The 72,089-nt window shown below is 39.7% G+C and overlaps 2 protein-coding genes and 1 non-coding gene across 3 annotated transcripts; 1 reads left to right on the top strand and 2 right to left on the bottom strand.

Annotated features, from left to right (window-relative positions):
* The first annotated feature begins 22,489 nt into the window (after positions 1–22,489).
* On the top strand, positions 22,490–24,127 carry LOC108451663 (uncharacterized). The gene is made up of 3 exons (XM_017749329.1): positions 22,490–22,713; positions 22,791–22,857; positions 23,543–24,127. The coding sequence occupies exons 1-3, from the start codon at positions 22,490–22,492 to the stop codon at positions 24,125–24,127; spliced, it is 876 nt and encodes a 291-aa protein (XP_017604818.1).
* A 31,820-nt stretch (positions 24,128–55,947) lies between these two features.
* Positions 55,948–56,103, bottom strand: LOC128293667 (5.8S ribosomal RNA). Its single transcript, XR_008283845.1, has one exon. It is a non-coding gene; the product is annotated as a 5.8S ribosomal RNA (ribosomal RNA).
* A 4,447-nt stretch (positions 56,104–60,550) lies between these two features.
* Positions 60,551–63,419, bottom strand: LOC108451662 (uncharacterized). The gene is made up of 3 exons (XM_017749327.1): positions 62,767–63,419; positions 61,632–62,655; positions 60,551–61,516 (listed from the first exon to the last, which is right to left on the bottom strand). The coding sequence occupies exons 1-3, from the start codon at positions 63,417–63,419 to the stop codon at positions 60,551–60,553; spliced, it is 2,643 nt and encodes an 880-aa protein (XP_017604816.1).
* Positions 63,420–72,089: the final 8,670 nt, after the last annotated feature.

Raw genomic sequence — 72,089 nt, 5'->3', positions numbered from 1 at the left:
TCACATCCACATCACTGCAGCTGTCAACCTCTGTCATTAAGGTAGATTTTACCTACTTCATAATTTCCTTGATTCAACTAGCCCTTTTGACATACATGGCACAAAAGATAATCACGATTAACCATTCCAAGGGCTAATCGATTCCAAACATTACCACATCTCTTAATGAACAACATACAAAATGATCATGATACCATGCCAAGGTGCATACAAGCCATTTTCGCATGCCTAAAAGTTTACATACCAAATTTTCAACAAAACACATTAGCCTATACATGCCAAAATGTTCTCCTAGACCCACTAAGAAGAAAGTACCAAAAGTTGCTAGCCGGTGTGATGACTTTGACGACGGTCCCGAGCACACCAAAATGGATCAAGAACCTAGATAAGCAACAAACAAGCACACCAAATGAGTACATAACTCAGTAAGTCATAAGCACTACTCTACCGTCCAACATTAATAATCATTTTTTTCTTTCAAATCATAACAACTATGCTACAGCTTAAATTCTTGGTTCAATCTCATGCCAAGTCCTTCAATTAATTCAATGCCAAGTCAGCCCAATCAATGTAGACCCATTTCCTCAAGTTTGGAGCAACGATGCACTAGATAAATTTATGCATACACCGCACAACCTCAAATTCGATATTTAGTTAATAGCTCAATCACTTACCTCATTCATCACAATTTATACCAACAACCACACGTTGCACACATAGTGCTTATTATGTTCGCACACATAGTGCCATAGTAAATCGCACACATAGTGCTATAGTAAATCGCACACATAGTGCCATAGTAAATCGCACACATAGTGCATTTGAGATTCCCTCATGCTTCAACCTCCCAATCGGCACACATAGTGCCACATAATTTTTGCACACATTGTGCCCTATGTCAATTCATCATGGTAAAGCAATTTACTAAATTCAAATTGTACATATGGTCATATTAATAAGTAGGAGAATCACTCCGAAAAATATCTATCCAAGGAGCTCTCACAACAAGTGCTTAAGGACTTACCTTGCGTTGAGTATAACGGTTCCGACCCGGCTACTCGATGTCCTTGGCTTTGCCCTTGCTTGTTTCTCCTTCTTTAACTTCTCGCTTAATAGATAAATAAACTAGTTTAATCATCTTGCTGTACATTTATAATTCAATTACACATGCATATGTATATTTGTATATTCGCAACCCTCTTACTAATTACCCATTTAGTCGATTATATACATGATTAAAGGTAACATCATGAATGGGCATACTTATATATATATATACATACCCGATTGTGCACCAAAATTTGACTCAACATCACCTACATACTCACTTGATGGCGAATATATATATATACACGATAGTGTCATCTATAACATCATCTAAACACCTAAATTCTTCTCATGCACACTTGATCAACTTTTTTTCCCAATCTAGCATAGCTTCACCTCCATTTGTGATATCATATAAATTTGCATGTTGCTACATTTCTTAAGTTCAACATCTCTATGCCCATTATAGCCACTCCCATAATCAAATTCTAAAAATCGGCAACATCCCTTTCAACTATGTTAGCCGAATACTCCTCCCTTCTTAGTCCCAACTTCGCACCTCCAACAAAATGACTTAACATCTTCACTTTCATGCTAACATAACAAGCAACTTAGTTCATCCATACAACTAACATGTTAATAGCATCAAGGTATCAACTAAAATTTTAAGCTTCTTGTCAAATTCCAACTCTCCAACAACCCCAAATCCAACCATGGGATAGATAGAATTCAAACTAACAACCAAAAATACACATGAATTTAAAGGAATAACTTCAACATACCTCAACTTAGATACTAGTATGGCCGACTTCTCCAAAGCTTTTCTCTTTTCTTTCACTTGGTTTTTCGGCTAAGGGGTAGCAAGGATGAACACCCTTTTTTTTTTGTTCATTTTCTTATCATTAATCTTTATTTTTCCTCTATTTTAATTGCTTACCAACATTAAATAATAATAACAACATAATCTTGGAAAAATGAAGCCATGCTTGGCCGGCCACTCAACATAGTTTGGGGCATTTTGACATGCAAACCCAACTTTTCATATTTCAATACTATTTGGTCCTCACTTATTTACCTATCAAATTTTCTAAGTCTCTCAACTAAATCCTTTCGAGCAAGATTCACATTCCTAAGATAAAAATTGAATCATCAAATTTTTATACAAGTACTACCACACATATAAGGTATGCAAATAAAATTTTAACTAAATTTTATGACTCGGTTTTGTGGTCCTGAAACCACATTTCGACTAGGGTCAAATTAGGGCTGTTACAACTCTCCCCCACATAAGGAATTTTCGTCCCCGAAAATCTTCCCGGTAAATAGGTTTGGGTATCGCTCTTTCATAGAGTTCTCGGGTTCCCAAGTAGCTTCTTCCATCCCGTGTTTGAGCCATAACACTTTTACTAACGAAACCCTTTTGTTTCGCAACTCCTTCACTTCACGAGCTAGGATACGAATCGGTTCTTCTTCATAACTCATATCGGCTTGAATTTCAACCTCTGATGGACTAATTACGTGTGACGGGTCAGATCTATAACGTTGAAGCATCGAAACATGGAAGACGCTGTGAATCTTTTCAAGTTCGGGGGCAAAATCAAACGATACGCAATCGGATCGACTCGTTCGGATATCTCATATGGCCCGATGAACCTCGGACTCAATTTGCCTTTACTACCAAATCGAGTATCTTTTCCAAGGTGAAACTTTAAGAAACACTTTGTCTCCCACCTAATACTCAATGTCTTTTCGCTTCGATCCGCGACGACTTCGACGATCGGAGGCTATCTTCGATTTTCACGGATTACCTTTACTTTCTGCTCAAAGATCTTTAATCAAATCCACCCGAAAATTTTACTTTCACGAGCTCGGTCCAAAACAATGGTGTACGGCATTTACACCGCATAAGGCCTCGTAAGGCGCCATCTTAATACTTGATTGAAAACTATTGTTGTGCGAATTCAATCAAAGGTAAATACCGCTCCCATGAACCACTAAACTCGAGGATGCAACATCTCAACATATCCTCAAGTATCTGAATTATCCGCCGGATTGACCATCGGTTTGGGGTGAAAGGCGTCTTGAAATGCAACTTGGTACCCAAAGCTTCTTGCAATTTCTTCCAAAATCGTGAGGTGAATCTCGGATCTCTATCCGACACGATAGAAATAGGTACCCCGTAATCTCACAACTGAGAAACATACAATTCAGCTAATTTATCCATTGAAAATCCGACGCACGGGATAAAGTGAGCCGACTTAGTCAATCTATCAACAACGACCCAAATCGCATCTTTCTTACTTGCCGACACCGGCAACCCGGATACAAAATCCATCGTTACTCGATCCCATTTCCATTCGTATCATGATCGGTTGGAGTAGACTCAGAGGCACCGATGTTCCGCCTTCACTTGTGTCATATTAAACACTTCAAACAAAATCGAAATGTCTCGTTTCATACCGCATCACCAAAACCGACGTCTTAAGTCGTTGTACATTTTCGTACTCCCGTGGATCGACATTCGGCTACAATGAGCTTCGCTCAGATTATCGAAATAAGTTCAATTTCTTGGAATACACAAACGATTTCTAAACCTCAAACAATCGTCATCATCAACTTGAAATTCGATTCCACATTCGCACACATTCAAATTTCCGCCTTGCGACCAACTCATCGTCGACTTTTTGAGCTTCACAACTTTGATGAATCAATGATAGTTTGGCCTTTAATTCGCTACTAACACATTGTCGGGTAGAATAGACAAGTGTACATTCATCGTCAGAAGCAAACAAAGGATTTCCAAATTTTAAGGCGTCCGCAACCACATTAGCCTTTCCCGGGTTATAATCAATGACAAGCTCATAATCTTTTAACAACTCGAGCCAACGTCTTTGTCACAGATTTAAGTCTCTTTGAGTCATCAAATATTTGAGACTTTTGTGATCCGAATACACATGGCACTTTTCACCAAATAAGTAATGTCGCCATATTTTCAAGGCGAATACGATGGCAGCTAATTCGAGATCATGGGTCGGATAATTTTTCTCATGTGGTTTTAATTGTCTCGACGCATAGGCCACAACTCGACCTTCTTGCATTAATACGCAACCCAACCCAAGTAGGGAGGCGCCACTATAGATGACAAACTCTTGGCCCGATTCGGCTGCACTAAAATTGAGCTTCACAAATAAGTTTTCGTTGATCAAAACTTTTCGACATTTTTTCGTCCATTCGAACTTAACATCTTTTTGAAGTAGCTTCATGGGTGTGGCTATCATTGAGAAACCTTTCACAAACCGCTTAGTAACCGCAAGTCCCAAAAAGCTTCAACCTCAAGAATATTTCTGAGGCTTCCAGTTAAGTATGGCTGAAATTTTGCTCGGTCGACTCGAATACCCAATGCCGATACCACATGACCCAAGAAGCTAACCTCTCTTAACTAGAACTCGCACTTGTGAACTTAGCATATAACCGCTTATCCCGTAAAATTTGCAACACTAGTCTCGGTGTTCAAGATGTTCGGTCTCATTTCTTGAATAGACCAAGATGTCATCAACGAACACAACTACGAACCGTCCAAATATCGTTCAAGATCCGATTCATCAAATCCATAAATACCGCAGGGCATTAGTGAGCCCGAACGGCATCACTAAGAACTCGTAGTGACCGTACCTCATTCTCGAAAGCGCTTTGGGCACGTCCGAATCTCGAATCCATATCGATAATATCCCGATCTCAAATCTATCTTCGAAAACACTGAGGCTCCCTTTAGTTGATCAAACAAATCATCAATACGCGGTAACGGATATTTATTCTTTATCGTCACTTTGTTCAGCTGACGATAGTCAATACACAATCTCATAGTTCCGTCCTTCTTTTTCACAAACAATACTAGTGCACCCCAAGGTGAGAAACTTGGTCGAGCGAAACCTCTATCCGTCAATTCTTGCAACTGAGCTTTCAACTCTTTTAACTCGGTTGGTGCCATACGATACGGAGCTATCGAAATTGGCGTAGTCCCAGGTGCAAGCTCAATACCAAACTCTATCTCCCGAACAGGTGGCAAACCCGGTAATTCTTCGGGAAAAACGTCCGGGTATTCGCTAACCACCGGCACAGATTCGGGTTTCTTTTCTAAATCTTTGTCACCAAGTACATACGCAAGGTACGCTTCGCACCCCTTTCTTACATATTTCTGAGCCAACATTGACGATATTACAGCTGGCAACCCCTTTAAGTTCGTAGACTCAACTCGGATTATCTCGTTATTTGCGCACCTCAAATCAATGGTTTTTCTTTTGCAACTCACCACTACGTCATATACGGTCAACCAGTCCATACCAAGAATAACATCGAATTCATCGAATGGTAAAAGCATCAAATCGGCTGGAAAACAGGATTCTCGGATCATCAGAGGGCATCTCTTACACACTTTGTCAACAAGCACATATTGACCCAAGGGATTTGACACTCGAATTACGAACTCAGTAGACTCAATAGGCAGAGTCTTACTGGATGCTAAAGTCTCGCATACATAAGAATGAGTAGAGCCAGGGTCGATTAATGCAATTACATTAGTATCAAAAAGAGTGAAAGTACCAGTGATAACATCAGGAGAGGATGCTTCCTCTCGTGCACGGATGGCATATGCCCTAGCAGGAGTACGGGTCTCAGATCGAACAGCCGTATCACTAGCCCCTCTCTGACTACCACCCCTACCTCCTGAAATTCTCGGTGGTCTACCTCTAGCTGTCATTCCACTAGGTCTTGCACCTTGCATCCTATTCTTCTCTTCAAGCTCCATACAATCTCTAATGAAATGGTCTTTCGAACCGCATCCGTAACAGGCTCTGTTAATAGACTTACCCCAACATTCACCTAGGTGTCGTCTTCCACATTGGGGGCATTCAGGTTTCTCTTGACGATTATTGCCCACACTAGCTACCGAAGTAGCTCGGGAGTCTGTCGATGGTCGTGCTCTGATGGAAACCCCCGCAGTCGTCATCGACTTACTAGTGTCCTCCCTGAACTTCTTTACAGCCGAGAACGGGGCTTTACTCGTCGATCTTTTACGATAGTCTCTAGCTTCAAATTTAGCCTTCTTCTTCTCCTTTCCCAGTTCTTCCGCCTTGCAGGCTCGTTCGACTAGTGTTACGAACTCCTTTATCCCCAAAATACCCACTAGTAGCTTTAAATCTTCATTCAATCCTTCTTCAAATCTTTTGCACATAGCAACCTCATCGGCCACACACTCCGGGCATACCGATCGAGTCTTACGAACTCATGTTCAGATTCAGATCTCGTCATACGACCTTGCTTGAGTTCCAAGAATTCCTTACGCTTTTGATCGATGAACCGTTGACTAATATACTTCTTTCAAATTCGTTTGAAAGAAATCCCAAGTAACTCGCTCGTTTGGGACTATGGAAATCAAGGTCCTCCACCAATAGTAGGTCGAGTCCCGCAACAAGGATATAGCACACTTTAGACATTCATCGGTGTGCATGATACCATCAAACACCGAATGGTGTTATCAAGCGTAACTCGGCCCTTTCGGCATCATCAAGAACTATGGCCTGAACTCTTCAGCCCCGCTTCCTAATCAAGTCTACAGTGGCTTACTCAAATTCACAGGTCAAGAATCGATGGCATTACGGGCTCTTGGGTGGATTATTCAAATTCGGGAATTGTTGGACAGCCGGATTGGTTCGGGCATATTATGCGACCCACTCATTCATCATGGTAAAGAAGGCTTGTTTAGCCCCTCACCTTGATTATTCGCAGATGACCGAGGTTCAACAGCGGCGTCCCTTGTGCGTACAGCCGCTACACTTTCAACGTCATCCGCCAAGGTTCTCTCTACATCGGGATCCATTTACTAATCAAAACAAAAATTTTAACCGTCAGAAGTCATCACACATTTAAACATTAACATTAAGGCATGTATAGCTAGACTCATACGTGCTATGGTAGTCCTAGAACCGACTAAACCATAGCTCTGATACCAATAAAATTGTAACACCCCATACCCGAGTTCGCTGCCGGAGTCGGACACGAGGGGTTAACGGCTTAAACCATTCACTTTTGCAGTACATTTTAAAATTTTTCCAGGCAGTTGGCTAACTGCGTTACTGTCACTTTAAAAATCATATCTTGAGTTCCAAAACTCGAAAACCAGTTTCGTAATTTTTCCCTGAAACTAGACTCATATATACATCTACAAATTTTTTTCTAGAATTTTTGGTTAGGCCAATTAGTACAGTTTATTAGTTAAAGTTTCCACTGTTACAGGGTACGACTACACTGACCTTCATGCATTACGACCTGGATATCTCCCTGTACAGGGATTCAATACTGATGCCGTTTGTTTCTATAGAAACTAGACCCAAAGAGGAATCTATACATATATAGCATGTCTCCTAATTATCTCTGGTTAATTCAAAATGAATTTCCAAAGTCAGAACAGGGAATCCAGAAACCGTTCTGGCCCTGTTTCACGAAAACCTAAATATCTCTTAACATACAACTCACATGACCGTTTCGTTTCTTCCATATGATAGTAGATTCATTAAGGTTATTTAAATAATTTATTCACCATTTAATTCCATTCCTACTATTTTTAGTGATTTTTCACATCCACATCACTGCAGCTGTCAACCTCTGTCATTAAGGTAGATTTTACCTACTTCATAATTTCCTTGATTCAACTAGCCCTTTTAACATACATGGCACAAAAGATAATCACGATTAACCATTCCAAGGGCTAATTGATTCCAAACATTACCACATCTCTTAATGAACAACATACAAAATGATCATGATACCATGCCAAGGTGCATACAAGCCATTTTCGCATGGCTAAAAGTTTACATACCAAATTTTCAACAAAACACATTAGCCTATACATGCCAAAATGTTCTCCTAGACCCACTAAGAAGAAAGTACCAAAAGTTGCTAGCCGGTGTGATGACTTTGACGACGGTCCCGAGCACACCAAAATGGATCAAGAACCTAGATAAGCAACAAACAAGCACACCAAATGAGTACATAACTCAGTAAGTCATAAGCACTACTCTACCGTCCAACATTAATAATCATTTTTTTTTCTTTCAAATCATAACAACTATGCTACAGTTTCTTAAATTCTTGGTTCGATCTCATGCCAAGTCCTTCAATTAATTCAATGCCAAGTCAGCCCAATCAATGTAGACCCATTTCCTCAAGTTTGGAACAACGATGCACTAGATAAATTTATGCATACACCGCACAACCTCAAATTCGATATTTAGTTAATAGCTCAATCACTTACCTCATTCATCACAATTTATACCAACAACCACACGTTGCACACATAGTGCTTATTATGTTCGCACACATAGTGCCATAGTAAATCGCACACATAGTGCTATAGTAAATCGCACACATAGTGCCATAGTAAATCGCACACATAGTGCATTTGAGATTCCCTCATGCTTCAACCTCCCAATCGGCACACATAGTGCCACATAATTTTTGCACACATTGTGCCCTATGTCAATTCATCATGGTAAAGCAATTTACTAAATTCAAATTGTACATATGGTCATATTAATAAGTAGGAGAATCACTCCGAAAAATATCTATCCAAGGAGCTCTCACAACAAGTGCTTAAGGACTTACCTTACGTTGAGTATAACGGTTCCGACCCGGCTACTCGATGTCCTTGGCTTTGCCCTTGCTTGTTTCTCCTTCCTTAACTTCTCGAGCTTAATAGATAAATAAACTAGTTTAATCATCTTGCTGTACATTTATAATTCAATTACACATGCATATGTATATTTGTATATTCGGCAACCCCTCTTACTAATTACCCATTTAGTCGATTATATACATGATTAAAGGTAACATCATGAATGGGCATACTTATATATATATATACATACCCGATTGCGCACCAAAAATTTGACTCAACATCACCTACATACTCACTTGATGGCCGAATATATATATATACATGTATAGTGTCATCTATAACATCATCTAAACACCTAAATTCTTCTCATGCACACTTGATCAACTTTTTTTTCCCAATCTAGCATAGCTTCACCTCCATTTGTGATATCATATAAATTTGCATGTTGCTACATTTCTTAAGTTCAACATCTCTATGCCCATTATAGCCACTCCCATAATCAAATTCTAAAAATCGGCAACATCCCCTTTCAACTATGTTAGCCGAATACTCCTCCCCTTCTTAGTCCCAACTTCGGCACCTCCAACAAAATAACTTAACATCTTCACTTTCATGCTAACATAACAAGCAACTTAGTTCATCCATACAACTAACATGTTAATAGCATCAAGGTATCAACTAAAATTTTTAAGCTTCTTGTCAAATTCCAACTCTCCAACAACCCCAAATCCAACCATGGGATAGATAGAATTCAAACTAACAACCAAAAATACACATGAATTTAAAGGAATAACTTCAACATACCTCAACTTAGATACTAGTATGGCCGACTTCTCCAAAGCTTTTCTCTTTTTCTTTCACTTGGTTTTTCGGCTAAGGGGTAGCAAGGATGAACACCCTTTTTTTTTTTCATTTTCTTATCATTAATCTTTATTTTTCCTCTATTTTAATTGCTTACCAACATTAAATAATAATAACAACATAATCTTGGAAAAATGAAGCCATGCTTGGCCGGCCACTCAACATAGTTTGGGGCATTTTGACATGCAAACCCAACTTTTCATATTTCAATACTATTGTTCCTCACTTATTTACCTATCAAATTTTCTAAGTCTCTCAACTAAATCCTTTCGAGCAAGATTCACATTCCTAAGATAAAAATTGAATCATCAAATTTTTATACAAGTACTACCACACATATAAGGTATGCAAATAAAATTTTAACTAAATTTTATGACTCGGTTTTGTGGTCCCGAAACCACATTCCGACTAGGGTCAAATTAGGGCTGTTACAGTACTTGAAACGATCACTTGTACTATTTGATGGTACATGGGATATCCATCAAAATTTCTGAAAACATTCAACGGGATTAATATGAGAAATGAATAAAAAGGGTTTTTGCCATGATAAACTTATTTATGTTATAAGATACTATTATGATGAATATGATTGTCACGTTTGGACGAGTGGTGGTGCTATGAGATAGCATAAGTACGTACTCAAATCCCACGAACATGCTTTGGACATGGGAAGTGAAATGGACTTGGGGTAAGAATGCAAATAAATGAGTGATACATATGAGAATAATATTTATGGAAATCTTGTGATGATTATCATTTTATTGCTCTAAAATTGTTTGGACAGTAGTAATAGTCTAACTTTGAAAATCCACCAAAAATTGTGAAAGTCAAATTAAAGGCTGATTTAAATATGAAATGAAAGCTTATTGAACCTAGTTTCACATAGAAGAAACAATATAAGCAAAAGAATTTAATATTATGAGATATTAGAATTCTTGTGAGACAGGGTCAAAAAGAGTTTAGAATCCCCTATTCTGACTTTTGAAAATCACTAGAAATTGTACAAAAATAATTATGGGTTAGAATTCAATGACTAAGTCCTTAATGAGTCTATTTTCAAGAGAAATAGACGGGAGCATCATCCGAGTCCCGTACTATGAGATAATTAATTCGTAGTGAAGAGAGGTCGAAACTCTCTGACAGCAAAACAGGGGTAACTTTAAAGAGTAAACTGTACTTATTGGCTTGACCAAAAATTTTGAAAATTTTATGGTAAGAATATATGTGAGTCTAGTTTTAGGAAAAATTAACGGACTTTAATTTGGAGTTTTGTAGCTCTGGATATAAATAATTTAATCACTACGAGTCAAGAAAATAGCTTGAATGGACTTTGAATAAATAGAAAGAATTTGAAAATAACATGTTAATACATTGCTTATTATTTTTCATGCGAGCTTACTAAGCTTAAATCTTACTACCTCCTTTCCATTTCTTTTAGTGTTGTCAGGTCAGGTCAGGGTTGGAGATCATCGGAGGCAACATCACACTATCAAGCCAATACCTTTGGAATATTGTTATATATGTTAGAATTATCAAGTGAGTGGCATGTATAGGGTCCTAGTTCTATGACATGTGTTATTATGATTTGGCCAAATGTATTGGCCCATTTTGAGCTATTGTATATGGCCATGAAATGTGGCTCATATTGATTATGGCTTGTAAGTCTAGCTAGTCATGTTATGATTTATTGTTTATGATGTGAAGATATGATTATGTTTGTTTGTCATGCATGGTTGGCATTATGTCATGTGTGTTGAATGCATGTTTTATGACCATGAATTAAATGTGTAATATGGAGGTAAAATAATAATGCTTTTAACATGGAAGTTTGATGATAGGTTGAAATAAATTGGCATAAAGATAACTATGGTATGACTAGTCTTGGTTTAATGTGGGAATATGTAACCCATGCATGTTGATAGGTAAATGATATATTTGTATCATAATTGAGGATGTTGACTGCCATTGGATCCATGTATATGTGTGTGCATGTAAGGGTAACAAAAAGGCTTGGGAAATTAGCCTAAGAGTTAACTATACGAGATGAGACATGGCAGTGTGTCTCAACCGTATGAGAGACACGGCTTGGTGACACGAGCGTGTGGCCTGGCCGTGTGGTTCAATTTATTTTCTGATATCATAAATAGAGAGTTACAAGGCCTGAGGACACGGGGATGTTGATGGCACACGGGCGTGCCCATGTGTCCACACGGGCATGTGACTCTATTTCATGAGAAAAATTTTTAAGTTTTTCCCAGAGCTTTCCAAAATACTCGTTTAGTCCTGAACCCTTTCTAAAGTATGTTATGGGCTTCGTAAACCCAAATAAGGGACTATGTGCATGTGATTGAATGTTCTAGAATATGAATGAAATTTTATGGCCTATTTTGCATGATTGTTTTTGTTTAAGTCTGGTAATTCCTCGTATCCTGTCCCGACATAGGACACCAATAAGGGGTATTACATTTAGTGGTATCAGAGCTATGGTTTAGTCGATTCTCGGACTAACCTAGCATATGTATGAGAATCTAGCTATACATGCCACTGATCTGATACAGTGTGATGTTTCCCGATGCGTATGATAGCCACTTTGTTTAGAAAAATGTACTCTCCAACAGAGCTACATCCGACCATATTGATTATGATAAGGAGGTATTTGAGTAAAGCGTAGTTATGAGAAGTTTAAACTTGGAAAGGTACGGATAAGATTCATAATACCTTTTTATGGATAAAATGTCATAGTCCTGATTGGATATTAAAATTTGATGGATTGCAATGAATTTTTGAAATGATGGCATAATGAGCTTACCTGTGATTGATTTATAATTCCATGATGTATGTGCCTGAATTGCTCGAGTAAATGCATGTGTTTATATAACTTATCAAAAATATTAATAGGATGAGTATTCATGTATATCTGTTTGGATGATTATGATTGGTAAGCTCGTATAGCTTGAGTAAATGTGTTAAATTGTTTGGACTGATTTATATGATTGTAATGATATGTCTAAATGATGGTGTACGCGGTAAAAGTATAGATTATGATAAACTTGTCCATGTTGGTTGGCCTTTGTATGATATCATGTGCATGACTTGTATGATTAAATGAATAGATAAGTAAAGTTATCCAGAAAACGTGGAAAGCATGCATAAGTATACTTGTTAAAATGAGATAACTGGAAAGTAGGCGTAAAATCAGTATGAAAGTTAGTTTACCTGAAATGAATAACATGATTCTGATGATGTTGCTATGATGATGAAAATTGTGTTACACGTATATGTATAGGAGAGTCGAGTCAAAGGCCCTGTGACCCCCTCCTCCTTACCAAAGTGGTGTTTTATAATGGAAATTCTCGAGATTTGTGTTGAATGAGTTCTCGGGTGAGAAACCAAAGAGTTCAGTGATAGAATGGTTATAAGCATGATTAGAAATTGAGAATGGGTTGATAAGTACAGACGTGAGCTAGAAAGATATCGAATTGACCGAAAGATTGTTTAATTTTCAAAACATCGCAATTAGTGAAAAAGGTTAATTTTGGTAAAATAATCTATCTTGGCATGACGTTGACAAATGTATTGATTGAAATTCCCTTATGAGCTGATCTCCTTAAGTAAAAAGAAAAATATGGAAATTCTGATGTAGAAAATAGTTAAAGGAATAATGTTTGAAATGCGAGATATTTGAGAATGGTAATTATTGTGAGCAGATGATGGCTGTCTCTTTTAAGGCACCCTATAAGTCCATTTATTTATGGAAATTGTTCTAGTGGTTGTATATTCTCTGATGAATTTTTGTAATATGGAAATGGTCCCTGATCTTAATGATAGACAAAGGCATTGTCAGTTTGATTGGTACATAATCTACATGATCCTATTTATTTCTGGTATTCTGTTACCTTTCGTCTGTTGGAAATTGATGAAAAAGGTGCATATGATGCTATTATTCCGTTTCTTCTAATAGTTGATTTATCTGATATGTACATGGAAAGGTATATTATTCTTGTTGCATATATCTTTGGTGGTCAGAATGATATTTTCTTTTGGATTTTTTTATGTTGGATTTTTATATTCTGGATGTCTCTTTAAGGATTTCCTTATCTTGAACTCTTGGTTATCTTTATCTCGTAACTTGTCGAACATGGCTTATAGTTAAAGTAAAACCTTTAGCTTACGATATATATATATATCAAGTATGACTATATTTCTAATTTGATTATGGTAATATGGTGATCTTAGTAAATGGGATTTCTCAAATTTTCGTATAAGGATTTAACATTGGTAAAGGCTTAAGTGGTAAAATTTTTTTCTTATGAAATTAATGGCTTAATTCATGATTGGTAAAGTTTGGACAGATGAGAACATTGTTAACCAAAGCCTTTGAATTGGTGTAGTCTGTGTTGAGCAAAGACTTCCTGATTTTCAATGATGTATTGCTGTTCGAATAGTGATGTGTTTTAAGAAAACAAGATAAGTGATAGCTTAGAGTATCTGATGTCATAGAAAGAACTGAGTTTGCTATAGTGCAAATGACTTGGGTATTAAAAGATGATGAGATGGTTATTGTATGATCCTTATGTAAGAATATTTGAAATGTTAATGGGGTTAAAGCCGAACATTAGGTTCTACCAGAGTTATATCTGCCAGTATTTATATTAGGATGGAAAATGAGAAAGGATTATCCTTAAGGCCCTATCAGGATCATCCCTGTCTTTGAAAGAGAAAAATGTCATGTAGCTTATTGTTAAATATTTGATGAGATATGTAAATCATGCTAGTATGTACTAAATTTTTGCTCATCAGGTTCGAGGAATTTTATGTCTTTATGAATGTTGGACATCTTGAGATCCTAGTCTCCACTAATTGGATTGAGATCTGAGTTTCATATCATGATTTCTTGGGAAAGCCAGAGGAGGCTTTGAAATGAAAGGTAACTGAAAGTTGATTTGACAAATAATCAGATTGTGTGGAATTATAAAGAGTATGAGGCCAAGATGAACCGGCTAGTTTCACTATTCGAATTCGAAAAAGATTCAAGTATGAATGTATATGTAACATGATGGTATGGATCAGACTTTTGAATACATGAACTTTCTGATAGAGATTAAGTTGCAGTGAAAGTGTTGTAAAGCGAAAACCGCTCATGATTCTTGTTTGTGGAATTTAAAGAGATAGGTAGTAAAAGCTCAGCTTGAGTGAAAGTTTTTTTTTTTTTGACATTGATTATAGGATTGAGAAAAATAAGTGAATAACCAAAACCTTTTTTCTGGTAAGATTTTCGGGGACGAAAATCCTAAAAGGGGGAGAAATATAACATCTTGATTTTGGGCCTAGTCGGAATAGTGGTTTTGGGACCACAAATTCGATGAGAAAAATTCTATTTTTATTATATTTTTATGGTTTACAATTTCATGAAATGATTTCGTGAAAATTTTGTTCAAAAATTTTGACGTTTGGGCACTCAGTTTAGTCAAAAGGACTAAATCGTAAAAAGAGAAAAAGTTGAGTTCTACATGCTAGAGGTGTCCATTGTTATGAAATTTTAAATTGGAGGTTCGTATATGGTAATTAGACCATTGGTTAAGTTGGTGAACAAAAATGGACATGGTTAGGCATGTTTCCAAAGTTTTTCATTAAGGGCATTTTGGTCATTTAGTTATTAAAATGAATTAAAACAAAATTAAAAGCCAATTTTTGTTCATCTTCAAACTCTTGGCCGAAACTTGCATGGAGAAACCATGGATAGGGTTTTCCCAGCTTCTAGGCTCGATTGTAAGTCTGTTTTAGCCCCGTTTGTAATGAATTTTACGTTTTTGCAATCCCCGTAACAAGATCTATCTATTTCTACCATTAATTTGAGCTAGGGTTCATGTTTTAAAATTTCCCCATGAGTGACATGCATGCATTTTGATGTCTAATGGTAGAAAATGAGTGTTGGGTGTTAAATAAGCGACTTTTACTAAGCCATTTTCGATGAAAACGTCTAAAAGGACCATTTTGTAAAAGTTGTAAAAATGGCATAAAAGGGTGTTTTGATGAGAATTGTGGTTTTCTATAGTTATGAAAATGGTTTGTCCAGGCCTATGGAGTGAGAAAATTGAATAAAAATCACTTTACAAGCCTAAGGGAAAAAGTGTAATTTTGATAAAGTTTAGGGACAAAAATGTAATTTTGAAAAAAATATGATTTTTGGATCACATTAAATAATTTTGCAAATAATTAGACTAAATGTGATTTATAGATTAAGGAAAATGAGGATTGGACCTAGATCGAGTGAAAAAAGAAAAATCGACGGTTAGGTTCCTTTTTGCTATTTTAGTGCTAAGGTAAGTTCGTGTGTCAATAATATTGCAATGCTATATTTGAATTGAAAATTATATATTATTATTGCAAGAATGGCATGATTTAATATATATTGAAAAGTGATGAAAGAGTGGTAAATAAAATTTGTGAGAACAATGATATATGTCTAGTAGCACATGAAATGCTTAATGGTTTAATCATTGATGGCTTGCTATATAATAGCTGAATATATTGAGAATTTGATATAACATGATGTTTTATTAAGTCGGATAACTTGTGAAAGAGTGAAAAATAAAGGTAAGTCTATTTGTAAGTAAATACAATGTGTGAAGTACGTTAATTGCTAAAATGATGATTATATGACAAATGTACGCTCTTGACAAGGATATGATTTGAATGCTCAATGTATGAAAATTTATGAAACAGTGACATGATTGATAATAAGAGGAAGAAAAATCTCGGTTGAAGAAATAGGATATTCGATGGATTCTTGAAAAGAAATTGATGGTAAAAAGGATCTAGCTCGGACGGGTGATCCAATCCCTATATAGCCCTCCCGAATAATATGTGTGAATGGATTTAGCCCAGACGGGTAATCTGAATTAGGTTCTAAATTTAACCTAGACTGGTAATTCAGATCCAATCCTATTTAAGTATATGTCGTTGTAGGGGATTTAGCCTAGACTGGTAATCCAGACAATACTCTATGAGTTTATATTATAGGGGATTTAGCCTGGACTGGTAATACCCCTGTAAGAAAGGAGGTTCGTGGGAGTGTGCTTTCTAGAAAGGGAAATACGAATTGATGGACATGAACTTGTAAAGTGATCTAGCCTTCTGAAGAATATGTGTGCAATATGGATTTAGCCCTAAAGGGTAATCCGATTAGGGTCTGAATTTAGCCTGGACTGGTAATTCAGATCCGAGCTCATGAGAGTAATTTTCATTACAGGGGATTTAGCCTGGACTGGTAATCTCGACATTTACTCTATGAGTTTATACTACGGGGGATTTAGCCTGGACTGGTAATCTCGCCGCTAGATGCGAGGTTCGCGAGAGTGCGTACTTGAAATGATCACTTGTACGATTTGACAGTACATGGGATATCGATCAAAATTTCTAAGAAAATTAAACGAGATTAGTGTGAGAAATGAATAAAAAGGGTTTTTGCCATGATAAACTTATTTATGTTATAAGATACTATTATGATGAATACAATTGTCACGTTTGGACGAGTGGTGGTGCTATGAGATAGCATAAGTACGTTCTCGAAACCCACAAACATGCTTTGGACATGGGAAGTGAAATGGACTTGGGGTAAGAATGCAAATAAAAGAGTGATACATATGAGAACAATTTTTATGGAAATCTTGTGATGATTATCATTTTGTTGCTCTAAAACTGTTTGGACAGTACCAATAGTCCGACTTTGAAAATCCACCAAAAATTGTGGAAGTCGAATTAAAGGCTAATTTAACTATGAAATGAAAGCCTATTGAGTCTATTTTCACATAAAAGAAACAATATAAGCAAAAGAATTTAATATTATGAGATATTCGAATTCTTGTGAGACAGGGTCAGAAAGAGTTCAGAATCCCCTATTCTGACTTTTGAAAATCACTAGAAATTGTTTGTCTAGCTAGTCATGTTATGATTTATTGCTTATGATGTGAAGATATGATTGTGTTTGTTTGTCATGCATAGTTGGCATTATGTCATGTGTGTTGAATGCATGTTTTATGACCATGAATTAAATGTGTAATATGGAGATAAAATAATAATGCTTTGAACATGGAAGTTTGGTGATAGGTTGAAATAAATTGGAAGAAAGATAACTATGGTATGACTAGTCTTGGTTTAATATGGGAATGTGTAACACATGCATGTTGATAGGTAAATGATATGTTTGTATCATAATTGAGGATGTTGAATGCCATTGGATCCATGTATATGTGTGTGCATGTAAGGGTAACAAAAAAGCTAGGGAAATTAGCCTAAGAGGTAACTACATGGGATGAGACACGGCCTTGTGTCTCAACCGTGTGAGGGACACGGGTGTGTGGCCAGGCTGTGTGGTTCAATTTATTTGCTGATGTCATAAACAGAGAGTTACACGGCCTGAGGACACGAGCGTGCCTTTGTGTTCACACGGGCGTGTGACCCTGTTTCATGAGAAAAATTTCTAAGTTTTTCCTAGAGCTTTCCAAAGTTCTCGGTTTAGTCCTGAACCCTTTCTAAAGTATGTTATGGGCTTTGTAAACCCAAATAAGAGAAAATGTGCATGTGATTGAATTTTCTAGAATATGAATGAAATTTTATGGCCCGGTTTGTATGATTCTTTGTGTTTAAGTCCGGTAATGCCTCGTACCCTATCCCGGCGTAGGACACGGTAAGGGGTGTTACAAAGGAAATAGTTTTTCATCAGTTTGATGGCGTAGTTATGTAAGTCAAGGGAAGAAGCTTAGGAGTCGATCTCTAATAATGAAGTTCTTGTGTTGGAATTGCAGTGGATTGGGGAACCCCGTGAAACTAAGGGAGCTAAAGCAACTTCTCGTTGTGAATAACCCTAACCTCATTTTTCTTAGTGAAACTAAAATGTCTGATAATGAATTTAGGAGGGTTCAAAATATATGTAGGTTGCAGAATGGATTAGTTGTAAACTCAGAGGGCTGGAGTGGGGGGCTTGTGCTGATGTGGAGGGATGGGACGAATGTCTCTATTCAAAGCTATTCAAAGCACCAAATAGACTCCATAGTCAATTTGGAGAACAATAAAAAGATGCGTGTTACGGGATTCTATGGGCATGCAAACCCGAATCTTCGAAGTAGCTTATGGGACATTTTGCATAGGGTCAGGGACTTGGTAAGAGAGAATTGGGTGGTTGGGGGAGATTTTAACACAATCTTAAATGAGGCTGAGAAAAAAGGTAGACGCAGGGGGATGAGGGTGCATATGAATGATTTTAAAGTGGTTATGGATGAATTGGCTCTTGTGGATATCAAACCCGACAGTGGATGGTTTACTTGGGTCAATAAGAGGAGTGGGAGTGGGTTGATAAAGAAAAGAATTGATAGATTCCTTACTTCGGTTTCAGTGGTTGAAAATTTCCCATTTATTGCTACAAAAGTGGTGAGGCAAACCCAGTCCGATCATGATGCGATTTTCCTAGACTTATGGGTCCATAAACCAAAAGATTTCTCTAATGACCCTAGAATGTGTTTCAAATTCGATTTGTGCTGGGTGAGTGATATGGAAGCAAAATATGTTATAGGTAATGCATGGAACAAGGTTGATACGGAATATGGGGATAAGTTGGATAAGGTTAGGTCGGTTCTTAGTCCTTAGCAACGTAAAAAATATGGAAAATTTAAGAGTGAAATGCGAAGACTGGAGAAAAAATTGATTTGATTATTGACTCTATTAGTAGAGGGGACAGTGTGAAGACTTTGAAGGAAACTCGTAAAAGGCTTGATTTTGTTTATGCTAGGGAAGAAAGCTATTGAGCTCAAAGGACTCGATCAAAATGTCTAAGGGAGAGGGATCGGAACACTCGGTATTTCCATGCTAAAGCTTTTGGGCAGTTGAAGAAAAATATTATAGAGAAGCTTAAAGATATGGAAGGAAACTGGGTGACAAACAGCAAAGACATTAGCTAAATGGCTAAAAACTATTTTTAGAGACTATTTCAGTCAAATGGTCAAAGGTTTAATATACATGAAATGGGGTATATTTGGGAGTGTGTGACTAGGGAGACAAACGAGTGGCTTATTAGAGACTATACAGAGGATGAGGTCCATCAGGTCATTAAGTAGATGGACCCAAATAAAGCTCCTGGCATTGACGGACTCTCGGAAAAATTTTTCAAACATCAATGGGAGATTGTAGGAAGCGACACTATTAATTTCTGCTTGGATGTTCTTAACGGGAACAAAAATATTTCTAACTTTAACGAAAATATGATCATTTTAATTCCTAAAACTAGAGACCTATACAAGCTGACTAATTTCCGTCCTATCAGTTTATGCAGGTTTATCTACAAGATCATCTCGAAGACATGTGCCAATCACCTAAAAGTGGTTCTTCCTAGCTGCATCAGTCAAAATCAAACCGCCTTCGTGTCGGGGAGGATGATACATGATAATATTCTAATTGCACATGAGCTCATTCACTATCTTCAAAGCTCTAAAAACGGACCTAACAAAGGGTTCGTTGTCAAGCTTGATATGAACAAAGTATATGATGGTGTGGAGTGGGACTTTATTGAAACAATTATGAAGAAGATGGGATTCGATGAGAAGTGGATTGTCAAAATTATGAATTGCATTCGTTCGGTTAAATATATGGTTAAATGTAATAATATTTTATTAGATATTATTATCCCGAGAGGGGTCTCTGTCAAAAGGACCCCCTCTCCCTTATTTATTTTTATTCTGTATGAAAGCATTTTTTAGAATGCTCATCCAAGCTCAGGATAATAATATTCTAAGAGGAATTTGAGCCAGTATAAATGGTCCAAGGATAGATCACTTATTTTTTTCCGACGACGCGCTTCTAATCGTGAGAAATAAAAAGAGTGATGTTGAAATGTTGGTGAATATGCTTAATATTTTTTCTAACATTTCAGGATAAGAGATTAATTTCGAAAAGTCAATGGTTTTATTTAGTCCCAACACTTCTAGAGCTCAAAGAAACAACTTCAATGACCTTCTAGGCATGACGGTGGTGGAAAACCTAAACAACTACCTAGGCCTTCCCATTCCAATCGGTAAGAAGAAAACAACGACCTTCAAAGAGATTAATAATAGATTGTCTTTCAGGATCAATAGCTGGACCAAGAGGTTGCTCTCTTTTGGTGGCAAAGAAGTCTTCATCAAAGCGGTTCTCCAATCTATACCGACGTATGAGCTGTCAATTTTTTTAGCTCCCAAAGGAGTGATCGAGGATATCCAAGCCAAGCTAATTAATGATGGGCGGGAAAAGACAAAGGCAAATTTTAGACTATGGTCCCTTGGAAGATTTTGTGCAAACCGAAGGGCATGGGAGGTCTTGGAATTAGAGATGTTCGGCTTTTCAATTTGGCTCTATTAGGGCGTCAAGTATGGAGGCTTATAAACAACAAAGATTATCTATGTTTTAAAGTACTGTCTTCGAAATATTTCCCTGAGGGTAATATTTTTAAAGCCAAAAAAGTGGACAACGCTTCCTTTACCTGGTTAAGTATTGTGGCAACGGTAGAAATTCTTAAAGATGGATTTGGGTGGTAGGTCGGGAATAGGGAAATGATAAATATCCTGGCTGACAACTGGGGAATGGAAGGTCTAAGTAGGGAAACAATTAGAAGAAACAGTCTCAACCAAAATATGATGAGCGTGAAAGACCTATGGCTTGAGGATAGGAGAAGTTGGGATGTTTAGAAATTAAAAGTATGTATCGACCTAATTGGGGCGATGAGATTTCAACATACCAATAGGGGACAAGGGTCAAGATGATAAATTTATTTGGTTCCATAACCCTCATGGGTGCTTTACCTCAAAGTCTGCTTACTCATGGTTGCTGTTGAAAGAAATGGGGTATGGCCCGTACAGATTTTTTTGGAAAGCTCTCTAGAAGCTTGATACATTACAAAAGATTCATGTCTTTACTTGGTGTGTGGGGCATGAGATCCTCCTGACGAATGAAAAAATTTCTTCTATTAGACACGACATTGACAAGGGATGCCCAAGGTGTGAGCTGAAACCGAGACTCTACTACAGGCGTTAAAAGACTGCCCAACATCTCGTGCGGTTCTCTCTTTAGGTGGATGGTCTGACAACATTATTTTGAAGAAGTATGATCATTGTATTGATTGGTTGGAAGACATGATGAGAGTGCTTGACAAGAGAGCCATGGTTGATCTCATGGGGATTTTATGGAACTATTGCAACAATAGAAACAATTTCATTTTCAGGGGAAAAGAAGAGGAGGCGAAGATAATTTGGGAAGAGCCAGCACCTTGAATAAGGAGTTTTAGATATGCAACTTTATCAATAAGCCTTTGCTTTCACAAAATAATGTAGGCCAAAAGTGGGAAAAACCTTTGAAGGGCTTCATAAAAATTAACTTCGCGCTATAGTGGGTGAGAACAAAATTGGGTATGGAATGATTATTAGAGATGATGAAGGCTTTGTCTTAAGCAGTGGTGGGGACTTTATAGAATTAAGGTTTTCGGTGGAAGAGGTTGAGTGCGTGGCATTTGAAGAAAGCATCAAAGCTGCATGTAAATTGAATATAAAAGAGTATATTATTTTTTAGACGGATCACGTGGGCCTGATCAATAGGCTAAGGAATTTAGCCGCTGATGTCACCGTTAGAGAGGCGCGAATAAAGGCTTGCACAACAGCATTTAGTAGATTCAAATCTGCCAAGTTAATTTGGACCAAACGGTCTTGCAATACTATAGCCCATTTAATTTGTAAAAAAATGTATAGTGAGGCCAAAACATGTTTTTTCAAAATGGATTATCTGTTAGAAATCCATGATACTGTTATTTGTGATGTTACTTAATAAATTGAGTTGACCGTTGTGGTTGTTTTTTATTCAAAAATAATAATAATGTCACCTAGTAGCGCAATGAGGATACTTAGCTGGAACTGTCGTGGGGTTGGGAACCCAGCGACAATTCGTGAATTGAAGCAACTCCTTGTTGCAAATGTTCCTGATATTGTCTTTCTTTGTGAAACTAAAATTCATTCTAAAGGGTTTTCTCATATTCGTTCTATATGTAAAATGGAGGATTATTTAGCTATTAGTTTGGAAGGGAAAGTGGAGGGTTGGCTTGGACGTGGAGGGAAGGCGTGAGAGTTACGGAGCAAAACAATTCCAAATATCACATTGACTCACTGGTTAGTATGAATGATGGTGAGATGTTTAGGTTCACTGGCTTTTATGGCCAGACCGATCCAAGCTTAAGGCAACAATCATGGAATATGTTGAGAAGGGTGAATAGTACGATAAATGAAGGATGGATCATGGGAGGGCAACTTTAACGCCATCTTGAATAACTCTTAAAAGGAAAGAGGTTGTAGAAAACCTAAGACCTTGATGGATGATTTTTGCAATATTCTGGAGGAGTTAAATCTGACTGATGTTAAAACCTGCAATGGATGGTTCACGTGGACTAACAACAGAGAGGGCACCAGGCTAGTCAAAGAGAGGTTGGACAGATTTATTATCTCTGATGTTATAATGGAAAAAATGTCATTCCTTACTTTATATATTGTGCACCAATCAAAATCTGACCACAAGGCTATCTTAATGGATACGAACTAGAGCAAGCCAAAAGAGAAGAGTAATGATCATAGGCTTGGTTTAGATATGATATTTGTTGGGCGAAAGAGTAGGAGGCTAGAGATATCATTACTAGTATTTGGTCCAATGAGGAGTGCAATCCGTTGGAAACGATGTAGCTGATCTGGGATAAGCTGGGCTCGTGGCAACATTAGCGTTATAGAAGGTTGAAGAATGATATAATAGGGCTGGAAAAAGAAGATTAGCAAACTTATGGATGGTCCAATGAGTGAGAGATCAATGAGCCTTCTTAAGAATGCTCGGCGTAAACTGGGCAACTTATATGATGTGGAGGAAAAATATTAGGCGCTTAGGGTGTGATCCCGGTGGTTGAAGGAATGGGATAGGAACACCCGCTATTTCCACGTGCGGGCATCGGGTCATAGAAAAAAGAAAAGCATAGATAGACTTAAAGATACACAAGGTGACTGGCATGAAGACAAAAAGGAGATTTTCCACATTGCTTGGAATTATTTTAATGATCTTTTCATGACTTCTATAAATTTGGATGATGAGAGTGATTTACATGATGTTCTCGAATGCATTAATGAGGACACGAACAGGAGGTTGAACATAGAGTTTACTAATGAGGAAATCTTAATGGCTTTTAAACAGATGGATCCTAGTAAGGCCTCAGGGATTGATGGGCTTTCAGGGAGCTTTTTCAAGGAACACTGGCCTACAGTGGGAAAAGATGTTTTAAGCTTGCGCCATGATATCCTTAAGGGCAGCAAGAGTGCCGAGTGCATAAATGAAACATCGATTGTTTTGATTCCTAAGATTAAGAACTCGTGTGAAATGGCTAATTTCTGTCCAATTAGTCTTTGCAGGGTGATCTACAAGATTGTTTCGCTAACCGGCTTAAAGATGTTCTCCCCCTGTGTATCAACGAAAATTAGAGCGCCTTCGTTCCCAACCTGATGATCCACGACAATGTCTTAGTTGCCGATGAGCTCATGCACTATCTTCGTAGCTCTAAAAATGGTCCGAATAAGGGTTGTGTGGTCAAGCTCAATATGAGCAAAGCTTACGACTGGGTGGAGTGGAGTTTTCTTGAGAAAGTGCTGACAAAAATGGGTTTTTCTAGTGATTGGATAAAAAAAAATTATGGATTGTGTTTGCACTGTTCGGTATAGAGTTAAATGTAATACGACTCTGTCTGGCATCATTATACTGGATAGGGGTCTCCAACAAGGGGACCCGTTATTCCCTTATTTGTTTCTCTTTTGCATGGATTCCCTGTCCAGAATGCTAATTTATGCTCAAGAGACTAACAAAATTAAAAGTATTCGGGCTAGTAAGGATAGCCCTAGAATTAATCACCTCTTTTTTGCTGACGATGCGCTCTTGTTTGTCAGGAACAAACAAAGTGAAGTGGAGGCGTTTACAAAGATTCTGGAATCCTTTCAAAAGATGTCTGGCTAAAGCATCAACTTGGAAAAGTCAATGGTTTACTTCAGTCCAAAAACTCTCGTTTCACAACGCGCAACATTAAGTAGATTGCTTAAGATGAAAGTGGTGACCAACCTTGACGGATACATTGGTCTGTCTATCCCGATTGATAAAAAGAAGTTAGTGGCCTTCCAAAGAATTTTAGATTGTGCTGCTAATAGGATCAATAGTTGGTCTAAGAGATTATTGTTTAACAGCGGGAAGGAGATTTTCATAAAGTTGATCCTTCAGTCAATTCCTACATATGCATTCTCAGTTTTCTTTATCCCTAATAACGTCTTGGAGGAGCTTCAGTCTATGATTTGTCGTGTGTAGTGGGGGGAAAAGATAAGAATAGATGATGGCATGTGTTATCTTGGGACCAAATGTGTTTCCCTAATGGTATGGGGGGCCTTGGATTCAGGGATTTAAGGCGTTTTAACATGGCTTTGTTAGGCAGGTAAGTGTGGCGACTAATTAGCTGTAAAGACACGTTATGCTTTAGAGTTCTGAGCACAAAATATTTTCCGGAAAGGGATGTTCTCCATCCTAAGCAAATTGACAAGCCCTCATTTACCTAGCAGAGCATTGCTAAAGCTGCTAGTATACTGTATGAGGGATTCGATTGGAATGTGGGTAGAGGAAGCAAGATCGATATTTGGCACGACAATTGAGGTTTTGAAGGGCTTTCGGGTGTTTCAATTGGTCTCAACAAAAGGGAGGTCTAAGAAAATAAAGTGAGTGATCTATTGAATAATGAAAAGATGGCTGGAATGAGAGAAGGATAATTTGAAATCTACGGTGAACACTTGGGGGACTATATATGCAAAATTCCCATTCTTCATAATGGCCTTGATGACTATCGTATTTGGTTCCATAATCCCCTTGGCTCTTATTCTACTAAGTCCACTTACTCCTGGCTGAATCTGAAGCATGTGGAGTTTGGCCCCTATCGAATTTTTTAGAGGTTTATGTGGAAATTGCAAACTCTTCCGAAAATCAGAATTTTCAGCTGACGCCTGGGAGACGACATCCTACCTACGTACGAGAAACTTTTCGACATTCGGAAGGAGGTCAACAACACTTGTTCAAGATGCGAGATTGAAAAGGAGACCCTTCTTCATGCGATTTATTATTGCTCGAGGGTAGCTACTGTCAGTGTGTGGATTGGATTGAAGACGTGGCTCGTAGACTGCACAAGAAGGAATTTTCTAACTTTATCACGGTGCTTTGGAATATTTGGAACAGCCAGAATAATAGAGTTTTTCAAGATGTGGAGAAAGAGGACAAAGTGATATGGGAAAGAGTTGCTGCGTTAAGCCAGGATTTACGCATATTCAACTTTTTGGAGAAACCGATGTTCCCAAAACCGGTTATGGAGAAAGTTTGGAAGAAGCCAAGACAGGGGGTGGTTAAAATAAATTTTGATGCCACTACAAATGGAAGGAAGATGAGCTTTAGACTTGTGGCCAGAGATCATGACGGCTTTGTTCTTGGCGGTCGAGCGGGTGTTTGGGATAAGAACGTACAAGCTGAATGGGCTGAGCTGCATGCGCTGGAAGAAAGTATAAGCTTTGCACAAAAAAAAAAAATTGGCTAAAGCTAAAGTTTGAATCTAACTACATCAGCTTGGTGAATCGGCTAAATAGGAAAAAAGCTAACTTTTCAACTATGAGCCACCGTATTTGAGAAATTCTTAAATTGCTGGATCCGTGTTTTAGTTTTAGTTTTGTTTGGGCCCAGCATTGTTGTAATAAAGCAGCAGACTATGTTTGTAAATAGGCCACTATTAATAATTGTACCAAAGATCTTAATATGGATTATCCTTTGGAAATCCATGATATTATTTTAAGTGATGCAATAAATTGAGGTTGACCCTCGGGTCTTTTCCTATAAAAAAAAAGAATGTCACCTGGTAGCACATTGACCAAGTTTTTTTAGCTTTTTAGGGGGGAAGTGATATTGAGCGAGCAGGGGTTGTCAAGGGCACTACCCATGCCCATTTCATTCTTGGACGTTGGTGTGACATCCCTAATTTGACCCTAGTCGGGAAGTGGTGTCGGGACCATTAAACCGAGTCTTATAAGTAATTAAAAGTTATATTCTATGTTTATGATGTTAGCAAATGCATGTGTGAAAGTTGCATGCATTAATTTGATCATTTCTATGTGAATTTATTAAGATGGACTTATATGAAACATTGTTGAAAGGTGATAGGCCAATCTTCAATGGTCTAATAGTATATGCATGCAAAAGAATGGTTTTGCATGTCAATTTACCCAAAGAGAAGGAAGTGGCCGGCCATGGTGATGAAGATGGGCAAAAGAAAACATGTCTTAAACATGTTTTGCTAGTGGTGGATGTTAGAAATAATAAAATAAGAGCATGGGTAAAGAAATGAAAAAAAAATGAGTGTGGATGCTTTCCCCCCTTGTGCAGTACATGAGAGAAACAAAACAAAGAAAAAAAATTTTTGTTCATCTATTTTCACTCTCCTTTTGGCCAAAATACTAAGGATAAGGAAGGAGTTTTGCTTCATACTTGGTTTGGAAGAGGATTAGGAAGAGGTTGGCTATACTTGCATCAAGAGTAAGGTATGTTTGAGGTTGTGCCATGAGATTCATGCATGTTTTTGGTTGCTAGATTGATGTTCTTGTTAGCCCATGGTTCAAATCTTTGTTATGTCATGGGAATGAAATTCGCCCAAGTGAATATGGTGATAAAGCCATTGCATGCTAAGTGTGAAGCTTGATGATGATGCATGCAAAGATGGATTGTCTACTCTTGAAATTTCTTTGTAGCCATCTTGAGTAAGACTTTGAGTTTTCTTTTTGTTTAACCATGATTGAAGTTGAAAGGGCATGATTGTGATGTATTCGCCATGATGCATTCATGAGCATGGTTCATGCTTCTTGCATGATAGTTAAAATTTGTGTTTTGGATGGCTATGGACACCTTGAAATTGACCATGCACATATATGTATATATATGTTTGCACATGATGTTTTGGTTATGAAGTAAGTGATGAATATGTTTGTTTAAAGAAGAAAATGTTGAAGGATGTTTGTGAAATTGCAAGTATAATCGGCCATATGAGTGCTTGATGCTATATTATAAGTATTGAGCCACAATATGTAAAACATTAACTAGTAAAATGCATGTTGTTTTTTTTTGTGTGGTATTAAGTGGATAATTGGCCTCAAATTGGACATGTATATTCGGTCTTAGGTAGCCTATTGATGGCCTTAGCTTTTCCTTGATGCTTGAATGAATTGTATTGAATTGCTTGATGTAGTATAAAATGTGCATGACCATTGTGTATTCAAGCTAAAGGGTGGCCATATGACCATTTAAACTCCTTGTCATATTCGGCCATAAGCTAGCATAATGAGGTTTTAATAAATTAAATTTGTTTGAATTAGCTCAAGAGCTTAGAGGGCCACAATTGGACAAGGGGAAGGAAAAAGTGATCAAATAGCCGTAAAAGCCACTCGACAACATCCGAGGTAAGTCCTCAAGAAGTGACCCTACTTGAATTATGTGAAATGAAATATGGATGTGTAATGATTATCGATTTATGTGTGTATGAGTATTTGAATGATACCCGCTAAGTCCCGGCGATTATGCTAGTGATTACCTTTGTGTTTGAGCCTTAGTAACGAAAATGAAACATGAATGTCTAATGATTATTGATGTATGTGTGCATGAGCAATTGAATGATATCCGGGCTAAGTCCCAAGACATTTATGCTGGAAATTATATCCGGTTAAGACTCAAGGCAATTGTGCTAGCGGCTATATCCGGCTAAGACCAAGGCATTCGTGCAAGTCGTTCTATCCGGGCTAAGACCAAGGCATTCGTGCACGTGGTTATATCCGGTTGTATTCAAGAAGCTTGGGCTGGAGGTGAGTGTTGGTTGCTGTAATAAATTCAATTAGTACGCTCGAAAAGCCCAAAGAATAAGGTATGTTTATATGTGCATTGGAAAAGTCGACATGTTTGAGCAACATTCGCTCAATCGACTAACGAATATCAACTATTGAAGTGGTTGATACCTTGTGAAAGTATATAATGATGAAGTGTGAAGTAAGAATGATTATGTGAATGTGTATTAATGAAATGATGCATTTGGCTATGTGAATGTATTGCTTTAATTAAAGCTGATTTTATTCCTTGAGACTTACTAAGCATAAAAATGCTTACCCGTTGCTTTGGCTCTCTGTTTTATAGATTTTGCTCGATAGCAATCGGATTCGGGATCATTAAAGTCAAGTCATCTACACTATCAAAGCCTCCATTTTGGTATAATTTTTGGTTGAACTTTGAAATGGCATGTATAGGACTACCCTTGTCGGTTCAATTGTGTTGTGATGTATATGTGTACGGCCATGCGAAAATGGCTCGTAGAAGTCAAGTACTAACTTAGACCATTTGTGATTTGTATATATATATATATGGTTTCATGATGTAATTATGGATTGGAAATGGGAGTGTTGGTCACATGATCAGCCATTGGAATGGCTAAAATGGTCATAGGTGAACCTATGTATGGCAAGACTAGTTGGATCATGGAGACTACAAATAGATAAGACCTACCTTGAAAACAGATGCTGGCAGCAGCAGTGGAGTGGTTTTGAAAAATCACCAAAATTTGTAGGAATGGTATTAAATAGTGAATAAGTTATGTAAATGAACCTTGATGAGTCTACTTTCATATGGAAGAAACGAAACGGTCATAGGAGTTACATGTTAAGAGATATTAATGCTATTGTGAGACAGGGCCAGAACGGTTTCTGGGTCCCCTGTTGCAACTTTAAAAATTTACTATAAATTATCCAGAAATAATCAGTAGTCATTCCTTATATTTACAGATTTCATTTTGAGTCTAGTTTCATTAGAAACAAATGGCACCAGTATTAAAGCCCTGTACAGAGAGATATTCAAGTTGTAACGCGCAAAGGTCAGAGCAGTCGATCTCTGTAACATGGGTGACTTTAACTAATAAACTGTACCAATTGGCCCAACCAAAAATTCTAGAAATAAATCCATGGATGGATATATGAGTCTAAATTCAGGGAAAATTTACGAAAACAGTTTCCGAGTCTTGAAACTCGAGATATGATTTTTAAGGAAACAGTGACGCAGTTTTCCAGCCTGACTGGAAATGTCAAATTGATGGGCGAAACATGTGGATTTGGCTTGTTAACCCCTCGTGTCCGACACCGGCGATGGTCTCGGGTTCGGGGTGTTACAGTTGGTGCCCCTCACTTCCGGTTAGGTTCTCGGCGATGCTCCGGTGATCCATTCCAACAGTGCTCCGGCGAGCTTTCCCAGCGGTGCTCCAGTGAGACATCCCAAAATATAGAAAACAATGCAACAAGTCATCTCGGTCCCTCCCCTTTTGGAACAAGAGCCTCCGGCACCTTGGGCCCTTGGTCGTGCCAGAGCATTGGGCACCAACGATACCTTAGTGCTTGGATGGGCGGTAGCCTCAAGCACCATTGGTAACCTAAGACATCAATGGTGTGGGAGCATTGGCATATTGCTGCTTGGACATGCTGGAGCCTTGGACGCCATTGGCAACCTAGGACGTCAGTGGTGTGAGAGCTTCGAGCACCATCGACACCTCGATGCCTTGGATGTGCGAGAGCTTTGAGCACCATCAGCACCTTGGTGTCTCAGATGTGTAGGAGCCTCGAATATCATCAGCACCTTGGTGCCTAGATGTGGCGTGGCAGCCGGCCGTGTCCTTGTCAAGCCCAAGTCTAGTTCTACTCAGAAAAGGGCACTTTTGAGGGTTTGGAAGCATTTTAAAGCCTATATAAACACCCTAAAAGAGGATTAAAGGAGACACACAGAGTTGGAGGCGAAAAATACTCAAAAGTAGCCATTGGAATCACCTCGGATCCAGGATCTACATCAAGATTGAAGATTTCCATCCAATTTCCTAGAAGTTCTTTGGGTTTCTTTATGTTTTGTTGTTCTCCAAACCTTGAGATGTTTTCCATTATTATTATGAACTAAACTTCCTAAATACCTAAGGGAGATGAAACCTAAGACAAATCTTATTACTCTTTGATTTATATGATAAATATTTGTTCTTATTCTTAATTGTGAATTTTAATCCTTACTTTAATATTTCAGGATATTAATTCAGGTTTTTGATGTACTTATTCAGTGGAGGAAAAGTCCCTGTTTAAGAGTAGACCATTCATAATTAAGCGGAGTTGCATGCAATCCTAGAGATAGGACGACATAAATCTACTGGATTAGAGTCAAATCTAATAAGGGGATCCATAGATTGAGTTAATGCAACCATAGGGGTTTTAATTAGAAAGAGATTTCAATTAATCAACCTAGAGTTAGTTGTTTTTAGTCTCGAAAGGGGTATTAACATAAATCAGGGATTTTTACGGAATAAGTCAAGTGAATAAATCATCTAAGTCAAAGGTAATAAGTGAAGTCTAGGTGGATTCTTCCTTGGGTATTGTCTTCTCCATTGGTTTTCCTAAAGTATTTTCCAACTTTCATCTCTGTCGTAATCTTAGTTAATTAGATAATTAGTTTAGTTTAAAAACATTCTCTTAAATTTAGGCTAGATAATAAAAAGATAGTAATTACTAGTACTTTTAGTCCTCGTGGATATGATATTTCCGGTCTCACCATAACTATACTACTATTCGATAGGTGCACTTGCCTTAAGTCGAATTTTTAGTTAGTTTCACAACCATTAAATATCCTTCCCTTTTTCGAAAGGCAACATTGAAAAAACACATTTATCAAATAACCTAGGCGACACGGCTTCGATCCTTCAGGCACCCAAACTTAACAATCACGACCCCCTCTTTCACAGCTACAAAATCAATCTCCACTTTTGTGTACCAAAACGATCGAAAAACCCTGTACATCGCTTCTCTGTTTGGAGCCTCTGTCGCCATAATCTTACCTATAGCCCATGATTGAAACCCTTGCATATTTTTACCACTATTTTTGCTAACAACTTGCACAGATTCAACCTCTGAGAACTTCAACCTCTCCAAGAGCTCATTAATCTCCTCCGTCATCATTGCCGTATCGTTCTCTGACCTTTCTACTATAGGCCAGCCAAAAACAAAAACCAATGCAGGCAAGACAGATGGAGGTGGAAAACACCAAGAAACAAATCCACAAACCCAGGGGCCCTGCACACGAAGAAGAAAAGACAACAACCACATCCAAAGAACCCAATGAGCACAAGAGAAACAGGAAAAGACAAAACTATTGCGAAAACCTAAAGAAGACAAATCAACCTAATAAAGAAGAAAAAAAACAGAAAACCTAGCACAAGGCGAAGAAAGTTCACGACACAAAGCACCAACTTGACAAAAGACAGCCGCCAAACAAAAAGAAACCCAGCAAGAAATAAAAAGAAAACACACATGTATCGAGATAACGAAGCAGCCAAAACTAAAATATTAAACAGACGACGAAAATGCATAAAACCCAACGTGCATAAAGCCGTGCAACCTATACGTACGAATATGTAAAAAACTCTTCTTTCATGCAGAAACAAGTCAACAGGGACGTAGAAAAGTCAAATGAAAAAACATGCAAATACAAACTAACAAAAACAATAAGAAAGCAAAACCACTCAAAATAAAATATAAAACCAAAATGAAAGAAATCGGATAGAATTCACTGTGAAGTCAATCGAGTAGCCCTGCATAGAAAAGACGTCTTGTCTAGCCAGAAGCACTGCCAAACCCTATCGCATCAAAACAGAAGCACCATACCTCCACCGAACAAAAAAAGAACAAAAAAGAAATAGCAAACTAATCAAAATCACACCTAAAGGAACGCACTCAGAATCCTCAAACTGCCATAATATTTGAAAGAATAAGGCAGACACATGGCAGGAAAAATAAGAAAAGAAATCGCAAGATCTTGGAGAAAAAATCACAAAACGCGCTTGCATACTACCAAGCGACACTACCAGGTGACATTCTTTTTTTGATAGGAAATAACCCAAAAGTCAAAACTCATTTTATTGCATCATTTAACACTAAATCATGAATATCCACCGGATAATCCATGTTAAAGTTCACAGTACAAATATTAGCCAAAGCCAAATTACAAAGCTTATCCGCAATTTTATTACAACATCTCGGGGCCCACTTAAAAATAAAACAATTAAACGAATCCAACATCATGTGGATCTCACGCATGCGGTGGCCAAACGTAGCCAAATCAGTGTCCCTTTTATTATATCGGTTAACAAGGCTGACACAATCGGTCTCCATTTCCACCTTGTTCCACCTCTTTGACCAGGAAAAATAGATACTTTCTTCCAGTGCTAGCATTTCCGCCCATTCAATTTGCACCTCCTTATCCATCACGCCCATCCGCCTACCAAGAACAAAACCGTCAGAGTCCCTGGCCACCAACCCAAAATACATTCCTTTTCCATTAACAGAGGATTTTTACCCATCCCTGAGTAGGTTTGCTCTAAACTTTAAACTCTGACTTCCGCGGCAACACAGGCTCTTCCAGTAGATTAAAGATTCTAAAATCGTGGCTCAACGAAGTAGCTCTCTCCCAAGTTGTCTGGCCTCCTCCTCTACACCATAAAAAATGCAGTTATTCCTGCTATTCCAAATATTCCACACCACGGTAACAAAGTCAGACAGAGCCTTCTTATCCAGCAGTCGCGCCTCTCCTTCAATCCAGTCACTGCACCGATTATAATCGCCTTCCAGCAGGTTATTGTTAAGACCACCGTGCTCTAACACTGCCCGAGCTATTGGACAATTTTTAAAAGCATGAATCAAAGTCTTCTTCTCCATACCGCACCTTGGGCAAGTACTATCAAAACCACTCCGAATGATGGCAATTTTCTCATTCGTAAGGAGGCTCTCGTGACGTAGGCGCCAACAGAAAATCCAAATCTTAGGGAGAGTTTGAAGCTTCCACGTAAGCTGCTAGAGAGCCCGATGAGGTCCATACAGGATGTTATTATTCCGGAGAGGGGTCTCCGACAAGGGGATCTGCTTTCCCCTTATCTGTTTCCTTTTTGCATGGATGCTCTGTCTCGGATGTTAATTAACGCGCAAGAGACTCATACTATTAGGGGTATTCGGGCTAGCAAGAATGGCCCTAGAATTAACCATCTATTCTTTACTGACGATGCCCTTTTGTTTGTGTTAGGGGGTAGCGGATCTCTACCCCTTAAAGAGCTAAAAAAACTTCGTCAATCTGCTACCAAGCAACAGTCTTATGTTGAAACAGGGACACTTTTCTTTAGCCCGCACATTAGAGTCACCAGGGTACCGGTGCTGTTCGAGGCACCTGCATATCCAACGTCCTAGGTTGCCTATGGTGTCCGAGGCTCCCGCACATCCAAGCACCAAGGTGCCAATGCTGCTCGAGGATCCCACAAATTTGAGGCACGAGGGTGCTGATGGTACCCGAGGCTCCAGCATGACCAAGGGCCTAGGTTGCCGATGGTGTCCAAGGATCCCACACATCTAAGCACCAAGGTGCCAATGGTGCTCGAGGCTCTTGTACGACCAAGGGCCTAGCTTGTCAATGGTGCCCAAGGCTCCCGTACGACCAAGGGCCTAGGTTGTCGATGGTGTTCGAGGCTCCCGCACATCCAAGCACGAAGGTGTCGATAGTGCCTGAGGCTCCTACACGACCAAGGGCCTAGTTCGCCGATGATGTCTGAGGCTTCCACACATCCAAGGCACCAAGGTGCCGATGCTACTCGAGGCTCCCGTCTATCCGAGGTACCAAGGTACCGATACTACTCGAGGCTTCCACACATCTAGGCACCAAGGTTACCGATGGTGTTTGAGGCACCAAGGTGCCGATGTTGCTCAAGGCTCCCTCACATCCAGGAACCAAGGTTGCCGATGGTGTTCAAGCCTCCCGTACATCCGAGGTACCTATGTGTCGATGCTACTCGAGGTTCCTGCACGAGGCACTAAGGTGCTAATGCTGCTCGAGGCTCTTGCACCACCGACGTTCTAGGCTGCCAATGGTGTCCAAGGCTCTCGCACATCCAGGCAATAATGTACTGATGCTCCCGCACCATCGACGTCCTAGGTTACCAATGGTGCCCAATGCTACGGCACGACTAAGGGCCCAAGGTGCCGGAGGCTCTTGTTCCAAAAAGGGAAGGACCGGGATAATTCTAAAAGGGGAGGGACTGGGATGATTCAAAAAGGGGAGGGCCAGGACGAATTGTTACATCATTTTCTATATTCCGGGATAGCTCGCAGAAACATCGTCGGGAAAGCTCACCAGAGCACTGCCAGAATGGATCGCTGAAGCACTACTGGGAAGCTAACCGGTGGTGGGGGCACCGACATCAGAGCATGGAATGGGTGTGAGCAGTGCCCTGGACAACCCCTGCTCGCTCAATATCACTTCCCCCTAAAGAGCTAAAGAAACTTGGTCAATGTGCTACTAGGCGACATTCTTTTTTTTGATAAAAAGACCCGAGGGTCAACTTCAATTATTAGCATCATTTAAAACAAGCTCATGGACTTCCGTCGGATAGTCCATATTAAAATCCTTAGTACAATCAAATGGTTTGGCCCAATTACAAAGGGAGTTGGAAACTTTATTACAGCAGCAAGGGGCCCAACAAAAATTAGAAAAACTACAATAATGAAATTGCTTCTCGATCTCCTGCAAATGGGAGCCCAGCATAGTCAAATCAGAATTCCTTTTGTTGAAGCAGTTCACAAGGCTAGAGCAGTCAGACTCCAACTTTAAACACGTCCAATTAATTGACCGGGCAACCATTATGCTTTCTTCCATGGCCAGCATTTCAGCCCACTCAACATTCATATCCTTATCCACAACATCCATCCGCCCACCATGAACAAAGCCTTCAAAGTCTTAGCAACTAAGCTGTAGTACACTCACTTCCCATGAACAGAAGCGTCAAAGTTAATTTTTATTACCCTCTGGATCGGTTTCTGCCAGACTTTCTCCATCGCTTTCCTTGGTAACATCGGTTCCTCCAGTGGGTTAAAGATCCAAAAATCCTTACTCAAAGCCACTGCTCTCTCCCACGTCACTTTGGCACCTTCCTCAGCCCCCTTGAAGATCCGATTATTCTTACAGTTCCAAATACTCCAGAGGACGGTGATGAGATCAGAGACTGCCTTAAAGTCCAACTCTCTTGCCATGTCTTCGATCCAATCAATGCAGTTGGAATAATTCCCGACCAGAAACTTATGATTAAGCCCTCCATACTAAAGCACTGTACGAGCCAACGAATAATCCTTCATCATGTGAATAAGAGTTTCCCTTTCTTTGCTGCAACTCAGATAGGTATCATCGAAACCGCTACGGAAGCTGGAAATTTTGTTGTATGTAGATAGGATATTATGGCCAATACTCCAGCCAAAAACACATACTTTCGAAAGGGTTTTTAACTTCCAAACTATTCTCCAGAAAATCCTGTGAGGGTCGAAACCCAATTGTTTAAGCAGCAGCCACGAATAAGCTGATTTAGAAGAAAACACACCGTGCGGATTATGGAACCACGTACGTCGATCTTCAGGGCCATTATGAAGAATAGAGATATTGTAAATTTAGTCCCGCATAATATCACCATATATATCCAAAACCTTTTTCTTGTCCCAACCATCCTTGCTATCGTTGACCAAATCACACACGTATTTCTCTTTGACCAGCCTTTTGTCAAGACAAATAGATTGACCTGAAAGACCTTCAAACCCCCAATTATCGTGCCATATTTTAATACTTTTACCATTACCAACAGTTCAACCAAAACCCTCATGAAGCTCCTAAGCAGCCTTAGCAATACTCAGCCACGTAAAAGAAGGCTTGTCCATACATTTAGGTTGAAAAACATCACCATGCGGAAATTACTTCGCACTTAAAACCTTATAGCACAGCGTATCCCTACAGTTGATAAGGCGCCACACCTGTCTACCTAACAGAGCAACATTAAACAGGCGTAAATCCCTGATACCAAGGCCACCCATACCTTTCGAGTAACACAATCTATCCCAAGGCAGCATGTTCCAGCCCATTTTCTTCTCACCACCGCTCCACCAGACATGGCTCATCATTGATTGGATCTCCTCAAGGACCTTTTCCGGAGCCATAAAGACCGAAAAGGTATAAGTTGGGATTGCTTGGATAATAGACTTAATGAAGATCTCCTTGCCACCATTCGACAAAAGACGCTTCGACCAACTATTTATTCTGCTCGCCAGACGATCCAGGATGTTCTAAAAAATGCTCGATCTTTTTTTAGCAACAGGGATGGGAAGACCAAGGTAGCCATCCAGTTTATCCATCACTTTCATATTGAGTAAGTCCCCTACCAACGCACGTTGAGGTGTAGGGGTGTTGTGGCTAATACACCATCGATTTGTCCAGATTAATGCTTTGGCCCGACATCCTCGTGAAATTGACCAAGATTCTCTTGAATGCTTTGACTTCCCTCCGTTGGTTCCTAGCAAACAAAAGGGCATCGTCAGCAAAGAATAAATGGTTAGTTCTAGGGCCATACTTACTCGCCCGGATGCCCTTAATATTATTGTCCTCTTGGGCTTTAAGCAACATACGAGAGAAGACATCCATACAGAAAAGATATAAGTAAGGGGAAATGGGGTCCCCTTGACGAAGACCCTTCTCAGGGATAATGATGTCGGTAAGGTTCATATTGCATTTTTCTTTATTTCGAACCGTACTAACACAATTCATGATTTTTTTAACCCAAACTCTAGAGAAATCCATTCTTATCATCACTTTCTCAAGGAAGCTCCATTCCACCCAGTCATATGCTTTGCTTTTATCGAGCTTGATCGCACAACCCTTGTTAGGGCCATTTTTGGAGCTTCTAAGATAGTGCATGAGCCCATGAGCCACAAGAACGTTGTCGTGGATCATCATGCCAGGGACAAAAGCACTTTGATTTTGGTTGATACTCTAAGGAAGCACAACTTTGAGCTGATTAGCCAAAGCTTTGGAGATGATCTTATAGATGACCCTACACAAGCTTATCGGGCAAAAGTTTTTCATTTCGTAGGGATTCTTAGTCTTTGGAGTCATGACCAGCAAGGTATCATTGATGCAATCCACATTTTTCTTGCCTTTTAAGACATCCCGACACATCCTTAAAACATCATTACCCACCAACGACCAATGCTCTTTGAAAAAGCTTCTGGACAGCCCATCAATCTCTAGGGATTGTCGAGGATCCATTTGCTTAAAAGCCCTTATAATCTCATCATTAGTCAACTCACTATTTAGGAAGCTATTCATATCATTGGTAATACACTCCGAAATAAAGCTCAGGTCGATATCCTCATCCGACACAACAGAAGTATTGAAAAGATCGTGGAAATAGTTCCAAACAATGTGAAAAATCTCATTCTTGTCTTCATGCCACGCGCCTTGCATGTCCTTAAGCTTATCAATGCTATTCTTCTTCTCACAGGCCGTAGCCCGTACGTAAAAATAACGGGTATTATGATCACCTTCTCTAAGCCATTGATTGTAAGCCCTTTGCGCCCAGTACCTCTCTTACACATCATAAAGGTAATCCAGCTGAAAATGAGCAACCTTCAAAAGGTTCGACGACCTCTCATTATTTTGCTCGTCCATGACCTTACCAATCTTCCTCTTCAGCCCGCTAATCTTATACTTCATTCTTTTGTATCGTTGATACTGCTATGGGCCAAGTTCCTTGCGGGTATTATTCATCTGATTCAAAATATCATTATTCTTGTTAGCCCAAATTTGAGTAATAATATCCCTAGCTTCCTGCTCCTTAGCCCAGCAAGTATCATACTTGAAACAAAATCTATAATCGCTCCCTTTCTCCCCCTGTTTACATCCAAGCGTGTTCATCAAAATCACCTCATGGTCCGCCTTAGACTAGCGCACCACTTTGGTAGTAGTAAAAGGCAACTTTTCAATCATATCCTCTGAAATAAGAACCTTCTAGTCTCTCCTTAACAAGGTTGGCACCCTCTTTGTTATTAGACCATGTAAACCATCCATTGCTAGTTTTAATATCAACCAAAGCCAACTCATCCAAGATATCTCTGAACTCGTCCATAGGTTTTCTCGGCTTTCTACATGCCCATCTTTCTCAGCATTGTTAATGATAGCATTAAAATTGCCTCCAATAATCCAATCTTCCTTGACCGTTCTTTTAACCCTTCTTAACATATCCCACGATTGATTTCTTAGATTTGGGTCTACTTGACCATAAAACCTAGTAAATCGAATCACCTCATTCTCATCCAAAGTGACCACGGAATCGATATGGTGATTAGAGAAATTCTGCACCTCAACGTTCACACCCTCCTTCCACATCAAAGCAAGACCACCACTCTTACCCTCAGAGTTAATCGCCATACAACCTTCCATCCTAGACATAGATAGAATATGAGAAAAACCATTAGAGTGAATTTTGGTTTCACGCAGAAAAACAATATCAGGAACATTTGCAACAAGGAGTTGCTTCAACTCACGAACTGTCGTAGGGTTTCCAACCCTATAATAGTTCCAGCAAAAGATTTTCATGGTTCCTAGCGAGGCTAGTCGTCAGCCACCGCCTTTAAAGGTGAAACACTCTCTATTAATCTTTTTCTAGCAGATTTGGATGGGCTTTCATCATGGTTTTCTCCATTCCACCCCCACATTCTCTTTCTCTTTTGCTTAAACTGTCCCATGCTATCCCGAGTCAACTTATGGCTCCTTTTCTCCACAGACAAATTTGATATTAACTCTTCTTCAACACCCTTCTCTTTTTCTTTCTGACTAAGTTACCCACTATCATCTTTCGTATTTGTTTGGCTTTCCTACCTAACTTCATATGAAAGATCCGTAGTCGACACTATTTCAACCCCGTTCCTCCTCATGCCTCTGTCTTGATTTAGGGTCACAATAGGCGTCCTTATCTAAGCCCCAAACTAGAGATTTAACCCATCTACCAAATCCCCCTCCTTCTTTTTCTAGATCTTTTGTATTGTATGTCCTATCAATCTGCACAAGTAGCAAAATTTCGGGAGCCGTTCATACTTTAACACCCCTATTGTTTCCTTCCCATCCTTGCTGACCAGTTTCACAACTCTCCTTAAGTGTTTAGAGATGTTAATCTTAACTTTCAGCCTCATAAATTTTCTTCATCCTCTATAGCGATCCTTCTAGTCAATTGCCACAAGCTCACTGATAGCTTTTCCCACCAAGGATTTAAATTGAGTTCGCGGCCGTGTTTTCGGTCGCGTTATGTTTGCCGTGGTTGTGGACATAACAAATGCTATTGCAGTCACTGCGCGTATCGCAGTCGTGAATTTTTTTAAAAATTCACACAACTTACTGTAAAACAATAATAGCGATTTTGACAGTAGCGGTTTCAGACGGTGCCGCTACCACTATATAACGGCCGCTATAGCGGTATCGGATCGCTATTTAAATCCCTGTTTCCCACAGCCAAAGCCATTTGACGATCCATGAGTTCAATGGGAATGTTGTAGACTCTTAACCAAAAGGGCGATAGCCCAAACTCATAAGACTCAATATCCTTTCCCTTCCCAAATGGCACCATTGAAAATAGGCATTTATCAAATAACCAAGACATCAAATTTAAGATGCGGTCATGATTCTCTATGCAACCAAACTTGACGATCACCACCCCTTACTTTAAAGCAACGAAGTCCACCTCTTCTTTTGTATACCAAAGTGATCGGAACACTCTGTACATCGCCTCTCTGTTCGGATGCTCCATCGCCATGATCTTTCCCACAGCCCAAGGCTCAAAACCTTGGACATTTTTTCCACCATTTGTGCTCATCACTTGGACAAATTCTTCTTTCGAAAATGTCAACTTCCTCAGCAGCGCATTGATTTCATCCTCCATTATTGACCCATCATTGTCTAGTCATTCCTCCATATTTCAAAAAATTCAGGCACAACCAAGAAAGGCAAAAGAAAGAAAGAAGCTGCCCCAAAATACCCACAGACCACTAAACCTTGCAAATCATAGAACGAAAAAGAAAGACAGAATCAAAAATACTAAAAAATCATAATAAAACCTAACAACAAGCCAAAACACTAAAACAATACAAATCACAATACACATAAACGCGGGGAAAAAGCAGGAAGAAAGAGAAAGATACAAAACAACACTACAACTACTACAAAAATCAGACAAAAAAGAAATAAAATAAAACCCAGCAAGAATCCCAAGAGAACCCACGCCAGAAAATGAGAAAAAATGATGAAGCAGACAAAACTCAGATTAAAACCTAAAAAAATTACGCAAGAAAAGGAAACACCATACATGCATGTAAAAGAAAAAAGAACGATGGGTTTAACAGAAACCCTACTCCATACAGAAATAAAGAAAGAAAAAGATGTAGAAAAGTCAATGAAAGAGTAAATTTTTCTATCCACCGTGAGACCCACCCCAATGAGCAACGAACAGAACCTATCAAAACATGCACTGCATACGTAAAAATGGAATACAAAATTCACACAAGAGATACCAAGAAAACGAAAAAAATTGAAAAAATTGGACAGAAACACCTAGAAAACCGATTAGTGGCCCTGCAAGAAATGTCTTTTCCAGTGATTGAAACCAGCAGATCCACTTACATCAAAACCAATGCATCGAATAGAAAAGAAGAAAACTATCCAAACCTACAATCAGAAAGCCCCACACGCAAAGCTACACCCACATAGCCCTTCATACTGCCATGATATTCGAAAATACAGGCAAACACACGGAAAAAAAAAACAAGAAACGAAATCGCCAAATCTTGGAGAAAAAATCACAAAAACACGCTAAACTCTGCTGCTTCCAGGCGCTACCAGGCGAGATTCTTTTTTTTTTATAGAAAAGGACCCGAAGGCCAACCTCAATTTATTGCATCATTTAAAATAATATCATGGATTTCAATAAGATAATCCATATTAAAATCCTTAGTACAATTATTCATGGAAGACCAACTACAAAGATAATATGCTGCTTTATTACAGCAGCGCGGAGCCCACACAAAACTAAAATTAAAATTACGACACTGTTTTAGCATATTAAAGATTTCCTTTATGCGATGGCCCATAATAGAAAAGTCAACCTTGGTTTTATTGAGCCGATTAACCAAACTCACGTAGTCAGATTTAAAGACCAACTTTGTCCAATTTTTAGCCTGGGCAAAACTTATACTCTCCTCCAACGCATACAGCTAGACCCATTCGGCTTGAACATTTTTTTCCAACACACCTGCCCGCCCGCCTAGAACAAAACCGTCATAATCCCTAGCCACAAGACCAAAGCTCATCTTCCTCCTAGTCATATTAGCGTAAAAATTTATTTTAACCACCCCCTATTCAGGCTTCCTCCACCCTCTCTCCATCACCGATTTTGAAATCATCGGCTTCTCCAATAAGTTGAAGATGCAGAAATCTTGACTTAAAGCAGTAGCTCTACCCCAAGTCACCATGGCCTCTTCTTAATAATCACGGAAAACTCTATTATTTTGACTATTTCAGATATTCCACAGCACCATGATGAAGACAAAAAATGCCTTCTTGTCTAGTGAACAAGCCACGTCTTTGATCCAATCAACACACCGACTGTAAGTGCCCTCGAGAACCTTATTATTAAGACCACCATGAACCAACACCGCCCGAGCCCTTGGACAATCTTTCATCACATGAAGAAGGGTCTCCTTGTTAATCCCACATCTCGGGCAAGTTCCATCGACCTCCCTCCTAATGCCAGAAATTTTCTCGTACGTAGGTAAAATATCATGCCCCAGGCGCTAGCAAAAAATCCTTATTTTTGGGAGAGTTTGAAGTTTCCATGTCAGCCTCCAAAAGATCCGACGGAAGCTAAACCCCACATGCTTCAAAGTCAGCCAGGAGTAAGCAGACTTGGTGGAGTAAAAGCCTAACGGGTTATGGAACCAGATACGATAGTCATCTGGGCTATTATGAAAAAGGGGAATTTTGCATATTCGGTTCCCCAAGTATTCACCGTAAATCTCAAAAATCCTACTTTCATTCCAGCCATCTTTCTCATTATTCAACAGGTCACTCACATTATTCTCTTGGACCTCCTATCTGTTGAGACCAATCGAGGCCCCCGAAAGCCCTTCAAAACCCCAGTTATCATGCCAAATGTCAATCTTATTACCCCTACCCACATTCCATCCAAACCCCTCATACAAAGTACTCGCGACTTTAGCAATGCTCTGCCAAGTGAAGGATGGCTTATCAATATGCTTAAGGTGGAGAACATCCCCATCCGGAAAATATTTGGCACTTATAACTCTAAAGAAAAGTGTGTCTTTACAACTCATAAGACGCCACACTTGCCTACCAAGCAAAGCCACATTAAAGCGCCAAAGGTCCTTGAACCCAAGACCCCCTATTCCCTTAGGAAAACACATGCGGTCCCACGAGAGCATATGCCAACTTTTATTTTGTTCTTTTCCCCTCACCACACCCAACCAAACATGGATTAAAGCTCCTCTAGGATGCCATTAGGGGCAAAGAAAATCGAGAAAGCATAAGTAGGGACGGCCTGAAGAATCGATTTTATAAAGATCTCCTTCCCACTATAGGATAATAACCTCTTTGACCAGTTGTTTATCCTATTTACCGTGCACTCAAAGATTCTTTTGAAAGTGTCATACTTCTTCTTACCAACCAGGATAGGTAGACCAAGGTAAGAATCAAGGTTGGACACCACCTTCATTTTGAGTAATCTGCTTAAAATCTCGTGCTGAAGACCAGGAGTGTTAGGGCTGAAATACACCATGGATTTGTCTAAGTTGATGCGTTAACCCTACATCCACTCAAAGGACTCCAGAATCTTAGTAAACACCATCACTTCACTTTGTTTATTCCTAACAAACAAAAGGGCATCGTCAGGAAAGAAGAGATGGTTAATTCTAGGGCCATTCTTACTAGCCCGAATGCTCTTAATAATATGAGTCTCTTGTGCATTAATTAACATACGAGACAGAGCATCCATACGAAAGAGAAACAGGTAAAGGGAATGTGAGTCCCCTTGTCGGAGACCCCTCTCTAGAATAATGACTTCGAATAGAGTTGTATTGCATTTTACTCTATATCGAACAGTACAAACACAATCCATAATTTTATTAACCCAGACATAAGAGAAACCCATTTTCTTCAACACATTATCAAGAAAACTCCACTCCACTTGATCATAAGCTTTGCTCATATCGAGCTTGACCATACATCCTTTGTTCGGGCCATTTTTAGAGCTATTAAGATAGTGCATGAGCTCATGGGCACTAAATTGTCATGGATCATATGGTTGGGAACGAAGGCGCTCTGATTTTGGCTTATACACAAGGGGAGGACCTTTTTGAGCCGATTAGCAAGAGTCTTTGAAACAATCTTATAGATAACCCTGCAGAGACTAATTGGTAGTTAGCTATTTCATAAGGATTCTTAATTTTTGGGATTAAAGTAATCAAAATTTCATTAACACATTCGACACTCTTATTGCCCTGAAGAATATCATGGCACACTCTAAGAACATCTTCCCCCACTATAGACCAATGATCCTTGAAAAAACTTCCCAAGAGCCCATCAATCCCTGGAGCCTTTTGCGGGTCCATTTGTTTAAAAGCCCTCAAGATCTCTTCGTCCGTAAATTCGCCATTCAACCTTCTATTAATCTTTACAACAATGCAAACCGGAACATGCTGTAAGTCGCTTTCAACATCCAAATTACTCGAGGTCTCAAACAGGTCATTAAAATAATTCCAGGCAATGCGATAGATCTCCTTATCATCTTCATGCCAATTCCCCTGCTCATCTTTAAGTCTCGTAATACTATTCTTTCTTCTATGACCCAAAGCCGAACGTGAAAATAGTGGGTGTTTCTATCACCTTCCCTCAGCCACTGGGATCGAGCCTTACGTGCCCAGTATCTTTCCTCCACATCGTAAAAATGGCCCAGCTTACCGCGAGCTTGTTTAAGAAGGCTCATAGACCTCTCATTCGTAGGACCATCCATGAGCTTACTAATCTCCTTCTCCAGCCCTTTTATTTTATACTTCATCCTTCTATAATGTTGATACTGCCACGGTCCCAGTTTGTCTCGAGTCAGTTTCATTTTCTCCAACATGTTGTGGTCCTCTTTAGACCATATACTCATAATAATGTCTTTAAACTCTTGCTCCTTCGCCCAGCAAGTATCATATCTAAACCAAACCCTATGGTCAGCCCTTTCCTCTTGGGGTTTGCTACCATCAGTATCCATCATGATAGCCTCGTGATCAGACTTAGATTGGCGAACAATATAAGAAGTGAGAAAGGGCATTTTTTCTAAGAAGATACCGGAGACAACAAATCTATCTAGCCTTTCTTTAATAAACCTATCACTGTCCCTATTATTTGTCCACGTGAACCATCCATTGCAGGTTTTAACATCGGTCAAATTTAACACCTCCAAAATATCACAAAATTCATCCATCAAAGTCTTGGGTTTTCGACGACCACCCTCCTTCTCAGAACAATTCAAAATGGTGTTAAAATCACCCCCCACAATCCAACCTTCATCCACCTTACTCTTAACCCTCCTCAATATATCCCAAGACTGTTGTCTTAAGCTAGGGTCGGTCTAGCCATAAAACCCAGTGAACCAAAACGTCTCACCATCATCCATACTAACAAGCGAATCGATATGATATTTTAAGTAGTTTTGTGCCGAGACATTCATGATATCCCTCCACAACAAAGCCAAATCACCACTCTTCCCTTCCAAACTAACTGCTAGACAGCCTTTCATTTTACACATATTACGAATACGATGAAAACCATTAGAAGAAATTTTAGTCTCACAAAGAAAAACAATATCAGGAACATTTGCAACAAGGAGTTGCTTCAACTCACGAACTGTCGCTGGGTTCCCAACCCCACGATAGTTCCAGCTAAGGATTTTCATACCAGCCATCGCCTAAAAGGGTGAGACATTTTCCAATAGCTTCCTCTTAACAACTCTAATTGGGCTCTCATCCGTATTGTCACCGTGTGACCCCCTGTGCCTTTTTCGTTTACTCTTGAATCTCCTCAATCCATCCCTCCCTGTTTTATGGATTCTTCTTTTCAAAGGAGAGGTGGACATTGACTCTTCTTCGCAAACTCTCTCCTTCCCTTTATCCCCATGCTGCTTGTAACACCCCTAACCCGTATCTGTCACCGGAATAGGGTTACGAGGCATTACTAAACTTATACATTAGCATTTGTACAAAACCGAGTCATAAATTTGCATTCCAAATCAAAAATTTTCAAATTTCATCAAAAAGTCCCTAATATTGGCCTACGGGGCCCAATACATGCTTTGGAAGTGGTTCGGGACTAAACTGGCAACTTTGGAAATTTATCCTTGAAGATAGGGGCACACGCCCGTGTGGCTTGGGACATGGCCGTATGGCCAGCCTGTGGGGATCCCATGGCCGTGTGGCCAGCCCGTGTGGAATTCTGACTTGCAATTTCTTAAGTATCAAAGGGGCACACGGCCTGGGCACACGCCTATGCGGCTAGGCCGTGTGGTACACTAATTTTTCACCATTTTAAGCCATTTTCACTTGATTTTGACACACGACCATGCTTGAAACCCGTGTCCTTCACATGACCAAGACACATGGCCGTGTCTTTTGCCCTTGTACTATCCTGACTTCACATTTAAGGATGTAGGGACACACATTCATTTCACACGCCTGTGGGCTTACCGTGTGTCACACACGGCCTAGACACATGCCCGTGTGTCACACACGGCCTAGACACATGCCCGTGTGTCATACCTATGTGGACAAAATAAGGCCATTTCTAGCCTCATTTCTCACCCCAAGCCAAATCATTTACCTGCATGAAATCTTACAGGTATATACCAACCAATTCAACCAATTACCAATACTCAAATCAACATGTTTCTATAATAATTCACAACATATCCATCTCAAACATGCATTACTAACCACTTTTATGACTTAATTACACCCCAAAATATTAATTTATCATTTGGCCATAAAAGCTTATACATGTCATTATATAAAAATAGGTTTATCATTTTTTACCAAAATGAAAGGATTGATAGTGTGATGATAGCTCCGACCCAATTCCAACCTTCATGAGCCTTGAGCACTATAGAACAGGAAAATAAAACCTAGTAAGCACTAATGCTTAGTAAGTTCATATAACCAAAGTACACTTACCATTCATGTTCATCAATTAATTTACACATTAAATAATATGTCCATTAACCTAGTCAATTAGCAAATAATGCCTATACACAATCATTCAACCAATTGATTAGTTTTCAAATAAAATGCATAGATGAGCTCATCATACCATTTCTCTTTATATAACTATGTATGTCGTTACCGCTGAATTATTGAATTTCAGATAGACCTTTCCTTTTCCAGTTGTACACTTGAGGTGTACATTCTTTTTCAAGTGGTACACACAAAGTATACCTTTCCTTTTCATATGGTATACACAAAGTATACCCAACCTTTCCAAGTGTACACACAAAGTGTACATAACCTTTTCAAGTTGTACCACTTGGGTACATAAGTCCTTTTCAAGTATTACCTTTTCAGGATATGTTTCCTTTTCATAATGAGATTAAAAGATTATCCTTTCGGAACAACCTTTATTGCAACATATGCGGGATCTCATATACACGGTAATCACCTGTCCAATCGGAAATCAATATTCAAACAGATTCATGTAATATTTCATCATTTACATGTAAATCACAAATCATTATTGGTTTATTACTTATATATACCAATTACAAATCATGATGTACATAATTCAACAATCAATTCAACACATTTACATGCTTAATTTAGTTATACGAGCTTACCTTGACAATTGATCGTATTTACTAATCCGAGACTTTTTCTTTCCCTCTATCTTTTTCTTTGTTCGACACTTTCGGATCTATATAAATAAATTTAATCAACAATTCTATGATTTTTACATTCAATCAAACCGATTTCACATTTTAGGCAAAAGTACCATTTTGCCCTTAAACTTTTAATTAATTCCAATTTCGTCTCTAAGCTCGAAAATTGAAATTCATGCAATTTACTCATTATTCCAAGCTTATTCGAAATTCCAATATAACTTTTACAGCACATGATTTCATAAATTTCAGAATTTTTTCAAGAATTTCACTACTCCACAATTTAGTCCCTACACATGTTTTCACTAAAAAATCACTTTGTAAAAGTGGTTTATCTATCAATAATCTTTCATTTTCTATCAAAAACTTTCAATTTACAGCATATTCATCCATGGGTAATTTTCTAAACTTTGATTTTCTTTCAATTTAATCACCCAAGATTAAGCTTTCCCGATCCCAAAAATATAAAAATTACTAAAAACAGGGCATAGAACTTACCAATATAAACTTCAAAAGTTTCTTTTCTCTCTCCTAGGGTTTCCATGTATTTTATGAAGAAAAAGATGATATAAAATGGGTTTAATTCTATTTAATTATTTATCATACTTTATTTAATTCAATTTCCAATTTAATCCTTAACCTTTTTCAATTTTTCCATGGATGACTCACTAAAAATATCTACATATTTTTCATCAATGGTTTAATTGCCATAGAAGGACTTCTCACTTTTAATTCTATAGCTATTTAGTTCTTATAACTACTAGAATTCAACTTTGACATTTTATTCAATTTAGTCTTTTTTGCAATTAGACACATAATTGATAAAATTTTTCTATAAAAATTTTCATGCAATATTCCTATCGTAATACCTATCATTTTATGAAATTTAAATAATTTCATTTTTCGAACTCGGATTTGTGGTCTCGAAACCACTATTTTGATTTCCTTGAAATTGGGTTGTTACACTGCTCGCTCTCTTCCCTCGAGTTTGTATTACTTTCAACTTTCTCGTCATACGTTCGAGCATTTGATATAACCACTTCCACCCCGTTTCTTCTCAGGCCCCTCTCTTAGTTTGGAGTCACAATAGGTGCCCTCATCTAGCTTCCAAACTGACGATTTGAGTCATTTATCCCCATACCTTCCTTGTTATTTTTGTAATTTTTAGTAGTACGACCAATCAACCCACAAACATAGCAAAAATTCGGAAGTCGTTCATACTTTATAACCCCTATCTTTTCCCCTCCATCCTTCTCAACAACTCGCACAACTCTCCTCAAGGGTTTCAAGACATCAATCTTGACTTTAATCCTCATGAATTCAGTCTACCCTCCATATCGATCCTTCCAGTCGATTGCCATCAACTTCCCTATAGCGTTTCCGACATCAAAAGCCATTTGACGATCCATAAATTCTAAAGGGAAGTTATAAATTCTTAACCAGAAAGGTGACAACCCAAATTCATACGATCCAATATTGATAAATCGTAATATATACATATTTTTACCCCATGCTTGACATATTTATGAATGAATTTTCCTTGGCTTAAGTGAATTTGATGCTCCTAGTCCTTTAATTTCATGTTTTATACTCAAGAGAGCTTAGGATAGCAAAAAGATCAAGAAACGGGCCAAAAACGGACAAATTGGGCTTAAATCAGTGTTTCACACTGCCTAAGCACATCTACACAGGTTATCCACACGCTCGAGTGAGGCACACGGGCAGACCACACGCACGTGTGTCATTACCGTGTCGACTAGAAACCAACTATTGAGCACCTGCACACGGGCATGGCACGCGGCCATGTCCCTGTCGAGCCCAAGTCTAGTTCTACTCGGAAAAAGGCACTTTTGAGGGTTTAGAAGCATTTTAAAGCCTATATAAACACCCTAAAAGAGGATTAAAGGAGACACACAGAGTTGGAGGCAGAAAATACTCAAGAACAGCCATCGGAATCACCTCAGAGCCAGGATCTACATCAAGACTGAAGATTTCCATCCAATTTCCTAGAAGTTCTTTGGGTTTCTTTATGTTTTGTTGTTCTCCAAACTTTGAGATGTTTTCCATTATTATTATGAACTAAACTCCCTAAATACCTAAGGGAGATAAAACCTAAGATGAATCTCATTACTCTTTGATTTATATGATAAATATTTGTTCTTATTCTTAATTGTGAATTTTAATCCTTGCTTTAATATTCCAGGATATTAATTCAGGTTTTTGATGTGCTTATTCAATGGAGGAAAAGTCCCTGTTTAAGAGTAGATCATTCATAATTAAGCAGAGCTGCATGCAATCCTAGAGATAAGATGACATAAATCTGTCGAATTAGAGCAAAATCTAATAAGGGAATCCATAGATTGAGTTAATGTGACAATAGGGGTTTTAATTAGAAAGAGATTTCAATTAATCAACCTAGAGTTAGTTGTTTTTAGTCTCAAAAGGGATATTAATATAAATTGGGGATTTCTACGGAATAAGTCAAGTGAATAAATCGTCTAAGTCAAAGGTAATAAGTGAAGTCTAGGTGGATTCTTCCTTGGGTATTGTCTTCTCCATTGGTTTTCCTAAAGTATTTTCAAACTTTCATCTCTGTCGTAATCTTTGTTAATTAGATAATTAGTTTAGTTTAAAAACATTCTTTTAAATTTTAGGCTGGATAATAAAAAGATAGTAATTACTAGTACTTTTAGTCCTCGTGGATACGATATTTCCAGTCTCACCATAACTATGCTACTGTTCGATAGGTGAGCTTACCTTAAGTCAAATTTTTAGTTAGTTTCACGACCATCACATATCCTGCCCTTTTTCAAAAGGTAACATTAAAAAATGACATCTATCAAATAACCAAGGTGACATGGCTTCGATCCTCCAGGCACCCAAACTTAACAATCACGACCTTCTCTTACAGAGCTACAAAATCAATCTCCTCTTTTGTGTACCAAAGTGATCGAAAAACCCTGTACATCGTTTCTCTGTTTGGAGCCTCTGTCACCATAATCTTACCCACAACCCATGACTCAAACCCTTGCATATTTTTATCATTGTTTTTGCTAACAACTTGCACAAATTCGACCTCTGAGAACTTCAACCTCTCCAAGAGCTCATTAATCTCCTCCGTCATCATTGTCGTATCGTTCTCTAACCTTTCTACCATAGGATAGCTAAAAATAAAAACCAATGTAAGCAAGACAGATGGAGGTGGAAAACACCAAGAAACAAATCCACAGACCCAGGGGCCCTGCGCACGAAGAAGAATGGACAATAACCACATCCAAAGAACCCAATGTGCACAAGCGAAACAGGAAAAGACAAGACTATTGTGAAAACCTAAAGAAGAAAAATCAACCTAATAAAGAAGAAAAAAATAGAAAACCTAGCACAAGGCTAAGAAAATTCACGACACAAAGCACCAACTTGACAAGAGACAGCCTCTAAACAAAAAGAAACCCAGCAAGAAACAAAAAGAAAACACACCTATATCGAGATAACAAAGCAGCCAAAACTAAAATACTAAACAGACGACGAAAACGTATAAAAACCCAACATGCTTGTAGCCATGCAACCTATATGTACGAATATGTAAAAAACTCTTCTTTCATGCAGAAACAACTCAACGGGGACGTAGAAAAGTCAAATGAAAATTAAAGTTTCTGGCTGCCATGGGGCCCTCAATAAAATTCCCAATGTAAAGAAAATGAAAAAACATGCAAATACAAACGAACAAAAACAACAAGAAAGTAGAAGCACTCAAAATAAAATATAAAACCAAAACAAAAGAAATCGGATAGAATTCACCGTGAAGTCAATCGAGTAGCCCTGCACAAAAAAGACGTCTTGTCCAGCCAAAAGCACTGCCAGACCCTATCACATTAAAAAAAAAGCACCGTACCTCCACCGACAAATAAAAAACAAAAAAGAAATAGCAAACTAATCACAATCACACCCAAAGCAACGCACTCAGAATCCTCAAACTGTCATAATATTTGAAAGAATAAGGTAGACACACGACAGGAAAAACAAGAAAAGAAATCGCAAAATCTTGGAGAAAAAATCACAAAACGCGCTTGCATACTACCAGGAGACATTCTTTTTTGATAGAAAATAACCCAAAGGTTAAAACTATTTTATTGCATCATTTAACACAAAATAATGAATATCTGCTGAATAATCCATCTTAAAGTTCACAATACAAATATTAGCCAAAGCCAAATTATAAAGCTTATCCGCAGTTTTATTACAACATCTCGAGGCCCACTTAAAAATAAAACAATTAAACGAATCCAATATCATGTGGATCTCACGCATGCGGTGGCCAAACGTAGTCAAATAAAAGTCCCTTTTATTATACCGGTTAACAAGGCTAACACAATCGATCTCCGTTTCCACGTTGTACCACCCCTTTGACCTGGCAAAATAGATACTTTCTTCTAGCGGTAGCATTTTTGCCCATTCAATTTGCACCTCCTTATCCATCACGCCTATCCGCCCACCAAGAACTAAACCGTCAGAGTCCCTGGCCACCAACCCAAAATACATTCCTTTTTCATTAACAAAGGCATCGAAATTTCTTTTTACCCATCCCTGAGCAGGTTTGCTCCAGGCTTTATCCTCTGACTTCCATGGCAACATAGGCTCTTCCAGCAGATTGAAGATTCGAAAATCGTGGCTCAACGAAGCAGCTCTCTCCCAAGTCGTCCTTCCCTCCTCCTCTACACCACGATAATACAGTTATTCCTGCTATTCTAAATATTCCACAGCACGGTAACAAAGTCATACAGAGCCTTCTTATCCAGCAGCCGCGCCGCTCCTTCAATCTAGTTACTGCACCGATTATAATCGCCCTCCAACAGGTTATTGTTAAGACCACCGTGCTCTAACACTTCCCAAGCCATCGAAAAATTTTTTAAAGCATGAATCAAAGTCTCCTTCTCTATACCGCACCTTAGGCAAGTATTATCAAAACCTCTCCAAATTCTACCTTTTGGGATTGGGGAGGCACACATTGCGCCGTTTTGTATATCCCAGGATGGCTCGCCAGAGCATCGCCGAGATGGATCATTGGAGCACCATCGAGAACCTAACCGGTGGTGGGCGGCACCAACGTACAGGTATGTGATGGGCGTGGGCAGTGCCCTGGATAACTTTTGGCCGCTCAATATCACTTTCCCCCTAAAGAGCTAAAAAAACTTGGTCAATGTGCTACCAGTCGACATTCATGTGTCTGAAACAGGGACAGGTTTCAGATGTCTGAACCAAGAACACTTTTTTTAGCCCAACACTCCCGCACCAATAGAGGCAGACGGTGCTCGACACTCTTGTACATCCGAGGCACCAAGGTTCTAATATTGCCTGATGACCCCGCACTACGAGATGGCCTACATTACGAATGTTGTACGAGGATCCTGCACATGTCTGAAACGGGGCAACTTTTTTTAGGCCTCTTACACTTAGTATTTTGAACTGAATTTCTTTTTCTGTTGGCCTAAAACAAATACAAATACAAGAAGCCGAATGAAATATGGCATGATGGCATGGCACGACACGGCAAAAAATTGAACAAGTGTCCAGACCACCAATAGTTGAGAGCTCGTACCTGCACCATCACGACCCCCTTTGTGCCACATTTCTCGAGGGGGCGGCACGGCCAAGTGTTTAACTAACTCCTTACACCAAGTCCCCCACTTGGGCACCCCAGGGTCCGGACGTGCAAAAGAACAAAAGGGGATCGGAAGAGAGATGTGGGGAGGGATGAATCGAAGCGACAAAGGGTTGAATCTCAGTGGATATTTGTGGCAAGGCCACTCTGCCACTTACAATACCCGTTGCATATTTAATCATCTACAAAGGATTCCACCCACTGCTCGATGGGAATTACGCTCCGAGGAGGCGCCCATGACTTGTCTGCCGCAGTCGCTGCACCTACGACACGTGCCCGTGGGGGCCAAAGGCCCCTATTGCAAGTCGGCAATCGGGCGACAGGCGCGTGCATCTCTTCTAGCCCAAATTCTGACTTAGAGGCGTTCACCATAATCCGATTATCGTAACCGTGCCGCGGCTTTTCAACCAATCACGATGACCAATTGTACGAATCAACGATTTCTCTCATACTAGGTTGAATTACTATTTTGACGCGGCCATCAGTAAGGTAAAACTAACCTATCTCAAGACAGTCTAAACCCAGCTCATGTTCCCTATTGGTGGGTGAACAATCCAACACTTGGTGAATTCTGCCTATGAACACTTGGCTGCCACAAGCCAGTTATCCCTGTGGTAACTTTTCTGACACCTCTAGCTTCAAATTTTGAAGGTCTAAAGGATCGATAAGCCACGCTTCACAGTTTGTATTCGTACTGGAAATCAGAATCACATGAGCTTTTACCCTTTTGTTTCACACGAAATTTTTGTTCTCATTGAGCTCATCTTAGGACACCTGCGTTATCTTTTAACAGATGTACCACTTCAGCCAAACTCCCCACCTGACAATGTCTTCCTCCTGGATCGGCCGATCGTAGCCAACCTTGGGTCTAAAAAGAGGGGTTGTGCCCCATTTCTGATTTACGGAATAAGTGAAATAACGTTTAAATGTAGTGGTATTTCAATTTCGCTCGAGAGCTCCTACTTATCCTACACTTCTCAAGTTATTTCTAAAAAGTTGGACTACAGTCAACCTCAACAGGGTCTTCTTTCCCCACTGATTCTGCCAAGCCCGTTCCCTTGGTTTTGGTTTCACTGGATAGTAGACAGGGATAGTGAGAATCTCATTAATCCATTCATGCGCATCACTAATTATATGACAAGGCATTTGGCTACCTTAAGAGAGACATAGTTACTCCCACTGTTTACCCGCGCTTGGTTGAATTTCTTCACTTTTACATTCAGAGCACTGGGTAGAAATTACATTGCGTGAGCATCACAGGGACCGTCGCAATGCTTTGTTTTAATTAAACAGTCAAATTCCCCTTGTCCGTTCTAGTTCTGAGTCAACTGTTCGTCACTCGGGGAAGGCCCCCGAGGGAGCCAATCCCAGTCCGTCCCCCGGCCGACACGCAGTGACCCACTCTCACCGCGGGAGTAGCTCGAGTAGTACACCAGTAGCTGACAGGTTCGGGACTGGGAGCCCTGTGCCCAGCCCTCAGGGCCAATCCTTTTCCCGAGGTTACAGATCCATTTTGCCGACTTCCCTTGCCTACATTGTTCCATTGACCAGAGGTTATTCACCTTGGAGACCTGATGCAGTTATGAGTACGACCGAGTACAGATGGCACTCGGCCCTCTGGATTTTGAAGGGCCACCGAGGGTACACCGGACACCACGCAACGTGTGGTGCTCTTTCGACCACTGGACCTTACCTCCGACTGAACCGTTTCCAAGGTAAGCAGCCCGTTAAACAGAAAATATAACTATTCCTGAGGCCCCCGCTGACATCTTCGGACTCTCTAATGTTGCCGTCAGCTGTCGCGTCCTGGTTTAAAAATTTTAACCCAATTCCCTTTCGAAGCTCGTACTGAGCACACTATCGAACGGGCTTCCCCCTTTCTCTTAGGATCGACTAACCCATGTGCAAGTGCCGTTCACATGGAACCTTTCTCCTTTTCGGCCTTCAAAGTTCTCATTTGAATATTTTCTACTAGCACCAAGATCTGCACCAACGGCCGCTATGTCTGGGATCACGCCCAGGGTTTTACGGCGACCGCTGCGCCCTCTAACTCATCAGGGCCTGGCCCTTGCCCTGACGGCTAGGTATAAGTCGTGCGCTTAAGCGCCATCCATTTTTGGGTGCTAGTTGATTCGATAGGTGAGTTGTTACACACTCCTTAGCATATTTAGCCTTGGACAGAATTTACCGCCTGATTAGGGCTACATTCCCAAACAACCTAACTCGTAGACAACGCCTCATGGTGCGACAGTGTCAGGGCACAACGGGGCTCTCACCCTCTCCGGCGCCTCTTTCCAAGGGACTTGGGCCCAGTCTGCCACAGAGGACGCTTCTCCAGACTATAATTCAGACACCTATGGCGCCTAATTCTCAAGCTGGCCTTTTCCCGATTTGTTTGTCGTTACTAGGGGATTCCTGGTAAGTTTCTTTTCCTCCACTTATTGAAATGCTTAAACTCAGCGGGTAATCCTGCTTGACCTAGGGTCACAATGCGAGCACTGTCCTTGCGATGCCGAAAAGGTTCAAGGGTCACGATTGACGAACGTGCACGACTTCGAATGAGGTTGCTTACAGCATTACCACCAATAGTCATGATGATGATGTCATCGAGGACTTGAATTTAGGCCAATTGCTGGCTGTGAGCGTACAGGAGGCCAATTTCTACCCACGGTCTAACCGAGTCTCAAGGGATTAGGGTTGGATAGGGGTGACGATGCATCACACCCAGGCAGACATGCCCTCGGCCTAATGGCTTGGGGTGCAACTTGCGTTCAAAGACTCGATGGTTCACGAGATTTTTCAATTCACACCAAGTATCGCATTTTGCTACGTTCTTCATCGATGCAAGAGCCGAAATATCTATTGCCAAGAGTCATTCTATACATTTTGTGACAAAAGAACAACATCACTGAAGCACTGACAAAACGAACGGTGTTGCGACAGAAGATGTGTCCCTTTTTTTCATTTCGATTCCTTAGTTACATTCGTGCCAGGGGTTTGTTCGTTTTGCATCGAAGAGGTTGATCTTGACATGTCACCCCACCTAATGGGAAAAGGGATGAAAAGGCTGGCCGCTCCAACACGCAGGGGTGGCGAGAGGCGATGATGCACCCGCGACACCTCCGGTGTTTTTTACAACGCGTTCACAGGTCGCTCTACTAGGCAGGTTCCGAAAATGATCCTTCCGCAGGTTCACCTACGGAAACCTTGTTACGACTTATCCTTCCTGTAAATGATAAGGTTTAATGGACTTTTCGTGACGTCGAGGGCAGCGAATCGCCCACGTCGCTGCGATCCGAACGCTTCACCAGACCATTCAATCGGTAGGAGCGATAGCGGTGTGTACAAAGGGTAGGGACATAGTCAACGCAAGCTGATAACTCGCGCTTACTAGGAATTCCTCATTGAAGACTAACAATTGCAATCATCTATCCCCATCACGATGAAATTTCAAAGGTTACTCGAGCATGTTGGCCAAGGCTATAGACTCGTTGAATACATCAGTGTGGCGCGCGTGTGGCCTAGAAAATCTAAAGGCATTACAGACCTATTATTGCCTCAAACTTCCTTGGCCTAAAAGGCTATAGTCCCTCTAAGAAGCTAGCCATGGCGGATCACCTCCATGTAGCTAGTTAGCATGATGAGGTCTCGTTCGTTAATGGAATTAACCAGATAAATCGCTCCACCAACTAAGAACGGCCATGCACCACCACCCATAGAATCAAGAAAGAGCTCTCAATCTGTCAAACCTTACTATGTCTGGACCTGGTCAGTTTCCCCGTGTTGAGTTAAATTAAGCGGCAGGCTCCAAAACTGGTGGTGCCCTTCCGTCAATTCCTTTAAGTTTCAGCCTTGCGACCATACTCCCCCCAGAACCCAAAGACTTTGGTTTCTCATAAGGTGTCGGCGGAGTCCTAAAAGCAACATCCATCGATCCCTGGTCAGCATCATTTATGGTTGAGACTGGGACAGTATCTGATAGTCTTCGAGCCCCCAACTTTTATTCTTGATTAATGAAAACATCCTTGGCAAATGCTTTCACAGTTTTCCGTCTATCATAAATCCAAGAATTTCACCTCTGACTATGAAATATGAATGCCCCTGACTGTCCCCTGTTAATCATTACTTCGATCCCGAAGGCCAACATAATAAGATCGAAATCCTATGATGTTATCCCATGCTAATGTATACAAGCGTAGGCCTGCTTTGAGCATTCTAATTTCTTCAAAGTAACAACGTCGGAGGAACGACCCAGCCAATTAAGGCCAAGAGCGCATCGTCGATAGTAGGGACGAGCAGACCGGTGCTCACCGTGAGGCAGACCGCCAGACCCATCCCTAAGTCCAACTACGAGCTTTTTAACTGCAACAACTTAAATATACGCTATTGGAGTTGGAATTACCGCGGCTGGTGGGCACCAGACTTGCCCTCCAATGGATCCTCATTAAGGGATTTAGATTGTACTTATTCCAATTACCAAACTCATAGAACCTGGTATTGTTATTTATTGTCACTACCTCCTCGTGTTAGGATTGGGTAATTTGCGCACCTGCTGCCTTCCTTGGATCTGGTAGCCGTTTCTCAGGCTCTCTCTCCAGAATTGAACCCTAATTCTCTGTCACCCATCACCACCATAGTAGGCCACTATCCTACAATCGACAGTTGATAGGGCATAAATTTGAATGATGCGTCGCCGACACAAAGGCCATGCGATCCGTCGAATTATCATGAGTCATCAAAGGAATGAGTAAAGCCCGCGTCGACCTTTTATCTAATAAATGCATCCCTTCCAGAAGTCAAGGTTTGTTCCACGTATTAGCTCTAGAATTACTACGGTTATCCGAGTAGTAAATACCATCAAACAAACTATAATTGATTTAACGTGCCATTCACAGTTTCACAGTCTAAATCTATTCATACTTACACATGCATGGCTTAATCTTTAAGACAAGCATATGACTACTGGCAGGATCAACCAGGTAGCATTCCTCTGCGACGTCGGCACTGCATAGCCCTCAATATGTTGCGTTATCAACGAAGAGGTCATAATAGAGCACGAGCATCATCCGTGTCAAGAGACAAAATGCCTAGGCATTGAGAGACAATAGCCTAAACCCTACTCTCAAAAATATTTTCCACATCCAAAAGCACGATCGAGCACCAGTGCACCGACGAGGCCACACTGATTTAAGGGGGTACACTTGGGACACAAAGCACGATTGTGGTCCACCATGCACCCAAAAGTACAAGAGATGGAGAAGGGACGGCAACACATCCATAATTCCATCTAGCTTAGGTACGCAACACAGGATCTCGATCACACCCCCTTGGGTTCAATTAGAACAAGGGGAGTCAATGAAGAGGAGTGTAGCTCGATAGTTCGATACGGGTAGCACGAAGCCTGCCAATACACATAACTAAAAAACCACTCATATGCCCATTGCGTACTAGTAGTAGCACCCACGCACAACTGCCAACAACCCACCCAACCAATACATTAGTAGGGAGCAGAAGGAACAATGAAATGAGGGCACACCACAACCACTTGGCACGAGAACTACGAGGGGAAAAATCCGACTAGGATTTGGTCGAGCAAAAAACGAGCCTACAAACTCAACTTATACCCCTCAGTGAGTTGTTGCCATCAAAGGGACTTGGTACTGAGGTCACGGGTAGCTTCGAATACAGGCTAGGCCTTGGCAAGGCCAAGACGCCAAATGGTTGCTGACTTGAAAGGCACAAGGGGTCCCTAACATGATGGGGGAGAATGGGCAAGCCAAGATCGAGCCCATAGCAATGCATAAGCCAACCTAAGAGAACTTTTCCTGATATAAGGAACTTGGTCCTAGAGTCGTTGGCTACATTTCTATGGGCACGAGCTTGATTGGCCAAAAAACATCACCCCGACTACTAGCGCCGGTGATCGACCCACCACTATTGATGAGTTGTTACGGGACAACCCGACCCCCACGGGCGACTGAGGACGCACCCTACCTCAGGTTGGAGGCGGGCCACGTCGTGAGGCAGTAGATCTCTACCCCTTAAAAAGCTAAAAAAACTTCGTCAATCTGCTACTAGGCAACATTCTTTTTTTTTTAAAAAAAATAACCCAAAGGTCTACCTCATTTTATTGTATCATGAATGATAAAATTATGGATCTCCACCGGATAATCCATATCAAAGTACAAATCAAATTTTTCGTAATAGCTAATTTACACAAAAATCCGCAGCAGTATTACTATGACGATTGATCCAATTAATTTGGACATAAAATTTTTAAAGGCTTCGCACTCTTGCCTAATGCGCTAGCCCAATATGATAATATCCTACACCCGCTTATTGACCTTGTTGACTAGCATTGCACTGTCCGATTCCAAAATAAGCTGGGTCACATTTAATTTTTTGGCCAGCTTTAATCTTTCAGTAAACGCCTTTAGCTCAGCCCAGCTAACATCCATAGCTTCATTCCTGAACTTATAACAACCCCTCAGAACAAAACCATCATTGTCTCTTACGACTACACCAAAACCACTGCACCCATTCGAAACAGTAGCATCCACATTCACTTTGATATAGCCAGTCAGAGGGGTTTTCCAACCCATGTTCTCAGAGTGGGAGGGATAATCGGAGGCTCGATGAAGTTAAAAATTCTAAAGTCTTTATTAAATGTTTACGCCCTTTCCCATATCATCACTGCAGCATCCATCTTACCTTTAAAGACTAGATTATTTCTATCATTCCAACTATTCCAGAGAAGAGTTAAGAAGTCGACAGCAGCCTTGTTGTCAAGCTCTCAAAACACATCTTCGAGCCAGTTGATATAGTCGGTGTAAACCCCTTCAAGTAATTTGTTGTTTAAACCCCCAGCAACAAGGATTTCACGAGCCTTTGGGCAGTCTTTCATCGTATGAATCAGCATTTCATCTTTGCTTTGGCATCTCGGGTATATGTTATTGAAACCCTGGCGAATACGGGCAATATTATCAAACATTGGGAGGATGTTGTGACTTATTCTCCAGCTGAAAATTTTAATCTTTGGGAGCATCTTTAGTTTCCAGATGGAGCGCCAAAAAAATCTATGGGGACCGAAACCAACTTTCTTAAAAATCATCCAAGAATAAGCTGATTTGGAAGTGTAGATGCCGTGTGGGTTTTGAATCCATGTCCTGGTATCTTTGACGCCATTATGAGGAATGGACAAATTGCAAATGCAGTCCCCCAAATTATCACCATAAATCTCGATCACCCTCTCCCTTTTCCACTGCCTGTTTCTATAGTCCCACAAGTCTTTGACTTTTCTCTCATTATTCGTAAAAGGACATCAACAAGCTGACTCCCCTGTAATGCCTTCAACCCCCCAGTGGTCCCGTCTAAAATCTATCATGTTGCCATCTCCCACTTGCCATATAAAGTCGTCATTAAGCACGTCAACCGCCTTAGCAATGCTCACCCAAGTGAAGGATGGTTTATCGCACCATTTGTAACTGAACACGTCCCCATCCGGGAAATACTTTGGACTTAAGACCTTGAAACATAAAGTGTCCTGTTGAGACATAAGTTGCCAAACCTGTCTCCCCAAGAGAGCCAAGTTGAAGAGGTGTAAGTTTTGAAAGCCCATGCCGCCCATATCCTTCGGGTAACACATTTTTTCCCACGCCATTATTGCCCACCCGCGAGCTTTGTAGTTATTAGTCCACCACATCCTTCCCATTTGTGAATGAAGTTCCTCGATAATGCCTTTTAGAGCCAAAAAAACTGAAAATGCGTAGGTCAGAATAGCCTGAATAATTGCCTTGATGAAGACCTTTTTCCCTCCGTACGAAAGCAAATGTTTCGAACAGCTCCTTACTCTACATGTACGCCTATTGATAATGTAACTAAGTGCTAAAGATTTTTTCCTACTAACAGGTAGTGGAAGCCCAAGATAACTATCAAGCTTATCAACAGTACGTATCCCAAGCATAAAGCTAAAAAGATGCCTATGGTCCGCTAGGGTTTTTAGGCTAAACATAATCATAAACATATCCTTATTAACCTCTTGGCCCGAAACCCTACTAAAACTTGCAATAATATTCACAATCTCCTCAACGTCCCCTTTTTTTTTATTTTGAACAAAAAGAAGAGCATCATCAGCAAAAAAGAGATGATTAATACGAGGCACATTTATGCTAGCCTGAATACCCTTAAGCATATTATTATTCTGAGCATGAATTAATAGCCTTGAAAATGCTTCCATGTAAAATAAAAAAAGATAAGGAGAGAGGGTCTGTCTGTCTAAGGCCTCTTTCTGGCACAATTGTTTCAGATAGGATATCATTGTACTTGACAACATAACGAACTAGTCGAACGCATCTCATGATTTTCGTCACCCATTCATCAGCGTAGCCCATTTTTTTCATCACCTCTTCAATGAAGTTCCACTCCACCCGGTCGTACGCTTTGCTCATGTCGAGCTTAATTACGAACCCTTTATTAGAACCATTCTTCCCACTCTGAAGATAATGGACTAGCTCATGGGCAATCAAAATGTTATCATGGACCATCCTCCTCGAAACAAAAGCACTTTGATTTTGGCTAATGCATAACGGAAGCGTTTCCCTCATCCGGTTGGCTAGCACTTTGGTAACAATTTTGTATATCACCCTGCAAATACTAATGGGCCTAAAATTAGTCATGTCCACCGGCTCTTTAATTTTAAGGATTAAAATAATAATGGTATCATTTAAACAGTCCACATTTTTTTCTCCCCTAAGAATATCAAGGCACAGTATAATAACATCCTCTCCAACAACGTCCCAATTTTCTTTAAAAAAATTTCCCAACAACCAGTCAATTCTCGGGGCTTTCCTAGGATCCATTTGACTACAAGCCTCCTTGATCTCACTGTCCATAAAATCCTTCAATAATTTGTCATTATCCTCCCCTGAAATGCACCTCTCAATATAGTCAAGGTTAAGCACATTATTCGAATTTAAATTTGACTTAAACAAAAGTTGAAAATACTCATTGATGGCTTTGCAAATATCAACCGTGTTCTCTCTCCAAAAGCCATTGATATCTTTAGGTCTAGCAATGTTATTTTTTTTCCTCCTGTTAAACGCTCTGACATGAAAAAAACGAGTATTCATATCCCCTTCTTTTAACCAATTAACCCTCGACCTTTGAGCCCAGTATTTTTCCTCTGTATCCAACAAATTTCCAAGCTTTAACCGCATAGCTTTGAGTTTATTTCCCTCGTAATTACTCCCCTGGCCATCAATAATTCTGTTTATCTTTGCCTGCAAACTTCCAATTTGGTTATGCATTTGTTTAAGCTTCATATACTGCCATCTCCCAAGCTCTTTACCCACATTCATAATCTTTTCCATGGTTTCCTGAGTACCGCTTTGCCAAGCTTCCTTGATAATCATTTTAGCTTCCTCATTTCTAGTCCAGCAGACGTTATACTTAAAGTAGAGTCTAAGATCCCTAAGAATATCTCTCGGCCTCCTACCTTCGGTGTCTAGGATGATCGCATCATGGTCAGAGTTGGATTACCGAATCGCCCTAGTTTCTAGGAAAGTGAAGCTATTCACATCATTAGTGGACATAAGGAAACGGTCAAGTATCTCCTTAACCCTTGCTATACCCTCCCTATTGTTGACCCAGGTAAACCACCCATTGTCGATCTTCAAGTCCACCATCGATAGCTCATCAGCAACCAAATGAAAGTCTTCCATAAGTACAGTTGACTTTCTCCTGGCCCCTTCTTTTTTCGCTTCATCAAGAATAGCATTGAAGTCACCCCAAATGATCCACTTTTCCTTAACAGACTTTCCAACCCTTCTAAGCATATTCCAAGAGCACTGTCTTTTATTAGGGTCGGTATTACCATAAAAGCCCGTGAAGCAAATGGGACTGTCATTCTCAACATGGATCAACAAGTCAATATGGTTGCTGCAGTAGGTTTGAATCTCGACCATTTTGCTATCTTTCCACATCATTACCAGCCTCCCACTTTTGCCTTCCACCTTCACTGCCAAGCATCCCTCCATTCTACACTTCCTACGAATAGAATCAAATTTATTAGCATTGATTTTAGTCTCACAAAAGAAAATAATATTTGGATCATTAGCAACGAGAAGTTGCTTCAAATCACGAACTGTCGCAGGGTTCCCAACCCCACGACAGTTCCAACATATGATCCTCATGGTTCCTAGCGGGGTTGATCTCCAGCCACCGCCTTAAAGGGTGAAACACTCTCCATCAATCTCCTCCTAACAATTTTGGATGGGCTCTCTTAATTGTTGTTTTCATTCGGCCCCCTCATTCGCTTCCTCTTATGCTTTAACCATCCCATGCTATCATGTATTAGCTTGTGACGTCTTTTTTCCACAGGGGATGTCAATATCGAGCCTTCTTCACCTCCCTTCTCATTTTCTTTCTGGCAAGACTGCCCACTTTTATCCCTTGAATTTGTTTGACTTTCTTCATTGTCCTCATTTGCAGGGATTATTTTCTTAACAATTTCCACCCCATTTCTCCTCATGTTCCTCTCCTGATTTGGGTTCACATTAGGAATCCTCATCCAACTTCCATACTGGAAGTTTGAATTATTTATCCCAGCCCTTGCCCTACTGTTTTGAAAATTTTTAGTAGTATGTCCTATCATCCCACACACATAACAAAAATTGAGGAGCCTCTCATACTTTATAACCCCTATAGTTTCTCCACCATCTTTGCTCGCTAACTTTACAACCCTCTTCAATGGTTTTGAGATATCGATTTTAACTTTTAGCCTCATGAATTTTGTCCACGTACCATTTCTATCCTTCCAATCTATCACCACCAGCTCACCTATGGCGTTCCCCACTTCCAATGCTAGTTGGTAATCTATGAGTTCTATAGGGATATTGTAGACTCTTAACTAAAAAGGCGACAGCCAAAATTCATAAGAATCTATGTTCTTTCCCTTCATAAATGGTACCATTAAGAATAAGCATTTATCAAATAACCAAGGTATAAGATTAAGAATTCGGCTTCGATCTTCCAAGCATCCGAACTAGACTATGATGGCCCCTTCTTTTAATACAACAAAGTCCACCCTTCTTTTATATACCAAAGTGACCTAAACACCCTGTATATTGCTTCTCTGTTCAGATGCTCTATCGCCATAATCTTGCCCATAGTCCATGACTCGAAACCTTGGACTTTTTTCCACCATTTTTGCTCATAACTTGAATCGATTCTTCTTCCGAGAACTTCAACTTCCCCGGGAGTTCATTTATCTCATTCGTCTATATTTTCGTATCACTATCAGGCCTTTCCTCCATTAGCCAAACTAGAAGGATGCCTCCACGAAAGGCAAGAAAGAAGAACAAATTAGGCCCAGAGACCAAAACCTGTAAGACAGCGAAACCTAGCAGACACAAAAAAGACAAAAACGAAAGACAAAAACGCGGCAAACTAATCTAAAATAACGTAAAAAGAAACCTGTAAACTTGCTTATTATAAAAAATTAGAGACAACCAAAAACACGAATCCAGATAATAAGCAAAAAGACTTAAAAGATGCTAATATACTACATCTACTTCACAAAATTAGCCCAGTTAAAAGGAAATAATTCCAACAAGAAACCCAAAGAAAACCACACTGGAGATGAGAGAGACGAATCACACAAAACTTAGATAACAAAACTGAGTAAAGAACGTGCAAAGAAAACCGTACATCCATACAAATCAATCAAAAAGATAATAGGTTTAAAAGAAACCCTTAATCCATGAAAAAACGATGAAAAAAGGACGTAAAAAAGTCAACCGCACTGTAACTTTTCTTGTCCACCATGGGACCTGCCACAAAGCTTTTAGCTACTTATCCTAAATAAAACATGCACTTCACACTTTAACATTGAAATACGCACCCAAACACACTAAGAATCGAAAGAAAATATAGCAAAAAAGGACAAAAATCACCGTGAAGATCGCTCGATGGCACTGCAAGAACATCTTTTCCAGCGTTAATCAATATGAGATCCTTTCGCATCAAAATAAATGCACCAAACAGTATCAAAAGCTAAAACAAAGACCAAAAACATAAGACCAGACAAAATAAATCAACATCCCCAGAATCCTCCTTACAATGTCTGGACCTGGTAAGTTCCCCGTGTTGAGTCAAATTAAGTCGCAGGCTCTACTCCTAGTGGTGACCTTCCATCAATTCCTTTAAGTTTCAGCCTTGCGACCATACTCTCCCCAGAACCCAAAGACTTTGATTTCTCATAAGGTGCCAGTGGAGTCCTAAACGCAACATCCGCTGATCCCTGGTCAGTATCATTTATGGTTAAGACTAGGACGGTATCTGATCCTCTTCGAGACCCCAACTTTTGTTCTTGATTAATGAAAACATCCTTGGAAAATGCTTTTGCAGTTGTTCATCTTTCATAAATCCAAGAATTTCACCTTTGACTATGAAATACTAATGCCCCCAACAGTCCCTGTTAATCATTACTCCGATCTCGAAGGCCAACACAATAGGATCGAAATCCTATGATGTTATCCCATGCTAATGTATACAAGCGTAGGCCTACTTTGAGCACTCTAATTTCTTTAAAGTAACAGCGCTGGAGGATCGACCTAGCTAATTAAGGCCAGGAATGCATTACCGACAGTAAGGACGAGCAGACCGGTGCTCACCGTGAGGCTGACCGGTTGACCCACCCCTAAGTCCAACTACAAGCTTTTTAACTCCAACAACTTAAATATACGCTATTGGAACTGGAATTACCGCGGCTGTTGGCACCAGACTTGCCGTCCAGTGGATCCTTATTAAGGAATTTAGATTGTACTCATTCCAATTACCAGACTCATAGAGCACGATATTGTTATTTATTGTCACTCCCTCCCCGTGTCAGGATTGGGTAATTTACGTACCTGCTGCCTTCCTTGGATGTGGTAGTCGTTTCTCAGGCTCCCTCTCCAGAATTGAACCCTAATTCTCAATCACCCGTCACCACCATAGTAGGCCAACTATCTTACCATCGAAAGTTGATAAGGCAAAAATTTGAATGATGCGTTGCCGGCACAAAGGTCGTGCAATCTGTCGAGTTATCATGAATCATCAGAGCAACAAGCAAAGCCCGCGTCGACCTTTTATCTAATAAATGCATCCCTTCCAGAAGTCGGGGTTTGTTTGACGTATTAGCTCTAGAATTACTACAGTTATCCGAGTAGCAAATACCATCAAACAAACTATAATTGATTTAACAAGCCATTCGCAGTTTCACAGTCTAAATTTGTTCATACTTACACATGCATGGCTTAATCTTTGAGATAAGCATATGACTACTGGCAGGATCAACCAGATAGCATTCTTTCACGATGTCGGCACTGCATGGCCCTCAACCTACCTCGAGAGCAATAAAAAGGTCAGAATAGAGCACGAGTATCGTCTGTGTCAAGAGACAAAATGCATAGGCATCGAGAGACAAGGTCCTGAACCCTACTCTCAAAAATATTTTTCGCATACGAAAGCAGGATCGAGCACCATTACACCGATGAGGCCATACCGTTTTAAGGGGGCACACTCAAGACATAGGACACGATTGTGGTTCACCATGCACCCAAAAGGGCACGAGATGGAGAAGGGATGGCAACACATACATAATTCCATCTGGCTTAGGTATGCAACACAGGATCCCAATCGCACCCCTTGGGTTCAATTAGAATAAAGGGAGTCAATGAAGAGGAGTGCGGCTCGACAGTTCGATGCGAGTAGCATGGAGCCTACCAATACAGACAACCAAAACACCACTCATATGCCCATTGCATACCAGTATTAGCACCCACGCACATCGGCCAACAACTCACCCAACCAATGTATTAGTAGGGGAGCAGAAGGAATAATGAAACGAGGGCACACCACAACCGCTTAGCATGAGAACTACGAGGGGAAAAATTCCACTGGGACTTGGTCGAACCAAGACCGAGCCTACAAACTCAACTTACTCCTCCTAATGAGCCGTTGTCGTCAAAGAGACTTGGTATTGGGGTCAGGGGCAGCTTCGAATCCAGGCAAGGCCAAGGCGCTGAGTGGTTGCCAACTTTGGAGGCAGAAGGCGTCCCTAACATAACGAGGGAGAATGGGAAAGCCAAGCTCGAGCCTATAGCAATGCATAAGCCACCCCAAGAGATCTTTTCTCGATATAGAGAACTTGGTCTTGGAGTCGTTGGCTACTTTTCTATGGGCACGGGCTTGATCATCACCCTGGTCACTGGCGCCAGCGATCGACCCACCACCTTTGATGAGTCGTTGCGGGACAACTGACCCCTACGGGGGCTGAGGATGCACCCCACCTTGGGTAGGAGGGGGCCACGTCGGGGGGCAGCGGATCTCTACCCCTTAAAGAGCTAAAAACACTTCGTCAATCTACTACCAGGCAACATTCTTTTTTTGAAAGAAAAATGAGAAAAAAGTCTACCTCATTTTATTGCATCATTAATGATAAAGTTATGGATCTCCTCAGGATAATCCATATCAAAGTACAAATCACATTTTTTCATAATAGCTAAAGTATACAAAGAATCCGCATCAGTATTACAATGATGATTGATCCAATTACCTTGGACCGTATTAAAACTTTTACAGGCTTCGCACTCTTGCCTAATGCACTGGCCCAATATGGTAATATCTTGCGCCCGCATGTTAACCTTGTTGACTAGCGTTACACTGTCCGATTCCAAAATAAGCTGAGTCGTATTTAATTTTTTCGTCCAACTTTAATCCAGCAGTAAACGCCTTCAGCTCAGCCCAGCTAACATCCATAGCTTCATTCCTGAACTTGTAACAACCCCCCAGAACAAAACCATCATTGTCTCTTACGACTACACCAAAACCACTGCACCCATTCGAAACAGTCACATCCACATTCACTTTGATAAAGCCTGCCAAAGGGGTTTGCCAGCCCATGTTCATCGGATTCAAAGGGACAATCGAAGGCTCGGTCAAGTTAAAAATTTGAAAGTCTTTACTTAAAGTTTGCGCCCTTTCCCAAATCGTCACTACTGCATATAACATCCCAAAATAGGGCCTAAACGGAACAGTGGTTACGAATCCACAAATCCAAGGTAGAAAAATTTATTTTATTATCATTTTAAGGTCTATGGCATGATTGCATGATTGTGTGAAAATTTCGTTTAGAAATTTTATCGATAGAGGGTCTAATTTGATATTTATGACTAAATTGCAAAAGTTGTAAAATGTGTGTTCTAGTTCACAAAGATATTAAGTACTTGTGAGTAATGGGTTTTTAAAGTGGAGGTCCTTGGATAGTAATTAGACCATTATACTAGTTTGGACAAAAATACCTAAAGGAAAATAAAACACCATAGTTTTTAATTAAGGGCATTTTGGTCATTTAGTTATTAAAATGAATTAAAAACAAAATTAAAAGCCAATTTTTGTCTATCTTCTTGATTAGGCTGAAATTTCAAGGTTTCTCCATATCTAGGGCTTGTTCCAAACTACCAAGCTCCATAGTAAGTGATTCTAAGCCCCGTTTTTAATGATTTTTACGTTTTTGGAGTCCCGGTAACTTGATTTAGCTTATGGTAGCAATAATTCAACCTAGGGTTCATATTTGGAAAAATACCCATAGGTGAAATTTGTGTATTTTGGTGCTTTATGATAGAATATGAGGTTTTAAATTATGTTAGACAACTTGTGCTACTCAGTTTTAAGTGAAAACGAGTAAAAGGGCTTAATCGATAAAAATACCTAATAGTCAAAAGTACATGTTAGAGTGAGAATTTGATGTTGTCATAGAAGGGAAAAATGATCAGCATGTCATAAAACATAAGAAAATAGGATGAAGTTTAATTTCCGAGCCTTGGGGAAAAAGTGTAAATATGTAAAAGTTTAGGGGCAAAAATGTAATTTTGCCAAAGTTTTGGTCAAGGACTGTTTTAATAAATGTGAGTATTAAATAAGCTAAATTTCTTTTATTATAGATCAAGAAGAACAAAATCCGGAGTTAGACCGGGGAAAGAAAAAGATAGTGGACTAAATCGATATAGTTGATCGTATTTTGTTTCGAGGTAAGTTTGCGGTAAATAAATGCAATATTCTATTATTTTATGTTAATGTTGTTAAATTCCAGCATGTGTATATTTATTTTATGAAATTATTCAAATAAGACTCAAGCATGAATTGACGGAGAAGTAATTTCAGAAAGTCCTGGTTGAACCTTAGGAATGTGTGGGATAAAAATGTCATGACATTAGGGTTCAAGGATACCATGTAAGACCATGCCAAGGCATGGAAATTGGTAAGGTTTCTAAGGAAAGGAAATCATGTAAGACCATATCAAGACATGGCATTGATAAGTTACTATAAGGCAAAGGTCCCATGTAAGACCATGCCAAGGCATGGCATTGGTGAGTTCATAAGGCAAGGATACCATGTAAGACCATGTCATGACATGGCAATGGTAAGTTTTAAAAAGGATACCACGCAAGACCATGACAATTCATAGCAATGGTAAGGTACCCGCGTATCCTTAGTATTCCAAGTAGTTCAACGGGAAAATTTAAAGAGAATATCAAGGTAAGGTAAGGTAAGACGAGTTATACTAAAAAGGTAAGACAAGTTCATGCTAGAAGAGCAAAGGTAAGTACATAATGTTCATGTATGCTTGATAAGGAAAAAGGTAAGTAAAATGTATTAATAAATTTCATTAAGTAAGTAAGTATTTAAGTAAGTGAGTAAGTGAAGAAGTTTAAAATATGTCTATGACAATTAATGAAGTTGCATTAAGTAGTATCAGGCCAAGTAGTAAGATAATTCTTATGAATGTTGTTATTTATTTGCATGCAAACTTACTAAGCTTAATGCTTACCCCCTTTATTTTCCTTCTTTCTATAGTTTTGTCAAGCTAACTCGGGGATCGTAAAGTACGTCGGAGGTCCAAGCACACTATCACGAGGATTATTTTGGTATAGCTAGACGTTTCATTTTGAGTATGGCATGTATAGCATCGTAGCCATTTTGTGCTTATGATCTTATGATATGCCTGATGAATGGTACGTAAATGCTTGATAATGATTAGCTGTTGGAATGGCTAATCAAGGACATGTTTGGTGTTATGTATGCCTAAATGCTAGTTATTCCATGGAAATCATGAAAAAGGTGAAATTAGCTTTAAAACAGTATCAGACAGCAATAATGACGTGAATTTGGAAAATCACTAAAAATAGTACAAATAGATTTTGTGACAGCCCAAAATTGACCCTAGTCGGAAGGTGGTCTCGGGACCACAAAACCGAGGCATAAAAATAATTAAAAATTTATTTTGATGCCTATAATATGTGTGTGCTCATGTATGACATTTTATGATGATTGATTTAGTGTTATAAGGGTGAATTCCACAAGAAAGGACTTAGTAATGAACTTTGAAAGTATGATAGGGAAATGTGTGATGACTAATTAAAGCATGCATGCAAAATAATGGACTTGCATGTCAAATTCCCCTTTATAGGTGGTGGCCGGCCATGACAAGGAGGATGGGCTAAACATGTCATGAAACATGTTTTGTTGGTGCATTAGGGTGAAATAATAAACAAAGGTGTATGGGTGATAAAAAATGAAAAAAAATGTGTGTGAGTGTGGTAATCCCCCATTGCCGTGAGTTGTAGAGAAGGAAAGAAAAAATTTTGTTCATCCTTTCTTTGAGCCAAAACTAAGGAAGAAGGAGGATTTTTGCTTCATGCTTGGTTTGGAAGAGATCTAGAAGGAGATTTGGCCAAGTTTGCATCAAGATTAAGGTATGTATGAGGTTGTGTTAGGAGTTTCATGCATGTTTTGGTTGCTAACTTGATGTGCATGTTAGCCATGGCTCAAATCTTTGTTAAGCCATGGAAATGGTATTTGGCCAAAGTTGTTATGGTGATAAAGCCATTGCATGCTAAGTGTGAAGCTTGATGATGATGCATGCAATGATGGATTGTCTACTCTTGAGCAAGATTTGAGCCTTCTTTTGATTTATCATGATTGAAGTTGAAAAGGAGCATGATTGTCATATTCGCCATTCATGAGCATGGTTCATGCTTCTTGCATGTTAGTTAAAATTTGTATTTTTGGATGGCTATGGACACCTTGAAAATTCGCCATGCTCATATTGTATATATATGTTTGCACATGATGTTTTGGCTATGAAGTAAGTGATGAATAAGTTGGTTTAAAGAAGAAGATGTTGAAGAATAATTGTGAAATTTCAAGCACAATTCGCCTAGCACACATATAAGTGCTTGATGCTATATTATAAGTTTTGAGCCACAATATGCAAAGCATTAACTAGTAAAATGCATGCTGTTTTTGTGAGGTATTAAGTGCATAATTGGCCTCAACATGTACATGAATATTCGGCCTTGGGTAGCCTATTGAAGGCCTTAGCATTTCCTTGATGCTCAAATAAATTGTATTGAATTGCTTGATGTAGTATAAAATGTGCATGACCATTGTGTATTCAAGCTAAAGAGTGGCCATATGACCATTTAAAATCCTTGTCATATTCGCCATAAGCAAGCACAATGAGGTTTTAATAAATTGAATTTGTTTGAATTAGCTCAAGAGCTAAGAGGGCCACAATTGGACAAGGGGAAGGAAAAGGTGATCGAATAGCCGAAAAAGCCGTTCGACAACATCCGAGGTAAGTCCTCAAGAAGTGATCTTACTTGAATTATGTAAGATGAAACATGGATGTGTATGATTATTGATCATGTGTGTATGAGTATTTGAATTCCACCGGGCTAAGTCCCAAGGCGAATATGCTAATGATTATAATTGTGTTTGAGCCTTAGTAACGAAAATGAAATATGTATGTCCAATGA

This window comes from Gossypium arboreum, chromosome 5 (assembly GCF_025698485.1).
Source record: "Gossypium arboreum isolate Shixiya-1 chromosome 5, ASM2569848v2, whole genome shotgun sequence".
Taxonomy (NCBI): domain Eukaryota; kingdom Viridiplantae; phylum Streptophyta; class Magnoliopsida; order Malvales; family Malvaceae; genus Gossypium; species Gossypium arboreum.
The sequence above is the reverse complement of the archived record's forward strand: the minus strand, read 5'-3'. Positions and strand labels throughout refer to the sequence as shown.

What these genes read in the sequence shown, in the direction of transcription:
- LOC108451662 (XM_017749327.1), bottom strand. Translation starts at nt 63,419, where the DNA reads ATGAGGATCATATGTTGGAACTGTCGTGGGGTTGGGAACCCTGCGACA. An exon ending in CTAGAAACTAGGGCGATTCG is followed by an intron (nt 62,656 to 62,766) that starts GTAATCCAACTC and finishes CTGCTGGACTAG; the next exon opens with AAATGAGGAAGCTAAAATGA. An exon ending in AGTGGAACTTCATTGAAGAG is followed by an intron (nt 61,517 to 61,631) that starts GTGATGAAAAAA and finishes CAATTGTGCCAG; the next exon opens with AAAGAGGCCTTAGACAGACA.
- LOC108451663 (XM_017749329.1), top strand. Translation starts at nt 22,490, where the DNA reads ATGAGGATACTTAGCTGGAACTGTCGTGGGGTTGGGAACCCAGCGACA. An exon ending in CTTGGACGTGGAGGGAAGGC is followed by an intron (nt 22,714 to 22,790) that starts GTGAGAGTTACG and finishes TGAGATGTTTAG; the next exon opens with GTTCACTGGCTTTTATGGCC. An exon ending in CATGGAATATGTTGAGAAGG is followed by an intron (nt 22,858 to 23,542) that starts GTGAATAGTACG and finishes CGGTGGTTGAAG; the next exon opens with GAATGGGATAGGAACACCCG.